A 72,089-nucleotide genomic window follows, 5' to 3' on the forward strand; every position below is an offset into this window, starting at 1 on the left:
CGAAACGAGACAGAATATAAGGAAACGGCACGTGAACAAAAAAGATTGCAAAAGCACTATTTTCAAAAAAGCCAAAAACAGTGTTATCAGCCCACATCACTTGCGGTGGTCATGCGCACAGGACATGTGCCGAACTTCGTTTTCCATCAAGGCAATGGACGGGACGCTCACGCACTTATCGCCAAGTTTCGCGATTTCTGCAGCCTCAATTATTTCCCGCGTTAATTGAGAAGCAGATCGCCCCACCACACGGCACCTCTCGAATAGGGGTTTACACTCAGCAGAGTCACACGTGCTGCAATGAAGGGCTAAGTGCCCACTGTTCTTTTGCCGAACATTGTTGCTATGTTCGCGCAACCGGTCGTTCACACATCGGCCAGTTTGGCCGACGTACTGCTTTCCCCACGTTAGCGGGATGCTATAGATCACGCCCTCTACGCATTCCGTGTAACGGTTCCGATGCTTCACCTGGCAACCAGGTTCCTTCTTTTCTAGAGAAGTGGTTTTTGCAGCCAACCTGGAAAGCTTCTGGGGCGCACTAAATGCCACGCGAACATTAACGCGTTTGGCTATCTTTTTTAGACCGTGGGAAACACCGTGGACATAAGGCATAACGGCCGTCTTCATTTTGGTACAGTCAGAAGTACCAGATCCCCGCTCACCGAGGTTATGGTGAGACTTGTAACATTTTAGTATAGTCTCAGCCACCGAAACGACCGCATGCCGTGGATAACCCGCTTTTTCCATGCGGTCAGCCAGCTGCGTGAACGTACTATGAAAGGCGTGCACGCATGTCTTCTCGAATGCATTCTTGATGCACATCTTAACAATGCCTCGTTTCACTAATTTGGAATGTGCCGACTGATAAGGCAAAAGTGGCTTCCGAGCACGCGGCTCATAACTCCAGCAGATATGATTAGGGCGGCGATGCAAGGCGATGTCGAGAAACCGCAAGGTCCCGTCTTCTGGCTTTTCGTGCGTAATGTCCAAGGAATCGACGCACTTTTGGAAATATGTAAAATATTTTCGACACTTTGGTCAAACGCATTGTCATCGCACTTAAGGAACACCAAGAAATCGTCCACACAACGGGAAATGCGCACAGAAAGAGACGGTACATGCTCCAAAATATTCTTATCACACCGCGCCATGACCACGTTACTAAGCGCTGGAGCAATACATGCCCCGATAAAGATGGCCGTTCTTTGAAGAAAAATGTTTTTAAACGAAGTAACAAAGTTGGAACGTAAGTAAAATAAAAGCATCTACAGAAAGCCACTCACGCTAACACCTGCCATGTTTTGAAAGGGAACTGCTCCAAACTGATCAATTTGCCTCTCAACACATTCTAAAATCAGGTCGTGTGGAAGGTAATAGTACATATCCTTAACATCAACTGAAAAATATTTAAGGGACCTGCGATAGTTTTCTTCTAGAAATTCCAAAACGTGCTCTGAATTCTATAGGTAAGAAGGGTCATCAAAACCGATTAACTTAAGTTGATCCTGTAAAAACAAGCCAATGAATTCTGCCAAGTTCCTCTTTCGGTAACAATAACGCGAAAAGGCCAATCGTCTTTGTGCGTCTTAACGGTGAAAACATGGAAAGGCTACATTTTTTTGAAGTACTTATAAACTTTCGCAGTTTTGGTAGGTCCAGGTTGTCACATAGTTTCTTGGCTTGGGTTTTAACATTTGACAAATGAAGACGGTCGTTGTGCCTTATATCCGCGGTGTTCCCGCTGTCTAAAAAAGATAGCCAAACGCGTTCATGTTCGCGTGGCATTCAGTGCCCCCCAGAAGCTTTCCAGGTTGGCGGCAAAAACGACTTCCCTAGAAAAGAAGGAACCTCGTTGCCAGGTGAAGCAACGAAACCGTTGCACGGAATGTGTAGAGGGAGTGATCTATAGCATCCCGCAAACGTGCGGAAAAGAGTACGTTGGTCAAACCGGCCAATGCGTGAACGGCGGTTGCGCGAACATAGCAACAATGTTCGGCAAATGAACAGCGGGTATTTCATTGCAGCACGTGTGACTCTGCTGAGTGCACACCGCTATTCGAGAGGCGCCGACTGGTGGGGCGATGTGCTGCGCAATCAACGCGTGAAATAATTGAGGCTACAGAAATCGCGAAACTTCGCGATTAGTGCGTGACCGTCCCGTTCATTGCCTTGATGGAAAAAGAAGTTCGGTACATGTCCCGTGCGCATGACCACCGCAAGTGATGTGGGCTGATAACACTGTGTTGCTTTTTTGCAAACAGTGCTTTTATTATTTTTTGTCATTGTCTTCTAATGCGAATAAGCAGCAAGAAACAATGCTTTATCTTGAGAAAGCGTGTTCTCTTGCGCTTTGGCAAACTACACGGTTAATCTACGGCTTCAAGATGAAGTTTCAGTATTAACAATAGAGCAATTCGCCTTTATACTTAGAGAATGACAACTATCGAAATAAAAACATAAAATGTGTACTCCGTGGTAAAGTTGCTTTCGAAGTCTTGCTTTCTTAACAAATTTCTCTCACATAATTTATTCGTTCAATGTTAGGCAATACCTGTGCTGCATGCAATGCTTTCTCAGTATAGTCATCGTAGGTCGTCGTTGAGTGACGGCTCCATTGACATTCGAGGACAGGAACTGCCGTGACGTTTCGCAGGTGAAACAGCGATGCATCTGTCGCTCTTGCATAAAATATAGCAAACAAAGTTGTAAATATGTAGACTTCGGGTCAGAAAAGCATGTAATGAACTCCTATGCGGAAAATGGGACCTTACCATTCGCCTTTAGTGGAGTGCTTCGTACTCTAAGCCATTCCTATAGCGAAAGCCTTAGATGTCTCATCAAAAGCAAAAATTGACTGCCGGCATCGCCGGCGTCATCTCGATGATCCAAGAAATCATCACCACTTGATGACGTCACGTGATATCACAGATCACCGAAATTTGTTATGGCTCCACGATATCATCACATGACATTGTCACGTGGGCAAAGCTGGTCCTATCACGGATGGATTGCAAAACCAGTTGAGGTGCGGAAAGCTTGCAAAGGCTCCGATCACTGAGGCAGTGCGAAACCACAGTGGGTGCCGATAGCTTCTGAAATCAGCAGGGCGAGGAATCCATACATCGACTGAAAAGGTAAAAAAAAAGAACAAAGATGCTTTCCCATTCCAGTCATCTTAGGCCAGTCCATGATTACCACGGCGAGTTTTTTGTTTTGTTTTCTTTTATCGAAGCGAAGCTGTCATTGTGTTTTTTCAGTCTCAGACAACATTCCTCTGATAGGTCATCGTCGTCATAGCAAACGCCGGGAGACACTTCCACCACAAGAAAGTTATGTTATCGAGATGTACGGAGATGAGCTGCTACGGGGCTGTTCTAAGCGATGAAGGTCATGGGCGGGCGCTGTAGGGAAATATACCCTATCTAATTATAACTAACACAACAGATAGCCAAGGAAAGTTTATGGTTTTGTAGTAATTATGATGTAAACGCGAATAAATTAAAGTGGGCAAAAAGATAACTTGACGCTGGAAGGAACCGGACCTGCTACTTTCGAATAACGCATCCGATGCTTTACCTACTGAGCTATAGCGGCGGTTATACCCCCGTCCAATTTATGGGGTATACAGTGTACATGTGTATTTTTAAACTTGGGAGTGTTAATCAGCGCCGCTAGTAGCCACGTGATGCGTGACGCCAGCAGGGAAAAAAAGAGTGTTTCACCCTCACTGTCATGGCTACTAGCGGCGTGTGTGTTGCTTCACGCCGCCAGCTTCAAAAGCGAAGCGACTCCAGGGTCTTTTTGACAACACCTTCTGCGCATGGCACAAACTGCAGCAAGAAGCATCGCGATCAGTTTGTGCCATGCGCAGACGCTGTTGTTTACTCTATCACCCTGTCATGTGGGAAAGAGTACGTTGGGCAGACGGGCAGATGCCTGAATGACCGCCTAAGAGAACATTGTTACAATGTAACCAAACTGGCGACGACTTGTCATCTGGAAGCACACTGTATGCGCTGTGGCTGTAAGCCCATTTTTAACGAAACCAATGTGATCGCGAGAAGTTCAGACCAGATGACCAGGGAGATTGTAGAGGCTTTCGAGATTAACAAAAGCAAAGATTGTGTAAGCTGCCCGTCTATTTCGCTGACTCAAAAAGAGATAGCATTCCTGTCGCGGTAGCGGTGGCGCTGTGGCCGTTAAGCAGTTTGTTGGTGTGAAGGTGATGTTGACACGTGTTCCCCTCTTTCTTGCGATCGGTATTTATTCTGTTATCGTGAGCAATAAACGTCAGTTGTTAGTAGCGCCGTGTCCTGGTCCCTTCTTGCTCGTGTTTGTGCCTCCTTGCGCTGAAACTTAAGAAGTATCCTCGATTGCGCGAGAAAGTACACATTATTCAATGTCATTCGTGGTCGGCAGCTGTTTGTGTGTTATGAAGACGCGAATCTTATTTGGAAAGGAAGATTGCGTCTACCTTCCTTTACTTCAGTATGCGACCCGTAAAGATGAAGCTGAGCGGTGATCTCTGTCTTGACTAGCTCTTTTGCGGTAACAGGGATGTGTTGGGGCGTGGTCTAGTGGTAGATAACTCGGCTAGGAATGTGAGGATGGCACGTTTGATTCCCCCTGCCAAACGTTTTATTGAGATAGCAATTATGTGGACAGTCTCGGCTGGAAAATGCCCGTCCCCGTCGCCGTCATTCACCGTATATGTATAAGTATGTATATATATATCCGCAAAGAAAAATAATTCAGTAATTCTTTCCGACGCGCAGAATTGAACGGGCGACCTCTCGCTTTGCAGCCCGCCGCGTTAGACGTTAGCTCACGACAGCACTATCTTTCAGCCTGCTAACAGCGAGCTATTTATATACACCATGTAATTCAGTATGCTTTCTTAGTGGCCACATAGATGGCGCGACGTGCGCGCGTGTGGCGCGCTTTAAAGATTGTCGCCCCACTCCAGCGAACGCCGTTGCTCTTCGCTCTACAGGGCGTGGTCGCTTTCGTGCGCTTATCTCGAGGAAAGAAGCGGCGGCCGGTGGGGTGCTTCGCCTCGCTCGCTGCAGCGGCCGCGTTTGCGAAAGCAGCGCGCTGTTCAAACAGAAATTAGTAAAAACTGTGACAATTAGTTCGCGCTCGCCTTGTGTGTACCTGTTCGTTCGTTTCGTGCGTCCTGCTTTATGTTTTAGCAGTGCGCTTCAAGTGTCGAGCTGTGACGCATTAGTTCGCGCTCGTCCTGTGTGCGTTCTTTTCGTGCATCCTTTGGGCTCGAGCGACGCGCTGGCAATTTCGAGCTGCTTTCCGTTCTTCGCGTTACATTACAATTTATTGCTATCGCATTGATTGCTTCGCCGTTGCGGCGAAACTGTGACATTTTTTACGGCTTTTTTTTATTTTTATTGCAATAGTGCTTTTAGATTCTACCGTATTCAAGTGGCAGACAGTTTGTGTCGTAAATTAAGTTGGCGAACGTTAGATGTTGCCGATGTTCGAGGCTTCGAAGCTGCCTCTGTTGGCGTTTCAGAAAGCAAAGGTTGACGATCACAAATACTTTCTTTTGTTATTACTGAAAGCTATCCTATTAACTTGCACATTGAAGTGACATCCGGGCCGTCTACGCTCGTATGATTATGGTTAAGAGACAGTTATATGTCGCTGTGCGGCTTCGCCCAGAAGCTCGCGCTAGTTTGTACTCCGTCTGCTTAGGAGGGAGCTCACTACGCTGTTCAGGCTACGCCGGCGCGGTAGTTCCGTGGAATCGAAACTCCATCGGAGTAGAAGAGACAGTTCGCGGTTTCTTTACTCTGCCTTCAAAAAAACAGCCAGGCCTGCGCTGAAACCGCAGCACAGTAACAGCGAAAGCTGGAAGAGCGGCGTTGTAGCTCACTTGGGGCTACAATACAAGTACACTAGAAAGGTACCCACTACGCCATAAATCACAATTTTTGTGAAGTTGGGAAGCACCTACTACACTCTAAGGCAAAATTACCCCGAACGAGGACTAACGGAGCCCAATAGGCCCGCAGATGAACGGTTAGACCGTCGTAGGAGCAAGCGGAGAGGGATGCGTGCCGTGTGCAATTCAGTTAGTCTGCAAAGGGATGAACGGCGCGGGAGATGCAGGCCGTGTGCATGGATACGTTCCGTGTGCAAACCGTTGTCAAGGGAGCTAATCGTCCTCCTCGCTCGGGTCAGTCTTCCATCTTGTGTTTGAGCTGGCGTGTTGCCGGTTAAGTCGCGCTCGGAGTTCGCCGATCTAGGACCTACGGCTCGCTGCCTATGATACAGACGTATGCGTGGATGAGTGTGTCGTGCTGCTTTTACGTTTCGCCACACCCACGAAGTCTGGAGCTGCTCTCGACACGTCGCGACGCCGCGCTGTATATCTCCGGCGCAGTCACGGCACTGCGTCGCCACCGGCTAGGAATGGCGGCCAAGAAGACTGTAGGGCTATCGGACTTCAATCTGACTCGGGGCACAAATCGGCGCTGGATTCTTTCACAAGTAAGTGATTGCTTTTTATTCTGCCGTACCTGTCGCGTGCGCGAAACTGATCGTGATTATCGGTAACGGACTCGATCGTGTTGTGTATCGCGCGCACGAAATGTACCGCGAGGGCCGGCTTGGGCGTGAGCTCGCCTGTGCTTTGTGACCGCCTGGATATTGGCCGCCGTTGTCGTCGCCTGGCCGGATGTTCGCTCACCGATGATTCACCGTGGTGATGAGCTGCAAGCTCGCGATATTAGCAATATTAGGCAGAGGCCTCGCCGCTGTTTTGCGACTCGCCCGAAACGCTGTGCGGTAGCAACGAGCTCGATTGTATGCCGCGCGCTTGAAATGCACCGGCATGGGTTGGCGGGTGCTTCAGCTAGCCGACATTAGCTGCGATTCGGAACTCTGCGGAAATTGGTCGCCGTGACCTTCGGCTTCCTCGACGCTCGCTCGTAAGCAGTTCGCCGCCGTTCGAGGCGTCGACCCCGCTTTCGCTCGCTGCACTGTACTAGTGCGCGCTCGAAGAATTTGGTGGAAATTGGACGCCGTTATCGTCGGCGTCCCCTTCGCTCGCTCGCTAGCAGCCTGGCGCCTTTCGTGGCGTCGGCTTCGCGTTGCGGCTGACGGGCTTGCTCGAGTTGTACGACGCCGCTCGCAAAAAACTCGCCGGCTCGTTGGGGCACGGTGGTTGGCGGCGCCTCGGCGTGATGGTTGCGGCCGCCGCACTTGAAGTGTTTGTTGCGCTGTGTGGCTTGAAATGCGTCTTTGATGAGGTATGACATCACGGTGAAATTATTTACATGCCATATTTTAGACGTGTGTTTTTATTAAGCATTCGACACTATCAACCACCACATTCTTTTTATGCAGCTTCAAGCAATAGGCGTAACTGGTCCTGCACTATTATTAATAAAGAAACTACCTACTCAATAGAAGCCAGATTGTCAGTCTGTTAGGTCATAAATCTATACTTAAAGTAACAAATATAGGAGCACCTCAAGGTTCTATTCTCGGCCCACTTCTTTTCATTATTTACATAAATGATTTGCTATCTCGCCTTACCAGTTCAGAATGCTTACTGTATGCAGACGACACAACAATTGTTAACACTGATAAATGCCTCCAATCTCTGACACAGAAACTAAATGATGACCTTTCAGGCTTAGCTGCTTGGTGCATCCATAATAAATTACAAATAAATCCCACTAAAACGAAATTCGTTGTTTTCCACTCTCACCAACGTGAACATAATTATATCCCGCCAGTATTTTTAAATCAATTCGCAATTGAAGCAGACGATGAGGCGACCTTCTTGGGAATTAAACTGGGCCGTCATTTGAAATTTCATTCGTATGTTGCATACCTGCGAAAAAAAAATGGCTTACGGCATACGTGTTCTAATTAAATCCCGCGATATATTTTCCAAACCCACATTACTTTCATTGTACTACGCTTTTATTCATTCTCATATTAATTACTGTATCACATCTTGGGGCAATACCTACAGCAGTCATCTCGTCTCCCTTCAAACTATGCAAAATCACTCTATTAGAATACTTACCCACAGTCATTATCGCAGTGATGCTAAAGCACTCCTGCATGCCAACAACATCCTAACAATCGAGAAAACTTTCAAATATAATCTAGGAATACTATTTTTCAAGCAAATAATAAATCAGCTTCCTTTGTTTATAATCCCTCCATCAAGTCTAGAGAATACAAACTTGACAAGGTTTGCACAAAATCACAATTTTATCTTACCTATAGTTAATACTAACTATGGCAAACAAACAGCCCACTTCACTGGAATCTATTTCTGTAATACTATACCTTCAGGAATAAAAACCTCGGAATCAATCGGCATATTCAAAAAAGATATGAAAACTTTCCTCTCATCCATTCCATAATCTGGATAGTTTTGGTCACTTCTATTACTCCCGCTCCCTTTCGTGCCTTCTCACAACCTAATGTTAACGCAGCATCACATCATCATCCTACATTGCTGATATCAGATGTCTCTGTTTAGTTTTCTTTTTCGTAGTTTATTTTTTAACATTTTTCACCATGGTAATTATCTGAAAACTGTTTAGGAGAGTTGAATTACCTCTATTTTTGATGTTGTCTAATTTCAGTTTTTGTTGCTACTTTCTGCTAATGATTTTCTTCAGTAGAACTCCTTTTTTCTTTTTTACCTGCGATGTATTTTATTACCTGTTTTCTGCACCACTGTTTGCTGCACTAATTAATTGTTTCTATATTAACTACTGTAGGAGGTCCCGATTCAGTCTCTGACTATGGGACCTGCTTCTGTATACACAAATTTTGTAATTGATTCGATAACTAAATAAAACGCTTTCTGATTCTGATTTCACCTTGCACATATTTGTCATGTACGTGCGTCTTCATCCCTTCTGTGACGTGTCGCAGAATATTTGCAATATTTTTGTGCTTCGCAGGGGTGAAATTATTTGCGTGCCATGTTTTAGACGTGTTTTCGTTCACATTGCACGTATTTGCACAGTTCGTGCGTCTTCACCCTCGCTGTCACGTGACTAAATATTTGCAATATTTTTGTGCTTTGCAGGATGCAGCCGTTGCCCACAACGAGCAGAATGCTGTGTGCCCTGGCGCGTACAACGCCTGCCATCTATCGCTTCCGTTGGAGCAGCTTCACAGAAAGGACTGTACGAGATATGACAACGCGTCTGAACCTGTATTGGACATTTTGTAGGGAATTCAGTGGAAGAAAGCAGAAACTTCATATGTATAGAAAAAATAAAACGTTTCATTGTCTCACTTTTGTCTTTCGTTGTCGCATTGAATGCGAAAGCAGTGACATACGCATGACTAAATATTCTTTGGCGTGTTCTTTTCCGCGGCATTTGTTGGTCACCGCGGAAAGAAACACGCGAAAAAAGTATTAAGTCTTGCGGAGAGTAACTGTAGAAAATCATCCCTGGGATAAAAAGTTCATCCGAATGGAGCGTTTGAGTGGACCGACCGTTGGCCCTTGCGAGGTGCAACTGCGAGGACTAACGGTTGCCCGGTAAGGTGTAAATGTGAGGACCAAATGTTAGTCCATTGAGGTGATCTGTGGGGACTAACAGTTGCCCGGTAAGGTGTAAATGTGAGGACTAAATGTTAGTCTATTGTGGGGACTAACTGTTAGACCCGGTGCCGTTAGTCCTTAAAGGAATTAATGGTTGTGGCAGCCCCATTAGTCCCCAAAAGGACGAACCACACACCCTTTTAACACCCTTTTGCCTTAGAGTGTAAGCCATTATTCGTCATTCTGCGGAGAAGCTTAGCACCAGCTACACCTCAGTAAGGCATTATGTGCACTTTGTTGACGCGACAACTGATGACGGTGAAGAATTATGGCTCATCCCTTTGTAATGGGTTGGAAGCTTTAAACGGCCCACCAGTAATGTAATTTGCATTGGGTGATGCCCGCTCGCTATTTCCCTCTCCCGTCATGCTGTATAACATACGTTGACGTGGGAGAGAGACGGGGGGGGGCGAAGAACTTTACTGAGACCCCGAGGAAATGGATCATGCGCTTATGGGCTTCCATGGCAACCAATACAAGTGCACTTGCGAGGAACCCACTACGCTCTGAATAATTGTAATTGTTGAGAAGTAGGGCAGCAGGCACTGTGCCATTTTTCGTCATTTTACGGAGAGCCGTGGTACCTGCTAAACGCATGTAAGGCATTATGCGCACTTTGTTGATGCTGGGCCTGATGACTACGAAGAATTATGGCAGATCCCTTTGTAATGGGTTGGAAGCATTTCACAACCTACTCGTCGCGCAAATCGCATTGTGTGACGCCTGGTTACAGAATTCGCGTTGTGCGACGCTTGGTGCTTATTTTACTCTTCTACCACGCGGTATTGCATATGCTAATGTGGTTCCTTCCCGACATGAAGCCTGTATAGGACCTTTTTGCAAAGCAGTTTTAAGCACCGGCATGGCTCAGAACTAAAGACCCAATTCCAGAGTGGCTCGAACATCTTGAGCCACTTATCCGTATAAAGGAATTCTAGTCACTATGTAACCATTCCGGTCTTTACCTCTGTATGTACTGTTTATGCACTGTAATATTATTGTATGATGTGCAAAAATAAGTAATAAAGAAAAAAAACCGGCATGGCTCAGAGGTTGAATACTGGGCTTCCACGCAGAGGGCCCAGGTTCGAACCTCGTTCCATTCTGGAATTTTTTTCTTATTTCGAGCGATACTGGTTACGGACACCGGCGGCGGCGGCGGCGGCGGCGGACAACTACGGCGCCAAAAACGGCCGGTGAAATGATCTCATAACAGCTTTCGCTGTAAAAGAGAGTAAGTTCTGTGGCCAGCTCTCCACTACTTCCCAACGGAGTTAAAGAACTCTGGCGAGAGTAATACAGTCGCTCTACTCTCGCAGTACTCTCTCTACATCTGTAAGTGTATGACAAACACAATTCGCAGATCACGACATGAACAACGTGCCTTCCCTGTCGCATACGTCATGAATTTTTGATGGCGGCGAAAAGGCTTGAGGCCCTTGTACTTAGATTTAGGAGCACGTTTAAGAACCCCAGATGGTCGAAATTTCCAAGGCCCTCCACTACGGCGTCTCTCGTAGTCATATCGTCGTTTTGGGACGTTAAACCACAAACAGTTTTTGTTACTACGCGATGAAATCTGTTGCATCAATCACGCGTGCACATACCCGCGTACCACGACCCGTGATTTTTGGTTATGCGCTACAGTAATTCAGTCTTTATCAACTCGGACTTTGGAAATCTTAACCCAATGCGTTTTTCGCTGAAATACTACTTTTCGATTTCGTTGCTTTGAAGTGCTTACTACCATAATTATCTTTACAGAAGGTCCAGTATCTGACTATGGCATCTCCGTCTGTGCACAAAATGCCTGTAACATTATCGAACCATTAATAATAAAATTCTGATTCTGAACAGCATGAATGATTCCGTGTCGCTGAAAACGTGGTGTCGGCATTGGCGGCGTTATCAATAGATGGAATAACACGATGCAAATTAAGGAAAAGCACTTCTCGGGCTTTCAGCGAACCCAGGCCTTCTACATCTCAGTAAAGCATTCTCCCACATAGCCACGACAGTGCTTCAATAATTTTTGCAAAAAATTCAGCGACAGTTGCGATACCGCCTAATGCGAATTCTGAGCGCAGCGTGTTGGGGCAGCGCCAACAGTACGTGAAGTTTTCGCTATCCGCAGTTGTAGCAGTGTAACATTTGTTACATATGGCCACAGAAACTGGAAGTGCTCGCAAAACTGCCCATATTGCCACAGGAACTACACATATTGTACATTGTCACAGAAACTGCACAGACTGCCGTGCTACGCACACGACTTTGTGCATTGCAGGCGACGTGAACAAAGTGAAAGGCCGGCAGCGCTCGAAAGCAACGCACACCACTCCGTGCGTTGCACACGTCGCAAACCAAGCGAAACGCCGAGAGCCCCTTTAGGATTAGCTAAGCTAGCCGCATGCGCCCGAGCTCAGACGAAGGAAGAAAGCGATGACAGAGGAAGAAAGCGATGTTAAAGGCTAGTGGTTTGTGATATTGACGGACTCCGCGTTTGCTGTCTTTCATCCGAGTTCGCTCTATCGGTTACGCCGCCAACGACAACGGCGACGCCGCCCAACGCAGGAACGGGCGCCTAAGAGCGGCGCTCTAAAAGATCACGTGCAATCTTCATCTCAGAACAACGCTTAACCTGCTTCGCGTGCGTGCTATCGGCTTCGAAAACAATTTATAATAATACATATGACCGCTTATGACTCGAGAAGCTATCGGCGAGCGTAGCGCGAATGCGCCTACGGCAGCCACTTCTGATATGCACATGATCGAACCATGGCGTGCACTTCCAGGTAATAAAACTGGCGCGTATGCTCTAACGTGAGCGCCGACGCCATGTCAGACCAAGAGCTTCGCTGTACACCCCAGTCTACACGGCGTGCCTGGTGAGCCGAAAAGATAGGTACAACTACTCACTATACAGAAAGACGGCAAAACACCTCGTAACACTTGCTCCAAGCAAACACTCACGTACAGGTACTACTCGCTGAATACTTCGCATGTAATTGATTCCCAGAATACGTTGCATTTGCCCAATTCTACGTAGAGGATATCTGTGTTTTCCGATCTTTAAAGAGAGTTTCTGCGCGTCATCCATCAAGTGCGCCTCGGTGGGCCTTAGCGAGTTCGTTCAAGGTGTTGTATCTTCCTAATTGTAATAGTTTTTCGTTAAGCGTCCTGATGGGTACTCCGACACTTCATTTGTAGGTCTGCGTAATTGATCCGCCAATTACTTGCTTTCCCCTAATGTTAATTCGAGGTTCGTTAGCGCATATCTGGTTTTCCTGAACATAAATTTGTGTGAATTTATGCAAATCGTTTCTGTTACCCCTTGTCTCTTGTTGGGTAATCTTCTGGTAAGCTGGATTGCTTGAGTTGTGGCATGTTTTGTCTTTTCGATGGTGACGTCGTTACTGTCGTTTTTTGGGACCTACCTGCCTAAGATGCGTAACATGCTGACTCTTTTTACGAGTTCTTCTAGCAGAATGTTGATAACCGGGACGGTGTAGTATGTTCATTTTTGCCCTCTTGGAATGTGAAGGCTGACCGATACCTCACACTGAGGTAGTGAGCAGATGAGACCCAATAATTCTACCTGAAGTACTTTAATACCGACTGCACCTTGCACGGTCCCTTCTATATAGCTCGGCGTTGATTGTCCTTCACAGTTGACGCCATTCGACTTACGCATACCAGAGAAACACATGCGTATCCGCATCAATGAAAATAACAAAGTGGGTGTGAAAACAAGAAGATATGTGCTCCTGCTTCGCATCGCCTCGTGGTCCCCTTTAGCGGGAGATGGCGTAATTTTTGGAAAGTGGGATGTAAAGAAGGTGTGGAGAACGGTAAGTAGCAGGACAGGAAAGTGCGCTGCCCGCTTCCATTGCGGGGTCTCTTACTGTCACGGTCCTCGATGCGCAGCTCCGCGCGCTTTGGCGTGCAGCCGCCGCGCGCTCAGCATACTCCAGATATACAGCGAACTCTTCATAAATATGTGAAATGAACTCTGCTTTCAGAAGAGTCGCCTCTTACCAATAAAATTTCGAGGTTTATCTCATTTTTATCTAATTCAGTCTAGCATCCCTTTGCACGAAAACAGGATTATAGCAAATGTATACCTTGATACATTTTAGGTGCGGAGCAGCTTATGGCGGGGGCTTTGTCTCTGCCTCCCGCATCTCGCGGCGTCTACCCCTCACTGCGCATGCGCTTCTCTCCCCCTCTCTCCCCTCTCCTACGCTCCCCCTCTCTAGAAATCCTCTACTCTACGAAGTGGCGCGCAGGACAGGTGGTGCGACAACTGCATACTCCGCTGGGGGCGCCACTGTAGTTCAGCGGTATCAAAACTACGGAGCGAGCGCGCCTCATTCTCTCTCCTGTGCAGCGCCGCGATGAGGGCTCGGGCCGCTGCCGCGAAACGGCAGCGGCGACGTGGCGATCCCGAACTTCGGGTTCGCGAAGCCGAAGGGAAACGTGAACGCTGGCAAGCGGACCTTGAACTCCGGGTTCGGAAAGCCGAATCGAAATGTCAACGTCGAGCGGCGCATCTCGAGGCGGCGCAGCAACGCGAAGCCGAATCGAAACGTCAACGTCAAGCGGCGTTTTCTCTCTTCGATTATACATTCACATTCCGTCCTCTCAATAAAATTATACCATCTCCCGCTCAGGCTAACCACTTCCCCGCTGCTTCAGATCCACACATGATTCCCTTTAGCGGGAGATGGTGTAATTTTTATCTTGTATGTAATAAGGAATAATTAGCCACGTGAGCGAAAATGGAGCAGAATGTGAGCTCTTTGGCTGTACAACAATTCGCCCCAAGCAAGAAAATTCAGCGCTGTGCTGCATGGAACTCACCTTAGGTATGCTTCTCTATCCTTCTGCATTCATACTAACAATAATACAAAAATGAATACAGCAGCCAACAACAAATATTTAGGCAGGCACATAAGCACTCGGCTGATGGTGATATAAGCTTTGACTAACACGTTGGAAGTTCCAGCACGCACTCGCTATCCACCACATCACGAAGCAGTAGTTTTTATGTACTTTTCCTAGGTATTGTGCTAGGCCTAGGTCCAAGAGTACGGTTCCAAGTGCATTTCAAGGGTAATCCCCTTATATTTCGTATGCCGGGAATTGGACATTCATCTGCGTGCCTAGCAGCGCAACACTTCAGTATCTAAAGGCAACAAAGACGGTCGTGCGCTCACATCCAGGAAACAATGAAATGCGGCAACGTGAAATGACGAGTCGTCCCGATAAAAACAACAGATTGCAGTATCAGTAAAGGCTAATCGCTGGCAAGCCCAATATCCAGAGAGCATCAATTATTAAAAAAAAGGCGCACCCAAATACGCTTGTGAGTGGCGAGCCTTTCGAGGGCCAGATTTCTCTACGCTCCCCGCCGCCGGGCTCAAAGCGAAGCTTTGTGTGTCCAACTCATTCGTCCGTGAGCGCCGAATAAGCACTGCAGGAAATCCACTTATGCAATGGCACTGTCTGCGCGCACAGAACATGGCGCACGACATATGTATCGTAGAACACTGCAGTTTACATTCGCAGTTCTACCGATAAGAACAATGGGAACTCCAATGCCACGCTACCCAGACGAACTGTCTGTATCTGCATTGTATTACGCGCGTAACGCAATGCATTGCCAGCCGTCATCAGGGGCAGAGCGCGGGTGTAGCGCACGGCGGGAGAGGCTGCCGTACGCTAACGTAAACGTGATCGTTCCCCCAGAAAGACCATGCTAGGTCATGCTAGATCGCTACTCGTTCAAAGTGATGCTAAAATGACCCATCATGCAACACCGTTCTTGCACTGATTTAACGTTTCGAAGCAGGCTGTGTCACGTTATGATGGCAAGCCCCCAACCGTCTAGCACAGCGATCACAAGGCAATACTGTGGAAGTGTATAGTCGTCCATGAAATTGTGAGTGTGCGCGTATAATCAACGGCTACGTGATCTACACTAAAGGGTATACAATATAACGGAATGTACCTCTACTCAACTTGGACGTTCAAAAAATACAAAGCTAATACAAGCAATGAAATCACATGTATGCATCGCATCGTGTCGCTCAGCATTTGTTTAAGTGGTTGCGTGGTCGTTGGCTTTGGACTTTGACTTCGATTCAGCTTTTCGTTCAGCGATATTTCTTTAAAGGGGTCATGAACCACTTTTCCAAGTAATGATCTAATGGCCTCAGTATCGGAGTGTACTGCCTCCCGAATCGATTGCCGCAAAAATTTCTCGAATCCGTCAAGAATCAGCGGAGTTACGGGGGTTTGGCGCACGCTCCCAGCGCTTTCTCTCTTTTCTCGTGCCGGCGAGCGCACTGGAAGCTAGACAGGGAGGGATGGCATGGGGGAAAGAAGTTACGCCAGCGCGCGTCATGAAACGCGATCGCTCTCCCGCTGTGATTCGCTTGCGCGAGTACGGCTACCGTGTACTGAGGAGTGCGGCGCCGGCAAGTGGCGGCACCCCGCGGCAAGAAGCGCATCTGATCCGAACGCCGCTCTCGATTTACGCCGGCTATCGGCCAATAAGCATGCTGTGTCTCTTGCGACGTACAGCGGACAGACGCCCCGCCCACCGACGAGAGTGAGAACCGGCCTGTGTTTGAAAAGAGGGTGCCTGGGGAAACGGCAACTTCGCGCTCCGCTTGTGGCCATTACGCTGCGCGCACGACTGTAATATTTGGCAGAGCAGTTCATAGCCGTGTCAGCTTTCCGCAGGATGTGTTTTTTCAATCAGCCCAAGGGGTGCTTCATGACCCCTTTAAGAGCTTAAAAAGGCTAGCTAAAAGTTTCGCTTAAAAAGGCTAGCATAACGCGGCAGGCGTTTAAGCCATAAGAAACGCGAGGAAATGGGAGAAAAGCAAATAATTCGAAGAGCACAGAGAGCGAGACAGAAGAGTATAAACTGTGGGGAGGTGGCATTGCTCGTCTATCGTCAGCTGACCGAGGGGCCACTGCCCCAACTAAAAACCATGCCCCTTCTACGTGCTATGACCAAAGTTTCAGAGAGGGTTATAATAGCGGCTATTCAATGCATCAACTGGCTTGCGTGAACGCACAAAAATTTTTAAGGCGAACAGCCGATCTCCAGCGACCAGCGCTCCGGCTTGGCGGCCGCCCCTCTGCCGGAGTGGGCGCCTCCTTTTTTCTAGAAAGGTCCACGGTGGTTTTCGAATTCGACGCATGTGGCCTAGGGAGTGTTCTTCGCTTGCCGCGTGCCAACAAAACTCTCCCTCACCATATTCGAAAAAGAGTTGCCCTCACTTCACAAAAAGTAGCCACTGTTTCTAGAAGTAAAGAACACTGTATTTGATTTGCGCGAAGAATACCGAACCGGCTGCGTAACCGAGTGATGTAGAGCAGTTTTATGGCCATGGGAAACTGCCGCACAATTGTCCTCTCCACGGTACACGGAATATTTATCCGTGGTAGTATACAATAGCATGCAATGGAAAATGTAGGTGTCGTCATACCTGCCTTGGGAGAAAGGCTGGCACGAGAGCCCAGCAGGTGCATGGAATTCAACCGAAGGCAGCCGCACTTGCCGCAAACACAGGGGGCGACTGGAACGCGCTTCAGGCGACGCACAGACGCATCCTTCGTGGCGAGACGCGAGATCCAGACAACCCAAGGGACAAAACGGGCTCGGGAAATTGTAGGCCCGACGTCCGCGGCCGTTGAAAATATGACCGGCCCGACGTCGGCAAGTTCGGTAGGGCCGATGTCGTTTTTTGCAAATGGTCGGGCTGTCTGCCGACCATCGGCAGCTGGTCGGCCAACGGCGTCGGGCCGGTGTCGTACACTCTTAGAAAAAAAGGCTCTTGAATACGGAAAAACCTGTAGGTAAAATGCTGCCGACCACTATTCCGCATAAGGTAAACGGCAGACCAGAGATGACGTAGACTTCAGAACACGTACAGCTAGTAACACATAACATTACCTTGCCCCGTAACAAAGAAATGGAAAGCAGATCACGAAGGCAACTCCGTGTACAATCTATGGCACTACATTAATTGGAATGCTAGCTGTACGTAAAAAACAAATGTGTCTTCTGTAAGTGCGATATTAAGCATGCGTAAAAAGAACGTGTTCTCCGAAACTTGAATAAAGGTGTACGTAAAAAACAAATGTGTCTTCTGTAAGTGCGATATTAAGCATGCGTAAAAAGAACGTGTTCTCCGAAATATGAATAAAGGTGCACGTAAAAAACAAATGTGAAGCATACGCAAAGTGAATTCACAGAAGTTTTATTTGATCTCAATATCTTATAGATCTAGAATGCGAAATACAATGTATAATGGAAACTTGTAAATAATCGTGGCATTTGTACTATTTCCACATTCCCGTGGTGCCCGTAACAATAATGTGCAGTATTGTGCACTGTGTTCACTGAAAACAAAAAAAAAAGAAGTGTTAGCACAATCACGCTAGGCGAGTACAGAAGCAAGAATTACAGCAAGCACCTAGTGTCAGCACATTCTGATGCCTCAAACTCGCGCACCAAAATTGTTGCATAAATGCACCCCGAATTTTTGTACAACTTGTGCGAGTTATACATTAGAAAATTTGGTAAATGAAAGGTGTCTTTTAGCCTTACGTGAATAAAAGAAGTTTAAGGCTCTTTGTTGTCATTATTTTTAAGTCATAAATATTTATGTCGTAGAACATTGATAAAATTAGACCTAAAAAACTCACATTTCAGGATGATTGTATAAATACATTAATTTCTCCCTGATTATTAGCTTGAGGAATACCACCAGATTTGAAAAAAACATACAGCTAAACTCTTTTACAAGAGACATGCACTGAGGGGCACTTGTTGTCAGACTGCATTTTTTTGCATGTAACCGATACCTCCAATGCAAACCACGAAAGAAAAAAAAAGGGGGGGGGGGACGACTCCCAGCATATTGACAGGAAGCAAACTCGCACACCAAAATTGGTGCATAACCCGCACCCCGAATTTTTGTACAATTTGTGCGAGTTATACATTAGAAAATGTGGTAAATGAAAGGTCTCTTTTAAGCAGGGTACCATGTTCCCATTTTCTGATCAACCCTATTTTTGATGCAGGTGCACGGTGTCTCTTATATGCCAATTGTCTGTTAGATCAGGGTCCCTAATAAAGAGGTTCAACCGTAAAACCCGAAAACAACTACCGTACTGATAATGCTGATAAGCTTACTCTCATGATATGCCGCTGAAATGGAGCACTTCACATGAAAAATGGTGCCACATGAGAATAAGCTATTAATGACATTTCATGACCGGTAAAACGCACCTGGTCAGAGTCCAGCTGCTCGGGTGAGACGTTTGCTCGAAGCACATGGTTCAGCTTCATAATTCTCGAATTAACCACCGTCCTTGACCGCTGTCCCCCTTCCCGCTTTGTACCGTTTGGTGGATTGATGAGGAACAGCTGCCTGTAAAATGAAAAGTGTATCTTTACCTCACGAAAGGACTCGCAATGCATTGATAGCACAAAACTGTGCAATACCACTATAGGAAGCAGTAAGCTGAGATAGTATTAATGCTACCACTATATAAAAAATATATTCGGTTTCCCAAGTCATGCTGGCCTGAGCAGGCACGTGCACAAGTGGTTCACATACATTTGCAGTGACTGCTGCATCTGACAGTGCAACCAGCTGAAGTGAAACTTAAAAGCATTGTTGGCTGTGTTGAGTGGCTTACAAACTATTGTGTAGTGCAACAAAGCAGCTATGCACAACATTGCATACATTTTAAAAAGTAATGTGGTTTTCGCCTCTAATGTGCACATGGCATATGATGGTTGGTGCAGGATTCTGAAATAATATGACCACTTGAAGTTCCTGCACACCAAAGTCAAGATACATAAATGTCATGTGCAATTTTCTTCTTTACATTGTTGCTTTCCTGTGCATAGATAACAGCAACAGGTTAAAGGCTGTGCACATAATGTAACGAAACAATGGTGTAAAGCAATTAGCAAATTCTATCTCCAACAGGAAATGCAAAAAAGTGACGCCTTAAACTAACTTAAAATTTCAAGCACGCCCCCCCCCCCCCTCTGCAACTCGAAATTACAAGAAAGTGGAAGGCCGGGGGGGGGGGGGGGGGTAGTTTACAGAATGGCACCAAAATTCAGGATGGTCGTGACAAATTATTGATCATTTGTCGCTTCGGGGGAAAAAAACGGTGCATATGGACTACCTCAGAAGTCATTTGGCTCTCGTTCTTGGCAAGGTGATTACAATCAGGTCAGGGGCGTAGTCGGAAATTTTTTCAGGAAAAGGGGAGGGGGTTCCACAATACTTTATGTATGTTTGTGCATGCATATCTACATATGCAAAATTTAAAAATTCCAGGGGGGGGGGGTTTCGCATCCTCCAACCCTCGCCCCCTGGCTACGCCCCTGAATCTCTTTAAAGGGACACTAAAGAGCAAAACGATTTTTCTCGCATTAGTAAAGTGGTCTTCCACGATACCAAAAACACCACGCTTGCTGCGAGAAGACGCTTAATAAGCGAGGAAAACGTGCAAAAAAGAAAATACAGGTGGCAACGCCACCTTGGAATTCCCGCACCATTTGCCGTGACGTCACATGTTTTTGACGGCACCTGCTTGGGCCTACGTAGTTCCTAATCGGTTGAATCAAAGTACATTCTCCTCTGAGGGGGCAAGAGACTTGACAAAACGAGTTTGTGGAAATTTCGTCGAGCCAGTGGCACCAAAACACATTGAATGCTCTTTTAAATCTTTTACATCACGAATTACAAAGTTCGGCGCGAAATTTAAAAATGAAACTTTGAACTTGTTTTCTCCGCTAATAATAAACCTATGGTGGTGAAATAAACTACACAAGGGTTCTTCGAGCGCACTTATCAATCTAAACCAATTCATTGTTTCTCTTTAGTGTCCCTTTAACAGTGGAGCAGACTAGTCTGTATAGGTTAAGTCATAACAAGCATAAATTTTCCTTCATAATAGCAGCTAGCAGTGCAGTGCTTGCTTAACCTCAATTAAATGAGTAGACATTGACAAAGTGAGTGGATCTGGTGTGTGTGCAATGCCACATTGCAATCTACAAATCGCACCATTATCAGCCCACAGAGCAGGCCAATGTTTTTTTTTCTCATGTATGCGGGATTAACGATTTCAGACTCTGGCAAGCCATAACTTACACAAAAATTCGGAAACACTTTTACTGGTTAAGAATATGTGTGCAGCAGTACTGAATGCCACACACAATTTAAGGTGGCACTTAAAATGTGAGACTGATAGACACTTAGCAGCCCAAATGACCACCAACAGAAAAAAAAAATTAAATAACTGACCTTTGCAAGAATTCCAGTGTTGTCGCAGCATTGTTCGGGTACATCATGTTGAAAGCATAGTAAGTCAGGAACATTACGCAGACTGCCTCGGTGAAATTGGATGCTTCGCAAAACAGTTCCTGCTCACAGGCCACATAACATTTGTCAGAAAAGATGGTTCCTGTGAAAAAAAATTAAATAGTAAGAATCTCGTTGTGAAACTCACGTTACAGCATCCATTTCAAAGGGACCAATAAGAACTTAACAAGTTTCTCAATATTTAAAGGGTATTGGTGTGAGAATATTGTACCCAACTTTGTTTTTATCCTTTATCAGATGGCTGTGCGCGACATAACAAGTGTTACCGCAGCACCCTATAAACATGAAGAATTAAAACATAAGCTCATTTATGTAGACCACATCAAGATGCGTTGCAAAGAGAGTGGAGCTTCCTTCCCATAAGGCGCATTTCAATATGTCTTTGCACATCATGAATATTAGGGTGATGGTCAAAAACTGCTCGTGCCAGTGCAGGTCAGCCTGCTTCAGAGGCTGCATGGTTGACTGCAGTGTCTCATCATAAGCTAGATGTACAGTATACAGTAGACTCCCGTTAAAACGACCTCTAAGGGACCGCAGTCATCTGTTCGGCTAATCAGAAGTGCCCCCAAAAAGAGACATGCTAACTGGTCAAGTGCATCCAAATATGTTACTTGAAACACTGAATGGTATAGACTTACAATGGGTGCAAAAAGACAAGAAAAAGCATTTATTTAGTTCAGCTTGAAAAAAACTATGCCTTCAGGTAGAGTATTTACACGAATCTTGCGAGCACCTGATTTTGCTGGTTCAAAAATTAAAATTCTCATTAAGATATTGCTACCACATCGTAATAAAACTGTAGCACGCTCCTAAGCTTACGATTACAAAAAGAGAGAGAGAGACAAACAAACACAATTTTCAAAAATAAAAATTCTCATTAAGATATTGTTTACCACATCTTAATGATAAAACTGTAGCACGCTCCTATGTTTACGATTACAAAGAGAGAGAGAGACAAGCAAGCACAATTTTCCTTCAAAGAATATAAAACTTATTGTCCTGGCAGTTCCTTTTCTTCCGTGAGCCTGTTTGCTGGCTCTAAGATCACTTCTGGATACGCCTTGGTCATGTGCTGTTCCCTTGACAGTCATTATATGCAGAGTTTGTTTAAGAAAGTCTGCAAGGTTTTCTTCGAGGTCCGGATATTATCCCGTTTTCGGCCCGTAGTAACTTTTTCAGATCGACGTGTAGCTGAAGATATCCCATCGCGCTACTCACGGTCACAAGCCTCGCGCACACGAAAAAGACACGACGCAGCTATATTCAGTGTGCAAATAGCCTTCCCTTGTCGTGCACCTACATAATTAAAATGGCTCATCACAATTTGCACTTCACTGGGAACAGATACAACGCGCACAGGTTCTACGCGAACCAACGCGAACTGACCACACAATGTGCTCGGCCGGCATGGCGGCCGCCATTGTGTGATGGTGATGACAATGCACCTGATCCCTCTGACAGGAGTGCTAGCACCGCAAACGTGGTTTCGGTTTCGTACTCGATTCCCACAGTCAATTTTTTGTTCCCGTTGTCACTTTCGTTTTAGTTTTATTTCCACTCCTCTTTCGTTTGCTTCTTTGCCCGATCCGGCATAGCTTGTCAATCACCCGCTCCAAAGTACTCCAAAGGAAAGAGGCAGCAGACATCGTCATCATCATCAGGCAAGGAGGTCCATGTGATTGTGCGGTACAATGTGCGGATTGCCGCTGCTGGAAAAAACGTGTTGCCTAGATTGCGATGTAAAAACGTGGTGTTTTGTCGAACGTGAGAGTGTACTTGGGGGCTAGTGCCGCATTCTGGTTGTCACGAAGGACGACATCGACGATAAAATAAATGTTGCACTGTTCGTGTAAACGTCTGGCGTGAATTCGGACGCACAAGAAATCCCAGTGCGGCTGCGAAGTGTTCTTGTTGAGCCTATGATCTCCGATGGCCAATCCTCCTGCACTGCTGGCTTTTTAGCGAAGTGAAAACGCGTATCGGCCGTACTCATCTACTGCTAGGTAAGTGCTGCTGCGCTGTCACGGGGCGTGTCAATCGGCGAGGCAGACACTGTTCGGCAGTGTTTTGAAGGTAGGTGGGCTAACGCACTCGGTAGCTGCCGGTGGGTATCGTCGAATGCTGATTGCCTAGAGCATCACGGCGAAACGTCAGCATTTGCAGCGGTTTTGTCAGCCGGTTACTTCGTCGCGTTCTTGTATAAACGTGTTCAAATCCGAAGAAAGGCGGTGACGGAACACCGAGCGAAATAACGTTTCATGTACAGGAAGAGGCGGAGAGAAACAATGACTGTATACTAACTGCTGAAGAAATGATCGTAGGAAACTTGTTCACCATTTTTGCAATGCGCATAGCCTTATTGATTTGTCTGTCTGTGCGTGTGTGTGTGTGTGTCAGCTGATCCGCATACGTGGGCGGAATTGTGGTGCCCGCAAATTCTTCTGCTTACCTGCTGCTACAGCAGTGTATCGTTATAGGTAGGTGTAAATTGGTCCTTTCCTGCTGCCTGAACCCTACGATGAGACATCAGGCAGGCTATACCAATGTTCCACAAATCAAGGAAATAGAGTGCACAACATCTAAAGAGCAAGGCTCAAAGCTACTACACATCATAATATAGCAAGCATCTCAGGCCTGCCTCGACACCACGCAGCAAGCACGCTGACATCAACCAACGCCTCAAATATTTCTATTTTGCCCGCCGCTGGGGCACATTGGTTAGGGTGCTTTTATGCTCACGTGAGAGACGCGGTGTCGATCGCAGTTGTGGGGGTCGCATTTTGATGGGGGTGAAATGCTAGAGGTATGCGTACTGTGCAATTTCAGAACCCCCAGCTGTTCGAGATTATCTAGAGCCCTCCACTCTCTCGTAGCTTGTATCGCGCTTCGTGACGTTCCCACGAATCTATTCCGATTCATTCCAGCTGTGTTATCCTTAGGATTCATTGATGCCGTTCGAAGAGTGCAACAAATTTTTAGCACTGCGGCGTAATGCTTGTTGCTGAAGTGCCGCGAACAATAGCTGCACAAACAGCACACGCTTATACTTCTACTGCAGAGGTAAAAAGTCTATAAGCCCCACTTATAAGACACTTTCTGTGAATATAAACATGAGTTTCAACATTGACAAAGTCAATAATTAACAAGATTACCTCTTTGATCAATGTATTCTTTGCCACTAGCAAGGGGAATACAGTATATTACCTTCTCAGCACAGTACGAAGCATTCCGATGCAGCACCTTTTACAATATAAGAATTTTGCTCATACATACATACATAATAAAATAATACATACATACATAATAAAATATACATTGAATGCATAAACCTTAAAGCTTTGTGGCATGAAAACACAAAACACTACACCATGTTACACATTTAACTTTTTATGTAGTGCAACACCTTGCAGGAACACAGTATCACTGCTTTATTTTAAAATTTAGGAGACGCCCCGTCAATTAAGTGCATTTATTAAACAAAAATGCAATCAATGCAATTTTAGCTGGAGTCTCGGATTCTTGATTACCTAGCCAGAATGGTAAATCTGTTGAAATGAGTGAATGCACCTGGGTGTAAAACTGCCATGCACCTGCAAGATGAAACACTTCCCTTGACACACTAGTTACAACTTGAAGTAAAACTCAGCTTACCTAGTGCGGCAACGATGGCGTAGGTGCAACTCAGAAACTACTTCTGTTATACTTGTACCATGCTGAAAAGGAGCAGAATGACTCTGTAAACAGACGATCTGTAGCATGTACTATTTCAAACTAAGAAATTTTTTTTCTCCCCATAAATATTTCACTGTAAAGCATCATGTATATGTCGTAATTTGTAAAACTTTCCCTTATCATGACAAGGTCAGGGAAAAATAAAGCTTTTCTGCTGAAAAAAGCCATATGCCAATATGCATCCAGTGAAACCAGGTTTTATACAAAGGCACACTGAGATCTCTCTGTGTAATACTGCCACACAATGAACGTTAAATTTCAAGAAGTCTGTGTGTGCCCACATGAGTAGCTGCAGGCAGTATGGGGAGCTGGAGTGTCAGCCACCCTGTCTGCTTGCGGTTTCATCTGCTCATCATGCCTGCAATGTGCAAGCATGCAGTCACGCAGGCTCATGGTTGCAACAACAGTGGCTTACATAACCCTGTCTAAGATTTTGTTCACTGGCCAGACATACTGGGAAGGACAAAGACCACAGCTAAGAAGCGGCATGTTTGATCTCTAAATTGTGCATGCCAGCCATGCAGCATAAACACTTATTGCACCAAGAACATAGCAGAGCTGAGCACATACTGAGAAGTCAGTCACCTGCACTCTGCTGGTCATCTTTCACAGCAGCATTTTTTTTATTTATTTGCTAGTTACCGTGCCTTAATGGCCATGTTAATACCTACTGCCCCAACACTATTTCTGTTAAAATTTCTTCACATGATGCACTGAAGCATGTTAGCACATCACATGCAAAATCACTGCCCATGTCACGTCATAAATGAGGTCGATCCTGACTCTGCAGTGCATCTTGCGTAACTAAAGCCTATTCAAATACTGTGTGTTAGCACATAGGCAGTAAGTACGGGGGGGCTGGGGGGCTCACCCTTGCCCCCTCCCGAACGGTTTTATAGGAGGCAGATGCCCCCCGACATCGGCCCAGGAAATTTGTCAAGATCTTGGCTTAGGTCCTCGTCTACTGACAACGAACTGTTGCCCGTCCTGTCTGCAGTAGCTATTTCACAGGGGGCTTTTCATGCCCGCTTCTTTTTCATTTCAAACTTTTAAAATTCGGATCATGGACCAGTGACGAGAGAAACATTCAGTTGAAAATGCCCCTCAAACGGATTTGTATGTGCAGAAATACGTTCAGTCCTTGAATTGCGTAGTGACTGGTTTTCAGAAAACAAAATGCTACTGACAATACAAAGCAATCCCGACACAATCAGTCAGGGAATGTTTTCGCACAGGCTTGCTCTCCAATAAAAAAAGGGTAATTCCCTGGTTGTCTACAAATAGGTACACTTCAGCATGCCTGCCCATAAAAGTTGCCGAGAAAAGATGGTACGCATTTTTTATTTATCAGCGAAGGGTTTTGCTACCAGTTCAGTGACCTAAAAGCAACTCAAATACTCATCCATAAAACAACCTTCGGCGGAAAAATTCGTAACCCAGCTTCACGCTAGGTCTAGTGGTAGCAAATGGCATTTTCTACCATCTGATAATTATTTTTGGCCATCTTAAATTGTATATTCACTGGCATAATTAAAGCTTCTTGTGCCAGCATTATTGGCCCATTCTCTCCTGCCTGGTGCATGTTTTAACCAAGTAAGTAAAGCATGTCAATTAAAAAAATTCGGCAGATCCCATGCATTGTCAGAATCGATTTTATGTGATGCAGTGAGCGAGTAGCAGCCTATACGACCTTTTTTTCGCTTTGAGCCAGGCCCGTAGCCAAGGGAGGGGGGGGCGCCCCCCCCCCCTCCCTGGCCGAAATTTTTTGATGAATGGTGTTTTACCGAAAATCAATAATGAAAATAGGCGGTTTTCTCAAAAGTCAAGGCTTTCAGCAAATGCCCCCCCCCCCCCCGAAAAAAATTTCCTGGCTGCAGGCCTGCTTGAGCCAAGCATTATAAAGTGGATCGATGTTTTTATGTAAATTGAAAAATAAATCTGAAGTCTCCCACTAGATATCGTAATAATTATATCGCGGTGTCGGCACCTAAGAGACTATAGCTGTATTAAATTCTTTAATTTGGAAGTCCAGTGCTCTGTTCTACCAGAATGCGTTAGGGCCTCTCAACCAGGGAGAATGAGTAGAGCTGCAAATTCTGAAAAAAACCCATTGTGACTGGCCAATGCAATACTGAAAGGCTGTATTGAGGGGGAGTTACTTTGCACTGAATTAGGTCCACACTCGCAAGTGCGAGCGTTCTTTAAATCTTAGTAGGCATACAATGAAACACAAAAGCCTAAACGCAACAAAAAGAATAACAGACACCCACTAGAAGGACGGGCTTTTCCGTGCTTCCGGCTGAGAGGTTGGCTTGGAAAACAATCTATCACCAACAGCAGACATTTGCAATACATATAGACCCCCCAAGAAAGGCTGCTTATGTACAGTAATATGCAGTAACATAGCATAATCAGACCCTAGTAATTGCATTCTGGTGCAAAGTGCCACAACAGTGTTCCTCAAATTACAATCCTAGTCAAACTGCAAAAAAACATGTTCATGTTTGCCAATGCCTTTAAAGTGTACTCAGAGCACATATTTTTTGTGCGTACATTAGCATTTTCTTAACAATAATTTGCCTGTTAACTGAAAAGGCAACCCATAATATTGAGATCACGGCAACTTTTTTTCCTTTCTTTCTTTCTTTTTTTGCAGCTACTATGTTGCTGCCAATTTTCTCGGCATTAGGAACTTGCCTGAATACACTTACTGAAAGAAAGTGCCCTGTAATGCACGGAGAATATGCATATTTCGCTCCAGTCCATATTTGCCTTTTCAAAATACTTCTTACACTGAACATATGACTAGTGAACACTTAACAGAACGTTCTCAGAATAATAAAATGTGTTTGAATTCTATAATTTTGAAAAAATTTGGGCAGCTGGCAGGTTTACACTACCTGGGAATGAAGGAGTTGCACATAACAAATATGCATCAGCGCTGCTTTTAAGAGCTGCTAATTAGCATTTCTGTAAATATATAAATCGCAAAACTTGGTTCTACTTTAAACCTACCTCGAAAACCTTGAAGAGGGCCTCTTCTTTGTCACCAAAATACGCAGCCAACAATGGCACAAATGCCACCTCCTTTGCGTTCTTGCAGCCCTTTGACACCTCCCGCTCTGTCTCGATGACCCATTCGATGACATCCCTCTTTACTACACTTTTCATGTGCTTAAACAGCAGTGGGGCGTAACCTCGCAATGACGCCTGGAAACCATCCTGAAATACAAAAAACGTCTGTGAATTAAATATCCCCAAAACTATGTTCTGAGCAGCTACCCTCGTATATATACTTTCCATTTGAGTAAGATGTGTTAGCATGTCAACCTTCAAAACTTCATCACATTTGCCTCCTTCCTAGACTTAGAAATATCAGTAATGGGGTGATATGCAAGAATAGCCGTGTACTTAAATTAATCCACATGAATGTTTAGAAATGCCTACTTTTCAAATAACTCAGCACCTTCCACTGCAGTGCGCATCACAAGTATATCAAGACTGTAGCAGGCAGAAGCCCAGAATTACTTTTGAAAAGCCAGTAGTATGTTTAGAAGAAGTGACGAGCAACAGTCTTAAAGGGGTCATGAACTACTTTTCCAAGTAATGATCTAATGACCTTAGTATCGGAGGTTACTGCCTCCCGAATCGATTGCCGCAAAAATTTCTCGAATCCGTCAAGAATCCGCGGAGTTACGGGGGTTTGGCGCACGCTCTCAGCGCTTTCTCTTTTTTCTCGTGCCCACGAGCACACTGGAAGCTAGACAGGGAGGGATGGCACGGGGTGAAGAGTTACGTCAGCGCGCGTTCGGAAAGCGCGATCGCTCTCCCGCTGTGATTCGCATGCGTCGAGTGCGGCTACCGTGTAAGTTAGCGACTGAGGAGGCGCGCGGGCAAGTGACGGCACCCCGTGGCAAGAAGCGCATCTCATCCGGCTATCGGCCAATAAGCATGCTATGTCTCCGCGACGTCAACGTGCAGAGCGCCCCGCCCCCGACGAGAGTGAACCTGCCTCTGTTTGAAAAGAGGGCGCCTGAGGAACGGCAACTATCGCGCTCCGCTTGTGGCCTTTACACGGCGCGCACGACTGTAATATTTGCAGAGCATTCATAGCCGTGTCAGCTTTCCGCAGGTTGCGTTTTCAACAAGCCCAAGGGGTGCTTCATGACCCCTTTAAGTTAAATATCACAATACAACATAAAACAAGGGCATCTGGCTCTGGAAACCCTTGGACAGAGGCCAATGAGAGCAGATTACTAAACCTTCAGTTAAAGAGTTTTCTTAAAAAGAACAAGTCCTCCCCCATTTAGTACACAAAATGTGATCTCTGTCTGCAACCTATTAAGTATACCATGTCACATTCAGCAACTACTGATGACCTTTAAACAACTGCTTGAAAGTGCGCAAGCAAGCCCCATCTTATGTGCAAGCAGAAGCTTCTGCTGAACTAAATGAAACTTTAATAATCAGACAAGTTGTCAAATACAAGAAAAGGTGGCTGCTTTCATGCTCTCACCAGCAATGCATGCAGTAACTTTTTGTAGTAGGCATTATGTCTTAGAATACTGAGACCAAGTTGATGCCAGACATGCTTTTTGATGAAGCACTACACTAGCAGCTGCACAGGTCTAGCAGCTTATCCAATGTACTTACAAAACAACCAGGCATGTACAGGCATTCTAGCACCAAAGATTATCGCCAGAGAACTTCCCTGCACCGTTTCGCTAGTTAATCGGAAGTGACATGCAGTTCATACCTTGGCATCCTTTCCAAGAAGTTGTGCAACGTGCTTGTAGAAGAAGGGACGGTGAAACACAGTGGCCACTCTCTCTTGATTTCTGTAGCTGGTGCACAGGACTCCCACTGTTTTATGAATGCCGTTGTGCCCATATGTATCTTCCATGTACAACCATGGCTAAAGGACAAAATCCATGTCCTTTGGACTTTTCCGCGCTTCACGCTGAAGAAATTGCTGCTTCTCATCAAGCTCATCAGTGTGTAAAACCGGCCGCGGCTGCCAATTCATGCAGCCGTACGACATCTTTGCGCTCTTCTGTGTCGACACAGGAGTCGATGATGGATTCCTCGCTTGCCTCGATGAATATTTTCTACTCTCTGCCTCAGTTGTTGAAACAATGAGTCATAGCCACGACCAAGCAAGGAGCCATTGATGCCTCCTATCTTCAAGGAGCCTGGGTATGCCTTGACCATTTCCTCAGCCACACTCCTAATAAGTTCTCTTCTTGGCCTAGAGCACACAGCTAGCATTTGGTCAACAACACAACGGACTAGTTCCCTTCGATGTTTAGGGTGAAGAGGAGATGCTGCTGTACTCAATGCGCCCTGAAGATCTTTGGGAAGCTTCTCTGTCGATACATGGATGTTGATGTCACTGGTTGGCTCTCGTACAGGTGTACTGTTTGATTCTGGGACGTCTGAAACAAGAAAAGTAATGTTTTACGAACACAAATTGCAAAAATGCAAGCAGTAAAACAAGTCTCTGCATGTAAGTAAGTAAGTAGTAAGTAAGTAAGTAAGTAAGTAGTAGTAGTAAGTAAGTAATAATAATAATAATATATCTGGTTTTTACGTGCTAAAACTATGATATGATTATGAAGCATGCCGTAGTGGAAGGCCCAATATAATTTCGAGCCCTGGGGTATTTAACGTGCACTTACATAGCACAGTACACAGACCTCTAACATTTTGCCTCCACCAAAATGAGACCGCTGCAGCCAGGATCAAACCTGCGACCTTCGAGTCAGCAGCTGAGCACCGCAACCTCTGACCACCGCCGCACCTCTGCATGTCAGTACAAAGCTTTTACACTACCATACTAGTAGCTCAAAAATTTGAAGGCTTGCTAGCTTCCAGTGTTGTTAGGCCTAATCTGTAGTGGCAAATAGAGCCCCATAATGCATGCTCATTTAACAAACTCACTGCATCGAAGCTCTAATGTTGTCAGACACCCAAAGTTAAAAGCTGCAATTTGTCAATGGAATGAGTGACCGCTACAAAAGGAATGAATATATATTTTTAACTGAAACTTCGAAGTTTATGGAAAATGTACCTCGTGCCTTCCTGCCATGCTGGCCTCTTTTACTACCTGGCAAACGATGTTAGACAAAGCTCTGCTCCAGATTTTGTTTGAACAGATCATTTCTCTGAATTCATAGACGTTATTTAAAATGATCACTCAGCTTCACACAGGCACTGATTAGACAGGAGAATAGCTCAGATAGCTCACAAAGTCAGTGGCAGCAGTTATGCCAGGATAGGACCACAGTTCGGCAAAAAATTGGAGCTCACTCAGACTAACTCAAGAAATATACTTTGCTCTAAGGGCTCACTCGTACTAAGACTCACCAAAATTTTCCTCAATCAGACTCACTCAGACTCACTGAATTTCTCAACCGGACTCATTCGGACTCAAACTCACCAGCATATGACTCAGCCAGACTCACTCAAACTCAGACCCACGGCTTGACCTGAGTTTGAGTGAGCCTGAATGAGTCAACTCATGAGCCCGTTATTGTAAAATTAAAATTGCTCTTTAACGGCAATATCCCACTAATCGGTGCTCTACGATGTGCCTTTTGATCTTGTACCTTCAAATACATATTATAAGCGGTTTCAATCCAGTAAGGACATTTTTATGAAATAAGCGACTCACACAAGACATTTTATCAAGAACTTTCCCATGAAAGAGTTTGCGGGGGGAGGTCAAGGCACCCCCCCCCCAAACTCCACGCCTCTGTTCAATAATACTGAGGTGGCGCATGAACACTCGTGCGCTGACATTTGTAAATAGACTTGAGTATAAATGTACACGATATAAGTCTCTTAGTAATGCGAAGATTAGTAGATAGGACAACAAGTCGGCTATGCAAGGTTGAGCTCAGTCAGACTGACCCAAGAAATATATTTTTGTGCTTAGGGCTCACTCGGACTCGAACACTAAGATTTTCTTCAGCTGAACTCACTCGCACTCACTCACCAAAATAATACTCACCTGGATTCACTCAGACTCACGGTCCGATCTGAGCCCGAGTTAGTCGACTCATGAGTGAGTTTGCCGACCTATGGATATGACTCAATTTTGTTTCAACTGTGCAGGTGCAGTTCAATGTATATATACACTACACTTTCACAATAAAGCCTGTTATGTAAACTGCATGTTTCAAAGTTGCTGCTGCTGCTAAGCTGTAGAACTATGGCAACATGAACAACATAAAAGCTAGCCTATTATTATGCATAAACGACACTTGTAAAATTTGTTCGCTGCCGATGGCAAGTTTTTTTCACTTGAATTTCTTCACATTTATAGCATAATTACTACAAATAACGTCCCTATACTTTCCTTGGCTTGATTGTCTGTTGGTTCTAGTTCAGGTTGTGTCTAACAAAGAAAGCAAGTCCTTGTTCCCCTACCCTTGTATAATTGATGCATGAAATTCCGAATTGCACTATGAAGGCACTTTTAGCCCACAATTAGTGAAGCCAGAAAAAAAATGCATGGCATAAATGATTGCCTTCTTTGCTTGGAGAGGTAAAATGAAAAACAAGGACACACAATGCACAGCCCATACAGCTCTAATATGGGTATGTGTTAGGGGTGTGTCGGAACAAGAGTGACGAAGAAGAGAGGAACTCCCTCGTGCTTCGGAACCACGCGCAACAGCAGCAACCCACGGAGTCGGGCTGTGGTTTATCGTAAATAAACTTCCCTTATTGTGCACATCAGGAGGCTTGATTTCCTTCAAGTGGTGCCGAAACTCATTCGAAGCAGTGAACGACATCGATGGACCCAGGTACAGGTGCAAGGTAATCGCCTTCCTGCTATGGATTCATCGTACCAACCTATAGCAGTTCAAGACGGAGTCAAAACATGGAAACACTCAAGCTGAGCGCCAAGCCAAGAGATTGAAATTAACGCACCTTATCACCAAGATAGAAGCAATGCTCACTCAAGACAGTGTTACAGAAGAGGAGCTTTGCATCCTCACGAACACCTCAAACACCTTCACACCGACTTGAGAGCAACTGACTCCCACATCGTCCCTCTGCTGTCAACCACGGAAGCTCCCGGCAGAGCTTGACCAGGTTGTGGATCACAATGATCGAGCCACAGTGAAGTCCGCGAAACTCTGGTATCGGATACGTCAACTTAGGAGTTTAAGAAGCGTGCACTACTGTCGACCGAACCCGTGCAACGCACGCCCCAGCCCGCTATCCAACTTCCGAAAATCGACCTCATGAAATTCGATGACCAACCATTGAGTAACTGTGGACACCTTTTCGGGAGCAGTTCAGTCAGCTGATACACAGCAACAATGGACTCTCCAACGTAGACAGGTTCACCTATCTACGTTCGGTTTTTACCAACGATGCCGGCACTGGCGATCACGGGACTTTCAGCAACTGCAAGCTGCTATTGTGAAGCCTTGGACATTCTGAAACAGCGCTTTTGCCAAGCCTGACGTGATAATTCAGGCTCACATGCAGTGACTCATCGACATGCAACCAGTGCAATCTTTCACCGATCTTCGAGGACTTCGATACCTCTACAACATGGTGCAGTCCCAGACGTGCGCCCTCAAGACTCTCGGTGTATTGGAAGACAATTATTCTGCAATGCTGTACGCTGGCGTAAATCCCGGGGGACGGTGGGACACCATTTGCAAATGTCCCCCCCAATTCAGATTTATTTTTTCAAACATCATATGTTTGAATTGCTTGGCAGTTAAGTATACTGCATTTAACTTTCTGTAATACCTGTTTATTTTGTAGTGTGTAGGTCCTGTGTTCAATACCCCTCCGCTGTGTGAGACAATTGAAACTGCAACTGTCGCTCGACCGGTTTCAGAGAAGATTCAATAAAACAATGCAATTACATGAGCTGGGCACCCATGCTCACCATTTAATTTTTATTTAAAAAATATCTAATTTTTTATATAAGTAAAAATAGCACCTATATTTATAAAAAAAAATGGCCACCACGACAAGATGTTGTCCCCCTTTCTGATTTTTTTTTTTATTTACGCCACTGATGCTGTATACCATCCTCTGACAGTGCTTCCTCACAGCATAGCCCTCGACTTCAACAAAACCACTGAACGTCAAGTTTCAGAGAAAAGAGGACAAGGTGGAGCACAGGCCAACAAGAAACGCACAGTCAGGAACAGAAGGCGAGCAATTTAGTCCTTGCGTTTTTTTATCAAACAGAAACAGAGACTCGAGAAAGAACAGTCCCGTATGTTTTTGTAAAGGAGGACGCGTCAAAGGGCCAAGTTAAAGGTTTTCGCAGTAGCACGACATCCTCTTCGTGGCTCAACATCAACTACAGAGTATTTGCTCATCTGCAAAACCAGTTCCTCAAGAGAATGCCTGCTTATTCTGTGACTCGAATACCCATTATACAGAGCAGTGAGACTCTCAGATTCCTCTCGAGCAAAAGAAAAACGACTACTAAGTGCTGGTCGCTGCTTCCGCTGTACCTTGCAACATCACTTAGCAAAAGATTGCAGGTGAAAAGTTAAATGTACAAAGTGCAATCAGCGCCATGCAGAAACAATGTGCGACCCTCTGATGATGACCTTTACTAGCGGTCCCGACATTACCAAACCAATGCAACTGGAGGTGACTGGAACTCGCAATGCCAAACGGTGTGTATACCTCCAAACAGCTGTTGCTTAGGCAGCCGGCCCAGAAAGTAAATGCCTAGTTTGAGTTTTATTCGATAGAGGCAGTCAGTGCAGTTTCGCGACTAAGCGATTGGCTGGGAAATAACATTGTGGAGCACTCATTAATAATAATATCTGGGGTTTAACGTCCCAAAACCACCATATGATTATGAGAGACGCCGTAGTGGAGGGCTCCGGAAATTTAGACCACCTGGGGTTTCTTTAACTGTGCACCTAAATCTAAGTACACGGGCCTCAAACATTTTCGCCTCCATCGAAAATGCAGCCGCCGCGGCCGGGATTTGATCCCGCGACCTTCGTGTCCGCAGTGTCGAGCACTCAATCACGAGAGTCTTGCAGAGGGATATCTTCAAGGACAACATGACGAGAAGACCTACCAGCGCGTTTGTCACTCTGAGTTCAGTACGTGGTTGCAAGTCACTGTGAATCAAAGCTCTCGTCATGACAACGATCAGCCACCAATCCATTCACGAACAAGTAGAGATTTCATCGACAAGCTCAAACACAAAGGCTATTAGTACTTCACCGACATCGATCAAGGTCAAAGCCCAAACGCTGTCGACATCTTGATCGGCAAAGACTTGTACTGGTCATTTGTCATGGGAAACGTACATAATTTGGACAACAGACTCAAAGCCGTCAGACCACACTAGGCTGGACTCTACATGGACCAGTCACCTCTTGTGCTATCTCCATGCACTGCAATGAGGCTATTGTACTGAAAGTGGCAGGTAACAGACCGTAACATCACAACAGACAACCAGTTATTTAGAAATTATGGGAACAAAATTTAATGGACATAGAAGACCCAGGAGGAAAACAATGAAACAGACTCCGTCGAAGACGCATGCAAGCTGCAGTCAGAAGCCATGAAGATATTCTCAAGTGCATCTATGAAAACTGAACAAATGGGCTTTGAATGACCTATGCTTCTTTAGCATGCAATCTACGCAACCTCCGCAGTTACAACTCAAACAACTGAAAAGAGTACCGAAAGCCTTGGGACTGGTATGGCACCCTGACACAGACGTATTGTCGTCTAGTCCGGGGAATGGTGCAGATTTCGTTCAGCAAAGAACCGCGAATAAGCAACACCAAACTTTCACGCTTCAGGCAACCTCTCGCCTAGACGACACACGCAGCATGTTGGATTCCTCCACAGTAAAGATGAAGAGAACCCATCTGAATATTTAACAAGAGGAGCTTCTGGCATGAATCTGGCCTTGTCTGGCGAACAGGACCCAAAGGGCTTGCTTATGAAGAACATGAATGCCCACCTCACTGTATGCCAAACTCTACTGACCGCATCACAGCGTGGCTACTACAACATGCCTCAAAGACGAAGCAAAGCTCCAACTTAGCGCCGTTGTACTTCAGAATTAAAAAGGGCGACTCGTTCTCCTACAAGGGTCGAGAAAGCCCAGACCCCTATGGAACATTGTTCGAATATCAGATCTCCATAAACTACCGAGTGGAACTACCGTTAAAGGCCCATTCACCTGCACGCAGGGCAGTTTGTAGGAACAAGATCGACAAAGAACAGAACTCTCTCGTGCTTTGGAACCATGCACAACAGCAGCAACCCACAGAGTCAGGCTGCGGTTTATTGTAAATAAACCCTTTTTTCTACACATCAGGAGGCTTTATTTCCTTCAGGGTGTGTGAATAGTGAATTTTAGAACCAATTGAATAAGGATCGAATAGTGATGACACCAAATCAAATACGAATACAAATTGAATACTGTTCGAACAGTCTTCAAATTGTAAGACAACCATCTTCAAAGCAGCCCTAGACTGGTCAGGTTTACAATTTTCAAAACAGTCAAAAAATTTGATGACATTTGATTTGAAACAAATATTCACAAGTGTCAACAAAGGGACATTACGGTTCCTTCTAACCGACAAAAAAAAAAAAAAACACAATTATTTAAACTAAGGCAAGCTCCTATACAGCAGCAATTCGAAATATTTTGTAACTGCAGGCTGAAATATAGAAGTGACTACAGCATTCAAGGTGGTACTTTAGCAACAGCTTTTTTTAAAAAAATAAGGCAGCTTCGCACTATGGTTGGTGCCAAGCATGAAGGAAGTACGAAGCTGGGCCTTTTTCTCTTTCTTCCTCTCTTTCTTTGTCTTTTTCTTTCTTTGTTTTTTTTTTCGTATCTCATTTTCGTCTCTGTTTATTTCTATTTCTTTTTCTTTCTTGCTACTGCTATCTTTCTCTGGCTGTGTGCATCTGGGTAATTCAAAGATGAAAACAGGAAATGTTACCATTCACTGTTCTAACGACTTGTTCCTTCTAACATTTTTCGTCGTTGCTGATTATTCCAAAAATATTCTAAAATTATTTGGTATTTCGAATTTGCACTATTAGATTCGAGTACTGAATTGAAAAGAATGCTATTCGATTTGTTATTTCAAGTTTTCGAATATTTGCACACCCCTAGTATAAGAATCCTGTTTTTTATAAGTCCTGTTTTTTGCCATATCACTTTTCAATGTCAACTACAAGTAAAAGCACTTTTAACGAACCTTGCACAGGAGGACTTGCAGGTGGCACAATTTCTGCAACAATGAAAATCCTCTGGTCCATTGGTAGCTGAGCAACAACTTCTTGGAATACTGTTTCGTCAAGTTCCGTCCAATCAACAAGAAACACCTGTTGCAAAATAATAGCACCATAGCTCAAACATTGACTATAAGATATTATTTGTTTTGTTTGGAAATATGTGGTTGGGTTGTTGAAACAAACATTTTACTTTGTCAATGTAACAAACTAAGTTACTTGGGAGAGACAGTAAAAACCCGAAGCTGGCGCACACTTTGAGACATCACACTATATACATATTTGCTTCCAAGGCTCTGTATAGCCATGTATAGTACAATATAGCAAGGGATGGTGAGAGGGTGAAAGCCTAGCCAAGCCAGAGCAGCTAGGTGCCCAGCAGCTCTGCTGTGACCCAGCCTTGCGCGACTAAGTACAAGCTGCGCTGATTCCTCCCCCCCCCCCTGAAAACGTTCTTTGGCATGCTCGCCATCACAGTGATGTGAGGAAATTAACTGCACAGTAGCTGAACACAAACACCAGCTAGTGAAGAACTCAAAAAATAACTGCTACACATGGGATAAATTGCACCAGCTATATATGAATAGCTGTGACCACTTAGTTCATTACCATCATGATTATGATGTACTTAAGGTTTTCGTTTCGGCTTTACAAGTCAGGCAGTTTAGGCTTCTGTCACATAAGCTTAGTGCAATTTTTGGCTAAAATGCTGTTTGATGGTGGGAAGGCAGAAAGGAACACATTCAATATAATTTGGTGCAGCTGTTAGCCGCTTGCTGCTGCATTAGTAACTGACAAGAAGCAGCAGCCTAGTGTAACAATGTAAACACCCTAAAATGCCTACAAACTTCTTGGTTAGAAAATAGCTAGCAAGAGATTGCACGTTTCAAGTTTTTACCTTTGCACTGCATGAGTTGCAGATCCCGTATTCCTCTGCTTTCTCGATAACATCAGCCATTGTTTCAGCGGTGATCATCTTTTTTATTGTGTGATCCGCACTCCATATCTTCAATAGAGGCATGATCGATAGCTGTATCTGCAATAACGAAGCAAACTTTTACTTTCAATGCCCAAAATATTTTTACACTAATAAACCAACAAAACTGTCTTTAGAGGCGGTTTGGTTGGTTTACGAGAGCAAGATTTGTGCCGAAAAGTTTCACAGATACACCGCTTTAGACATAAATAATACCTTTCAATTGATGTATCACAGTTGTACACACAAACACTGTTAGCCTTTGAATGTTGCACAGCAAAGTTGATATTCAACTGCAGCAGAGCCTCTTGCAAACAAACTCTGCTCCTAAAAGCAGCAACTGCTTTTTTTTTTTTTTTTGCAAAACTTAGTGCAGTCAGAAACAGTTAAGACTGGAATGGCTCTAACAAAAAAAAAAGAGAGAAAGAAAAAAAAAGGAGGGGGGAGGGGGTTGTTTGGTTCCCGAAGCTTTAGAATTAACTTTGTTTATTTTTCAGGAGAGAATGACTGCAGAGTTCGCAAGCTGCACCTTTTAAATGCGTTTCGAAACGTGACAGTACGTTCATGGTCTCACTATTTTACTTTTGCTTGTAGAACAAGCATGTAAACAGTGGGACGATTTCCTTTGAAGCGGATAAGATTGTTCTTGGGGTTACGAATGCACGCAGGTTTCCGCAATAGTAGTTTCTGTTGGTTGGTCTCAGCAGCTAGTTCCCGTTTCTTGAAGAGCAATTTTGTAGTTTGCATATTTTTTATTGTCTCCCTAGGGGGCTGCATAATCTAGAGCAGGTTCTGACAGTTTTTGTGCCGCTGTATTCTTTTGGTGGATTTTTTTCATTTCGCCCGTGTATGCTGCTTGGGAGTGTGCACTTCCATTTTGTAGACAACTGCTGAGTTTTGTCTTGGTGCATGGTGTTTGGGTGCCAGTAGAAGCTATAGGATGTGTTCATTGGTCTGTGCATTACAATTAGGCTTTCTTTTAAGATTTGCCCGATGCATGCACTGCTACCTAAAACATATGAGAGATATATTCATTTCTGGGGAAACAGGGAGATTGAGCATTTCTTGGAAATGTTTTTTTTTCCTGCTGTGTTGTTTTCCGAAGGAAGCGATTTGGGTAGGCTGTATTTTCAGAGTTCAGTGAAAATTGCTAATTTCTTTCCTTCTGTGGGATTCCAACATGCAATTTGCTTTGTTTCTTCTGAAGTATTCACTACTGATGCTTTTGGCTTCCCGAATGGTTCGAGCTGAAATTTAAGTAAAGGCCAGTATATGTTGGTTTGTGGTTGACTGAAATATTTAGAGAGCCTCCTATTTGGGTTGTTAGTCATATATCAAGGGATGGGAGCTGTGATCAGTCTTTTCTGCATTTGCAAGTGAACTGAATATGTAGTGCGTAGTATCAATAGCTCAGCAAGCATTTGGCTTGTGATATCACTATAATTTATGATAATTTACGTATCTGAGGAAGCCTTTGTTTCAGTTAAAATATGCTGAGGGCTCTTCGTTTCTCGTGGTGATGATGGCCATGTTTAACAAAATTAAGGCCCTCACTGGCGCTCCCCCACAGATAAACGGAGCTCCAGTGAGGGCATCATTCATCATCACTATGAAAAACGAAGAGCTCTCAGCACGTTTCACCTGAAACCAGGCGTTTCCCAGGCACATAATTATAGAGAAACCATAAATAATAAAACTTACTCAGCCACCTAAACTCCTTAAACTAGATATTCAGTTTACTTGTGAATGCAGAAACAGTAGATCACTCCCATTCCTTGATCAATTAGCAAGCCTAAGAGGAGGCTACCTTTGTTGGTCTACCACAAACCAGTATATGCAGGCTGCCACTTTTATTGCAATTCAACCCACCTGGCAAAACTCGAAGCTTCCGTAGTGAATGCCTTATTCAAAAGAACTGAAACGCTTCACACGTTGAAACATGATGGAAGGAAAGAAAGAGCGATTTTCACCAACTCCAAGAAGCAGCCTATCTAAATAAATTATTTCAGAAGACAGCCTCACAGAAAAGGAAAAAAAAAGAAAAGAAATACCCAACCATTTTTCAAACCTAATGGGCATATAGACTTTTTTTTTTTGCTTGGAGCCGTTCTAAAGTCTTGCACAATTAACCCAAACAGGCAGGCGCTTCTGTCAAATTGTTTAGCTTCCAGTCAAAAGAGGCAACTAAACATCTTACCGGTTTGAGTAAACTGTATCTAGCCTTCGATATGAGATTACCATGCAAGTGAGAAAAACGACACCTACTGAATGTACTACCTTCATGTACAAAAGGCCATTTAAGTAACCTCGCAGTATTGTGACATATTAAATTGGCATTATCATACATAGTAACTTTCTTAGCATAATAGCAATTCAGTAGCATGCTGGAAAATCAAGAGTCCACAGCAGCAACCCCACGGCTAGACACAAAAATAAGCTAAGCCAGCTTAACGTTTGTGAAGATTCTGAAGATGACCAAGTGCAATTATGGACATAAGCCTACTTTTACAAGTGAGCAAGTATGTCTGCAATATTAGCTGGGAATGACAATTTCCCTTTTCACAGGCTAGTCATTGCATATTAGCTAAAAGTGTTTTTGCAACATCTGTTATTATAGAGCCACTCTGATCCACAATAGTCTCCTCATCAGAATCCCTATTTCATTTCCTTGAAAACAAGTTCCTACAAGAGCTAAAAATGTTGCCTACAGAAAGACTGTGAGGAGGATATGTGGAATAGATTGCTATTATCTAATAAGCCCTTCATTTTCGACAGCCTGAAGAAAGTGGCATTATGTTCCACGTCACGTTTGTGCCTTATGCCTTTCTGCATAATTCATTCAGTCATGAATTTCTGTGTTTACCTTAAAGGAGCACTGACACAAAAATTTTGCACCTTGTTTTTTTTGTTGCAATAGATAGCTTATGATCCACTTATCACGGCTGCAAACCTCGTTTGTGCGAGTGCGCGACGGTTATTTATTTAGAGACGTTTTTAGAGTGCCCAGTCGCAGTTTCGGTTTCAAAGAGCACCGAGCTAGGCAGCGTCCTCCGGGGGCCGGGAAAACACAGCTGGCCACGTGAACACGCAAAATTGTGACGTAGGCGGCGCGCGAGCGTGGATGCGGTGGGCGCTGAACCAGGTCAAGTGGCGCCAGCTATGGAGGATTAGAAACAACTAGCAAACGCGTAATCTATGTCCTCCGAGCATTCGGAAGCGCCCATCTCGACTCGCTAAGCTTACAGCATGGATTATTTGACTATGGCTCTCAAAAACGGCGCCGAATCGGGACGAATACATTGCTGTCGAAGCTTAAGGACATGAATCTAAAGCAAATGGAAGCATCAGTTCGGAACTTACACGTTACAGAGCGCACGGCGGCCACTTGATAGATTCGAAGTGGACGACAACCGCTTTTGGCAGTGCTGCCATGTTTTTCGGAGGCGCGAATGCCTCGCCGGCGAAGCTTGCCGTACAAGTTGGACAGCTCTCGCGCGTGCGGCGACGGCCGACGTTCTGCGGCACCGCGCCGTTGCGGCAGGCTTGCCGCTAGCGTGAGCGGGCCATAACATCTGCCAACGGGCACGACGAGCGAACAGCGGAAGAGAACACAACTAGCACACGCAAAGCCGCAGGCACGGAGGAAGAAATGGCAGGTACCACGGCACAACCAGCCACCAGCCAACACAAACTCGGGACGTAGGTTTGTTTACACACACCCCGCGTTGATGTCGGCGTCGCGAAGCGCCCGCATCTCGCTCAGTCGCGCGGCATGCACTTTAAAATTGATTTTAAATATGTTCTAGGCTATATTGGCCCTTGATATTTCGTAGACGTGGTGTACGGCTCCACATACATCTATTTCACTCATTATCTCGCCTTCGAAATTTTGTGTCAGTGCTCCTTTAAGGAAAGTACAAAAAGTGCACAAGGAAGAAGTGTCCAGGTAGAAGCTAATGCCACGTGAACTATGGCATGAACTTCATCTACAGCACATAAAATATTAGGTACTATACTCCTTTTATTTAGAGTGTCCAGTACACTCACAGGGCAGACTGGATGATGCCTGTATATCAGCTTGAGGGAACATCATAGTTTGCTGAAAAATTGTGCAATAGACCTTTCTCAAGCATGGAAGCACCACCAACAGGCTCGCAAGCACTCACAGGAAAAGTGTGTACGCTGCATCAACTGCCGAGATGAGTGCACGGGCCTCACACTTTAGCTTTCCACCTGTGCCGTGACAGCAGTTCTCAGATCAAGTGAATTTGGCCGGGTGCAACATATTTCTGCACAATTCAATCATGAATTTCTGTGTTTATCGATAGCTATGACTTCCATCTGTCTTGTGATTCCACGTGCCACTGTTGGACCAGTTTAGAAGCATCGTTATTATTATTATTTTTGGAGCCGTATGCCTTACAATACAAACAAACAGATACAGCATGGTTTCCTAGATGAAATCCACGGGCGGTCAAGGCAATTCACGGATACTCTTGCAATCTATGTCCACCAACACTGTAGTCAATCACAGGGTGAGGTTCTGATATTTAGAGATTATGTGAGAGTACAGTCGGCATTTAGTAAAATAAGATACACTATTAGACGTCAGCGTGTGGTTCCCACCTCAGGTAAGAAAAGTTAAGCTTCTATCATACTTTGTTGACACTAGCTGCAGGTGTAGCATTTTGAAAACGCCGGTTGCGTTTTTGCATGCTGGCTCACAGGTGGCCATACCATGAACAGGTATAATCCTGAGCAATACGAGATGGAGCACTCAATTAACCTTTTAAAGGCCATAGCGGCTAAATGCAGTTGGCAAGTGCAGAAGTGTTTATGATGCTCAATGCTCAAGTGGAAAGGCGTCTCGAACAATTCAATGCATCACGTTTATATCAGTACATTACAAGTAATCGTTGAATAAACATGAATTCGATATTCCAGTTCATGTTGCTCATGATAGTATGCCTTAACGGTACCAGCACACGGTAACACACATGCCATGTAACTGCTATATCTAATACACATTCACTTGGTAATGCCTACACTGACTGCATTGTTCCCTTCACATTTCATGCACAGAGATACATGCAAGAATGGTCATGAAGCTGCAACATGTTCCTTTTGTTCCGTGCTCCCAGGGTGCAAACAACTAGCAGGCGACCGAACAACTGGCTCGCTTTACGTACACACTTTTCCTGTAGTTCTCCGCATGTCCGCAGGGCGCTCTCGTATTGCTTGAAGAAGGCCTACTACAAATTTTTCTCAATTTTCAAGACCACAGTAGTCATACGGTATTTAGTGCACTACAAAAAAAGAGTTGTGAATGATAGTGTGGGCTTTCTAAATCATAAAGGGCTCAGCTACTCCAAGTGTTCCATGCTGCTGAAAAGAAAAAAGTTGGAGGGCACTTAAGCTTCGTCTGAAGAAGGGAAGCGATACAAAAATCAGGCCCCATTCGCATTGCTTTCTCAATCGCAAGCCTGGCTTCGCTTCTCGATACACGCCATGCCACAAGGAAAAGAACGTCTCTGCTAGTTGCACTGGCCAGTTATAACTATCCTAGAATGCCTGCTTCAAGTAAAGTTGAGTAGTGCCCACTACGCCATAATTCTCCCTTTTACAAATTAGCGACGTATGCTATACACGTGCATAAGGCAACATGTGACCCTACGCAGTTGCTCATGTTGTTGATGCTTTTGCCGATGATGATTATTAAATGTATGAGCACTTTGTAATGGGTGCACCTTTAAATCAGTCACTCACTGCACAATTCGCATGTCTTGATGCCTGGAGTCATTCTACACTTCTGCCCCGCAACGTCACTTGCGTTAACGAGACTCCTCGCACTACATGACATTCATATAGGTTTTTATTGTGTGTGTGGGGGGGGGGGGGGGACAGTTCCAAGCAATGGCATGGGCTCGATTCCCACTCAAGCTGAAGTTTCTTAAAATATTTATTTATTTATATCCATCCCCAATTTTTCCTCATGGTCAATGCAGATTTTTCACTCACAGCTAATGACACCGACATAGATGCCGGAATTTCTGTGAAACGAGCAGTTTAATGCAATCGCGTTGAAAGGCTTTTTTTTTTTTTGTTAGACTTCTTATACGGTCACATATATGCCTACTGCCTTGCAAAATGGCTGGTTCTGTAAAGATAATTGCACTTTCATTGCCAACGCAGTTTCTTTTGTTGCATTACACTGCTTATTTGTTTTTTTCCAAATTTGAAGCATCCGGTACCTTAAAAATATATTCATAACACCAAGGTATTTGCTCTAAGGTAATCATTTTGTGCATGCTGAGGGGTATAAGACAACAAACCATTTTTTTATATTGCTTTTCTGTAATAAACTTGAGTTGAGGGGCAACACTGATGCCCTGTCCCTCCCTTAGACCTTGCCTTTATTTAAAATGTTGCGACAGCGAGTCACGGGCTACTACAATATATCATTACATTACAACTTATAGGCATGATGACCTGCACAATGAGTTTACAAGAAACAGATTTTATTGGGGCAAAAGCATGCCGCAAGAAAGCTAGAAATACTCTAAACAAACGAAAAAAGACAAAAAAAAAATTCACCACTGACTCACTTACAAATCACACACAAGTTTAAACAATAAGTTCTGCTAAACACACTGCATCTGTACCTCCAAGCAACTAAACATGTGCTTCATTGATTTCAAATACAAAATTAGGAAAGCATGTTCAGCAAGGCACTGATGTAGGGAAAAAAAAAACTACTAGCTGCTCAGCACAACCTTTCAGGAAAGGAAGACATTAGTCTAATGACAGGCTTGCCATTATAAAAATATGGCACATACGGCGTACAATCAAGAAGATCTGATGCCTGCACTAACACTGCTTCATCACTCTGTTCCTGTAACACATACAAGCAAAGACTTGGCTCAAGATATGCGAATTTGCACTGAACAAGAAACAGATACTTGCCATCATGCTTGAACATGCTGACAATGCAACCAAAAGTCACATCATAACGTGTCCCCGAAATAAGAATGTAGTCATCGCATGTGTACACAAAGCCATTTATAGTAGCTTTTTTCAATGGTGTGCTCTTAGGCAAAGCTATGTTGCCTACTCGGGACAGCATGGTTGACCGCTCTGAGATGCTCATATCTGTGAACTCCTCAGGCTGCAAAGCAAACGAGCCTTTTGCAGCCTGAAAAGCTTGACACAATTGGTGACGTTCACTGAGAGTTTTCGTTATATTCTTAAAGTTTCTGGTACTACGTGTACACTCCTTGAAATACTGGTGCTTACTTTCAAATTTCAAAGTCCAAACATGGGAGAGAGGGCCGAATTGTTGGATAAGTTCACTGTAATGAAGCATATAATGATGCTTTGGCCTAATCTTGTGAAGAGGAAACAGGGCGCTTCTAGACGTTATGTAATCCTCAGTCAATATTTTAAGGTGGGCAACTTGGGCAGGTGTTATCTTTGGTGCCATAAGAAGGTCAACAATGTTGGCCAATAAAACCACAAGTTGCCAGATGGAATCAGTCACATCTAAAACCTTTGTGCCCACGTAGAGTGGCAAGAGCCTCAAGAAAGTCCAGTTTTGGATTGCGTGGCCTACAAGCCTCTCAACCTGAAGGGTGGGTACTTTTGCTGGTTTGTTGCGCATATCATTGGTGGAGTACTTCATAGTTACAATTCTGTTATTGAGATAGTCGTATGTGAACCAGTTTTTGTTTTTTACGAAATAGTTAATACACAGTGCCAGGTCATGACGAACGACACCTTCAAATAGGTCATGTGCAATGCAGGGTGGGAGGCCAGAGTTGCAGACATGATAGTGCTTCAACACATGAAATGGAGAATTGCCTACAATACCAAAATCACTGGACCCGGTGCCGGCCTTTTCAAGACGTTTGAGAGATTCATTGTACTTTTCTACTGTACGCCTTGCACCTATCGCATGTGGTTTCTGCTCAAACTCGCATCGTGTAATTAAGCAATACCGGCAGAAGTAAGTAGAAGAACTGAAGTTTTGCGTGAACCCTCCAACAGCATGGCTGGCAAGGTTGTCACCTACTACAAAGTTTAGCCTCACAGTATGCTGAGCTCGATTAATTGTCACTCCCGATTTTTCCAAAAGAACCATGTCATCTGTTAGGGGCCTAAGCACTTCGGTAAGACCAAACTCTCTGACATCTTTTTGGCGGCAGAGCATAACCAGCTGGATATTGTTAACACGTGACCGGTAATACAATGGCAAGTTGTTGAGTGTCATATACACACCGAGAAGTTTAAAATTTCCCTTTGAAGATCCCAGAGGATTCACAATCTCAAAATCATCAAGATACAAAATAATTCCGATTTCATTTTCAGCCAAGTTCCTGAAGGAATGGCATAACTGGGAGTCGTCACAGAAGGTTTCATCAACAAAGCTCTTACCACCAAAAGGCAAAGAGGACATCAAAAAGTGCACAAGACCTTCTATAGGAACATAATGATACGCAGACATTTGGTTCTGCTTGTTAAGTCCTAATAGAAGCTCAGTCGGTTTGAGGAAGCAAAACCTTTCTTTGTAATATTTGTGACGACAGTAGGTTGATCTGAGGGTATCAGATGTTGCAACTTCAAGAAGATCTTCAGAAAAACATGACTGAACATCAGGTAGTAGGTCACTTGGCACCTTCTTTGCAATCTGTTGCAGAAGCATCTGCTTATTTAGACTGTGCAGATTTTGTATTTCTTTAACAATATTCTGAACAGTTGTAGCAGGCAAGTGATGCTGAGATTCTAACTTGAGTAAAAAGAGTGAAAAATTATCGATGAAAATGTGATTATTTCTATCCTTACACATCACTTGTGCTGCATCATCCACATGCTCACTTTCAGAAGTACACGGAAAAGAATCTGACTCTAGTTCCATGCTTCTGTCTAAAAATTGTGAGCACTCAGCCCCCTCAGCGCCATGAAAACTTGCAGAAATTTCATTTTCAGGCAATGGTTGCATTATTTTTGAACCTGGTTCCATGCCTCCACCTGTAGGTCCATAGCACAGCAACACATCATTTTCTTGACGATGATACCTGCTTACATGTGTCCTAAATGATGCAGCAGAAGTCGACACACTTACACAATGAGGAAAAGGGCAGGTAACTGCATCTGTGTTGCCATCAAAGTGCTCAGCAACGTGCGAAACTAGTTCTGACCGCGTCGCAAGTGTCTTGTCACACGATGACACGGGGCACAACAGTCCAACATCCTCCCTTTCATGGCTGGCTGTTTTATGGTGCCTTAAAACATGACAACGCAAACTTGAGTAGCTTTTAAGAACAACACCACATGACTCTGAGGGGCAAATGGCTCCATTAACAATGCTGCTATGAAAACGAAAATGGTCAAAGTATGCCACTAATGTTGGAAGATGTTGTGCGCAGAGTCGACAGGTGGCCATCACTACTCGGGGATGTCAAGGCTTGTTTATCTGCCAGTCTCGATAATGCCTTGCATCAGCTGCATTGCAGGAAGGGCTAATCAGTGAACAGAATTACTAGAAAACGAAGTACGCATACTAGCTGTTTCTGACCAAACAGAACCTTTTGCTATCATTTCAGAAAACAAATACAATAAGTGAGAAATCAAGGCCCAGCCAGGATTTCCCACCAAGGCAGGGAGGGGGTGGTTGAAACTGATTTCAAAATTTCAAAGTGTTTTCATACTCCAAACTTGTTCACTAACAGCTTGTGCTACATGCGCTTTCCTCTTTTCCCTTTGCAGGGAGACTACAGGTGCACCACAATGTTTTTTTTTTGTCCTTCTAAACAAATAACAACATAGTGGTTTTAAGTCAGGAACGACACTTATTTCTGCAACCCATAAGAGAAAAGGGCGCAGTATTGTAGGGGTAGGGAGTGGTGAAAGAAGAGGTCACCATCTAGAGAAATGAGCGCCCACACCTCCAAGAATCAGCTCGGGGTACCTCTTCTGAATTAGAAAAAGCAATGGGTACAAGACCGCACTGGAAATTGACCCAGTGCTGTATTTTTTGTACTGGAGGCAAACGCTCTAGCAACTCAACATGATTGTACCTCGCAAATAGAATGAGGAGAGAACACAACACAGGCACTGAGTTTGTTTTGCTGTCTGTGCTCCATATGCACCGCGTGATCATGCCGATATTGAATTGCTAACTCACCCAAGACACTACTTTACTAGCTACTTTACCACCGTGGCAATCGGCAAATAACCTCGGTCAGACTAGCAGAACAAACTATTGTTCCCATTCAATACTCGCCCCCAACGTTCTGTTTCCTCGTTTTTTTTTTTTTATGCTGCAGTGCATATCCTCCCCTCTTCTCCCTGGAGCCCATCACTGCACATGACCTGTGAGGAATGACAGTCTCGCAGCAATATATGAAAAGCGTTTGTTGTTCTAGTGCACTTTCAATCGAAAGAGATTAGGGGGGGGGGGCGCACTAGGAGCGGGAGAACCTGTCTATGTACTCCTTTTTGGCTGTAAAACAAACCTTGCATAAAGCATAAAGCCGACTTGCAAATTTTTTGCACTGCAGTGTGGCTTGAGTTTGTCAACGGCAGCGACTCTCATGTTGTCAGGTGTTCGCTCCTCAGAGCAGATCATGTAGCCAAGGCAAGCCATTTTATCTCATTGAATTAGCATTTTTGGAGGCCTTTACAAAGCTATTTGGTCATGACTAGAGACCGGATATTTGGCAAATGCCTATTTTGTTCCTTATTTCCTATCGTGCCACTTTGATATATGAGCATGAATTAGAGGCTAAGGAGGGCTTTTATAGTGTTTTAAATTGCCTATCAATACCTATATTCAGAACCGGCACCCATATTAACACTATTTAACCTGAAGTTTCACTTCCCGGTGTAGTTTGAGCCAGTTACTCATGTTACTGCGCAACACTGACTGTCCAGAAATCTACGAGGTTCATCCTTGTCGTCTAGTTCAACCAACTCCCGGAAACAACCACTAGCAGCAGTGAAATGGGACGCGCCGGCGACATAGCAGAGAGCCGTCAGAAGAGAGTGAAGAGTAAAAGAAGAAAGGAAAATGTGTTGTGCATGCGGCTTTGTTTGTTTGTAATTTACTTTTTAAGGTGTTCAACAACAGGGCAAAAACTGGTTCTATGTGATTCAACCCGGTCAATAGGAAGAATCCCCTCCTTCTGGTCTTTTTAGCGATCTGGGTAACTGCTCTTGCCCTACCCTTCTCAGTCATGCCGAAAAGAAAGGCACAGAGGTGTGTGTTGACTCAACAGTGAACACTTGACTCACCATGCTACAGCATAAGCAGAGAGACCGTGTTGTGTAAAGTGTGCGTGACAAGGGACAATCGCACGGCTACGTTCAACTGTTGCTGCCTGTGTACCACCTTAAACAATAACATTTTTTGTTTTCCTGTTATAAATAGAGGTCACGCACCTTTTCTTTTTGAAATTACTTGCATTTACGTAAATATTTATTGTACATATATTTACAATATTGGAAGCCCAAAAAGTTGTTTTGCCTGCCTATTTTCGCATCTAAAACGCACTTCTTTAATGCCTAAATATCCGGCCTCTACTCATGACTCTTAAATACCTCACTGAGCACATCCACAGTTTCTGTCAGTGTTGCTGCTCCCTTCCTTGTCAGAGAAGGAACAATAACGAAGTTGAATGGTTTCAAAGGATGGTGAAAGTGTGCTACTTGAATTGGAATTTTACGCACAGGAATAACACAGCAACAGGTTGTACCTATTTCTACATGGTGCTCGTGCCTCGGTGCTCCCTGCCATCAGGCAGCTTCCACCTAACTTGATGGAGATGTACTTTGGCCCAACGGGGAGTGTAGGCAGTGCCCAGATTTCGGGGTAGGTTGGATCGTATTTCGCAGCTGCTGCCCACCAGCAGCACAAACAAAGGCTCACCGGAAAGTGTCAAGCACAAGCAGACACACACACATTGAGCAGACATGCACCAGCACAGAGGGGTCTAAATACTGCTGAGACCCCCCCCCCCACTCCTCCTGGCTATGCACGCACCTAGAACACCGTGAAACTCGGCACAAGAACAACATGTGCACAAGAAGAAAATAAGACACAGAGCTAAATACTAAATGAGAACCATTTCTTAGCAAACCAGACGCACTTTAAAGGTATTTATCTATCTAGGCACCTACGACTTCTTGCTCTCGTTTTGTTGACTTGATAAATACCAAAAATGGTATGGCATGGCATGGGTGTATGACGAATGTAAAATATAGGTTGTAAAACGAAAATCATGTCATGCATGCATGTCATTTTTGTCATGATTTACATGAAATGGTCTTGGTGCTCCGAGGGTATTTCATCAACTACATTAGTGTATGGTGAACATCAATGACTGGTTGTAACATGAAAATCATGTCATGTATGTGATGATTTACATGATGCGGACTTCGTGTGCTAGTGGCCATTTCATTAACTTGATATATGCCAAAATTGATATAGCACGATATGAGTATATGACGAATGCAAGGGACTGGTTGTAACATAAAAATCATAACATGCATGTCATGTACATCATGATTCACATGAAAGTGCTGGTGCTTTAGCACATGTTTCATTAGCTTGTTATATACCAAAACTGGCACAGTACAAGTATGACAAACATAAATGATAAGTCATGCGTGGTATATTCCAGCATATACATTTCATTAGCATGGTACATACCAGAATGAACATGCAGGCATGCATGCATGTCAAGTATCCAATCGTGAACGACATGTCATTGAATGAATGCCTTGATTTGTCTGAAAGCCAAACAATGCAGGTCCTCTCTGACCGCATCACACTGCATCGATTACCACATGTGCATGCGATTTGCCGGATTTTTTTTTTTTTTGTGCATGGCCACTGCTTTCGTATCCTCTTATAAAAGAAACAATGTTTAATTTCTAACACACCACCCAAATATTATTATGTGTTTTAGCCAGGCCCGTAGCCAGGGGGGGGGCAGGGGGCCCGGGCTCCCTCCCCCCCCGAAATTTTGATGACACATGGTGTTTTATCGAAAATAAATCATGAAAATAGGCGTTTTTCTCAAATAGTCAAGGTTTTCAGTTAGTACCCCCCCCCCCCCCCCGAAAAAAATTCCTGGCTACGGGCCTGGTTTTAGCCCAGAACGGATAAATTTTTTAAAAATGCGCTTAAAGACCGCACTGCTCAGCTCGAACTTGGCGGCACAACTCGGCCACCCAGCGTGACGAAGAAGCCACTTTGAGACAAGGTCTCGGAACCGTAGACCAAGACCAACAAGGACAATATAAATAAAAAGAAATCTTACCCTTGTGTACTTGTGCCACGTGAACTTGAACTTGTACGTCGCCGCCAGAGATGCCTGTAACAAGTCATGAACCATTAACATGCAGATGCTGTCGCACGCTGGGAAGCCGCTATAGGGGTATACGTTTCCTGGATCACATACTTCATATTACATTCCTTAATACGCGGCGCATGAGAAAAATATAGCGTAATAGAACTACGGCGGAGAAACAATGATCACGACGTGATAACTACCAAGCTCGGAATGCGAACTTTGTGCACATACATCCCAATCACTTGGCGATTTTCAGTAATGCTGAATTTTCTACACCCATTAAGCGCTCCACCTAAAAACAGCATATACAATACTACCGCAAAGATTGGAATTAATATAATTAATAATTATACCTGCACAGTGCGGAGATCAAAGCGTAGCAAAAAACGTCAGCGTCTGTGCTATATAGTTTCCCGCCTTTCCTAGGCGCGAGCGTGCGTATGCGACAACAGATTGATTTTAGCGGTAGAGGCTATAAGTACAAAGGTAAAAAAGTTGGAAAGTCAGCCACTCACCTCAACAGCGCTGAGCCACGCCGAGCTTGGACGAACAAAGCAGGTTGAGCCAGGTTGAGCCCGATCGAGCAGCGCGCGCGCGCGTCGAGAACGCTACGGCCAGCCACGGCTGTATTGCCGTTGCAACATTATATCGACGGTGGACGGTGATTGATAATTGCAGTGCGCCCTCTGCAGTTGATATGGTTGATATATGATGAATAAAAATATCTAAATTACTGCTTGGCGCAGAATAGGGAATACAGTTTGTACAGTAACATCAGTTGCAAGGCTCGAATTCGTATAGCGGTGGTACGTGACGACCATATACGTTAGGGAAAATTGTACGAATGTATATTTATGTACAGAGGGATCATCTGTATTGTAATTACCTATTTGCTTCAGGTTTCGCCAGGATGGAAGGAGCATCCATATATTGAACTATACAGTCGAATTTGATCGACATACAGAGGGATCATTTGTATTGTAATCATCTACTTGCTTCCGTATTTCGCCATGATGGAGAGAGCGTCCTTATGCTAAACTATGTAGCCCAATTTTACTGGTCTACTAGTGATATATCCGTGCTTTCTGCGAAGGGTGAGAGTCAGTTAATTTTAATGAGGACACACCCGCTTTTCTATAGGCAGATTACGGATATTTTTTTGAGTGTAGACTTGGCAGTGCCTACCTCGGGCCGCACGCGTTCTCAGCACTTGCCAACGATGAAAAAAGCACGGCCAACACTCATTTGCCGTTATTCACCGCTATACATTCTGCATTTATTTCATGCAAGTATATATTATTTCGGAGGGGTCATTTTTTTGAGGGGGGGGGGGTATAAGCAATATTAATTTCACTTTTACATTTTTACGCAAATCTTGAAGCAAACGAGATGAATTGAAAACGTTTGCGCTGAATTAATGCTTCAAATGATGAGACGTAATAATAACCAAATAATTTTTAACAAATATGCTTGTTTGCATTGTTAAAGACAACTAAGCCCAACTGTACTTGAGTGTACACATCGTCGCCCTAAAATTGACAAATACAACTGCTGCTGACGCTGTATGAAATATTGGCACCCACCCACGCAAGCGCTTCGATCAACAAAAAATCAGACGGATACAAGTATAACTTTAGAGATCGCAATTAATTTTTTTAACATTAGTAAAAAAAAAAATGTCCTTCGGTCGAGGTGCCATGCACGGTGTCAAGGTGACTTTACATTGATGCCGTCTTTCGTTTCTGTCGCATCCTGTTACGACCGCCGTCTCCGTCGCTCGAGCCAATGAGCCACCTTTTCACGACTTTTCCTACAGCGGACAGGGATGCTTCCGGGAAGCTGCTCAGAACGGACACTGCAACAACAACCCATGTAATGGAACAAATTGTGAACCCATAGTTACGATGAGAATACAAACAGTTTCCTGACGAGAAAATGCCTGTTGCACAAGCATACTAACACGCAAGCATACTAAAGCGCTTTTAACACATAAATAACACTGCTATTTTGTAAGATCCTCGACACAGATATCTAGTTGTTAATAAACTACCACTATGTCGTGACGAACACACTATGCATGCATATATGCGTAAGTTGTCCAGGTAATTAGAGCACCTACGCCGCAAATTACGTAATTTTATAAACGATATTCGTAAACCATCTTACTTTACGCTCTTTCGACCTCAGCAGGCTTACGATACGTAAGCCTGCCGTGTCACATGTGAATTACATGTATATGGGAATTAGTTTTGCTGCCGATCAGAGATTATAAAACTTTTCATTTTATTTCATTTCAACTTGTATTGACTGCTGTTTTCAATGTTCCAGCTATTGAGTGGGGCGCCTAAGGGGCGGACGCCGCCGCCAAAAAACGACGGAGTCGACGATGCGACCAAAGGGTGCTTTGCGAGCCCTTAGCATGTGTGGCAGGAGAGGTGAGTCTCTCGCCCGAAAGCGTCAGTGAAGAACAAGCGCGCCCATAGAGGAAGGGGAATTGCGTAGAATGGACACTGCCATTAGGCCATGCGGCCGCATAGAGAGCAAGGGAATCGAGAGAGAACTACCCCTCTCGTGAAATGCATTGAGACGCCAGGTCGTTGCTTATGATGTTATGATAGTTCGCAAGTTTCGGTTTTGGTTCCTTGCGCGCGCAGTTTTCCTACGTCCGTCATTATTTTTTTGTCTTGTTTTTTTATCGCTACAGCCTGTCTCTGGATTACATTTCTGAATGGCCAATATGACATTTTTTTTATCATGAGAATACACGAGATTGCAAGAATTATTTACGAGCCGTCATTGTAGCTGCCCTCTAGGCAACGCGCAATTCCGGAAAATAGACGGAAGACGCCGTGTGATCTTCATTTGCCACGGTAAAAAAAAGGGAGAAAAAAAACCACACTGTAAATATTTATTCAATGCAACTTGCCCTCTTGCGTTGTAGCCGCACCAAAGTACAGTGCGGTTGTTGCCTCACGAAGCTCCACTGGTCTGCGTCAGCTGAACAAAAATTTTAAATGGGAAAACTACGAGGGGACGCTAAAGACCACAACCGTTTAACGCATGGAATTATAAACAATCGCAATTTTCTTTTACGAACATCGCAACATCGCATTGTGAGGAGTGCTCTATGCTCTCATGATATAAAGCGTTACATTACACGACCTTATTCTATGCGCATTCAAACCCACGAGCACGCATATCCGGCATCCGCGATAGAATGCCACGTACTATACAGCCCTAACCGGCGCGTTATCACATATGAAAACGTTTTACAAGAGCTGGAAATAAATGCGTGGGGCGAAACGTTTTTCCATCGTGCCGAAGCGAGAATTTTCGAAGCACGCGGTACTTATCTTCGTGCTTGCTTCTGCAAGTTATCTTGCGCCAGGCGTTTAAAAACGTGAGCGACGCGCGTTATCGCTTGATCGCTTCAAATGCTCCTTGCGTTTTCAACAGGCTTTTCCATTTGTTTACAACGAACCGTCGTCATCTGATAACGCGAGTGCCAAAGAAATGCGCACCTGGGGATAGGAAAATCGTCACGAACCTTTCATAAGTTTACGTCGAAGCGCCCGATTCCTAGCTATGGCGCGGTTACAACATGCAACGTACCCTAAGCCTAACTACGCATTAGCGCGGTCAACAATCGTACTACGCAGTACATCGAGGGACACAAAAGTGAGGGTTCTCACCTTGCTGTCGACATCTGCAGCAGTCCACACCGTACTGCCGTGCTGAAAAGCGTCGCTGTCACACAAAATATCGCTCAATACCATGACTTTTCGGAGTGAATAAGCAAAAACAGATGCCACCGAAACACGCATGAGAGCGGCCCGGCTTCAATAAGCGTCATAGCTGGTCTGGCGATGACGTCGTATCACCGCTTGGTGGTGGAATGTTCTTTCACAAATTTTCAACTTAACGCGTCAGAAGATGTCTTTACACGTGGAGTAAACAAATAAAAAAAGTGAGAAGCTATACATTCATGTCGCACACCTCTTTTTTTTCTTGCGCTACTTGTGCCACCTGAACTCCTCTTATGTCCTCGTGATCAAGGGGATATGACGCGAAAATCTCGGAGGCTAATGCCCGAGAAGGTGGCGGGGAGAGCTCGATTCGCTTATCGCTGAGTGACCCCCCTTGTCTTGTTTCTCTATCTCTATGGCGCACCGGCCGAAATGTTTCAGTGTGGAAGGGTAAACGCAGTTCGACGAAGAGACTCGCCCTCTTGCGTTCACACAGCGGTGAATGCACACCACGGCCGCCGAGCAGAAGCCAGCGTCGAATTACTTTCCCGTGCTGGCCGCGAAATGGCGGGCAAAAGCAGTCTTCCCTCCTGGGAAAACAAAACAGCAGATATTCACTTGCTCCTAGCCAAGTGAAAAGGCGCGAAACTTTAAAAGTGGTTACTGTACATTACTGTACACAGAGTAAAAATACACGATGTTTCGCCGTAAAACGGAAAGGAGAACTAGAATTCATTGTGAAAATGTTCGAGACGAGCACAACACAAACAGGATACGTATAGCCAGAGCAGAAGATTTTCACAATGTATTTGATGTTTCCGTAAAATGAACGGTGAATGAGGAGTGCGATACAGATGACGTTCAGGAAAAAAACAGCGCACGCTGTTATGTCTGCGTGGCGTATGAAGATACGCCACGCAGACATAACTGGCATTCGAAACACTCCTTGAGGCTTCTATTATTCGCAAAGTCGGCCAAACACATGGCCTCTAAGACGCAGGTTACTTGCTGACTATATTTGTGCGCCTGCGCTGCTATAACTTTCCCACGTGACAATGAACGCTCGCCCTGAAGAGGGGATCACGTTACGGGCCGATACTCTGTGCTGTTACGGGCCGATACGGGTGATACTCGTTGCAATATTTCTTCGAGAACCGGCGCGCTGCTCCTTTTGCGCTTCTACCGCAATGTGGAGGGAAGCGGCTGCTGTTCCTTGTCTCGTTGGTAGCGAGTCCAACATAAGTGACGCTGGGGGTGGATCTGATTGCTTGGTGTTGTTTTGCAGCCCCCGTCTGAGATGCTTACTGTGCCTTGGATGTCCAGGGTCACCATACGTTTCTGACCGTTTGGGGAGTTTGTCAGACTATTAAGATCACGCAAATGTGTTTCCTGCTATGCTCTTGACGCACGAAAAGCATGGCATAGTGACATGGAATATACTTGTGCACTACACATTAGTTTGGTATATGAAGTATGCATCATCTGAGCAACGAAGGACGTCCTCTGTCCTCTATGCGCGGGAACTTCATTACCGCGTTGCCAGTACTAGGGCATAGGCCAAGACGGCAGAATAGGTGGACTTTCCGGGTGGCGCTGGCCCCCCAAACTGAACGTTTCGTCCCGCTATTCTTTCTTTGAAATCGTGCTGAAAAATACTCGCGGCTAAAAAAAACATGGCTAAACTTTTGGGCTCACTATGCATTTAGCATTTGTTTAAGGAACCAATGATTCTCACGCCTGACTCCATGTGATCCATGTTGCGAAGTTTAAACCAGAGAGACCTTTACTTTTGCAACAACGTGATCGCATGCCCGCATCCTTGCGCGCTGCAGAGAAGGCGAAGAGGCGAAACTATGGCGGCCGCGAAGCGAAAAAAAATACAGAAAGAAACGGTAGTCCGCGAGCGCGCTCGGCCACTAAGGCTGGCCCGACGTACACACGACCTCTCCGGCCGACCACTAACCGCGCGCTCGGTGCTACACCGGCCTGCTACCTCGTGCCAGCGTCGGCGGCCAAGCTAGAGCCGGTGCAGTCAGCCATATGTGCCGTTGTGGTCAGCAGATTAGGTCGGCCCGTCTACTGGCCATGCTTTCACGGCCAGTTAGGTCGGCAGCGCACCTCTCTCCAAGCAAGGGGCGACATTGGCCAAAAAGCGATGGTCGGCCAAGTTTGCTTGCGAAGCCGTTGCCTTGGGAGCTCGATGCGCGCTTGGCGCTCGGGTGGTTCCATTCTCAGATGACGGTGACGGTGGAAATGCCGTCGCATCGGTAGCGCTGGTCTTGGGGGCCGCCCCGGCCGCCAAATGGGGTTTTTTTTAGCTAGTCCAGCGTTGCCGTGTTACCGGAATACCGGATTGCGTTTGCCATATTACCGGAGTGTTTATCACGGTGGCTCGTTTTCTTGGCGCGTTCACTGCGCTGTATATGCCTGGGTTACATAAGCGTGCGCAGGGTAATTCTCGGATTTGAGGGTGGTGGGGGGGGGGGGGGGGTGCAGTTTCACCGCACTGTGCCTCCCCCTTATTTGTAGAGTCCGAAAGAAAAAAACTCTTCACAATCGATAAAAGAATGAAAATGAAGCGTTGCTGAACTTCTCACAACGACCTGCCTTTTGTCCCCGGCTTTTGAAGTGTAAAAATGCGGAAGTAAAGAGATCATGAAATGTGTGAGAGAGAGAGAGAGTGTGGTTCATGAAAGAGGAAGAAATGAAAAGGACGCTATTTTCGGCCTCCCGTCCTGGGGCACAGCTTAGCTCATGATAAGAAGAAGGGCGCGATAACACGGCCCACGAAGAAAAAGATGGACACGGGACGACGCGCTTGGCCGCGCTTGGAAGCGCGTCGTCCCGTGTCCATCTTTTAACACGAGAGTGTTGTATGCCGGGGTCCACGACGGCTCCACTGACGTATTTCTGTCACGGATATGACGTTGTAAAATATAAAGACTAACAGTGGACAAAGAAAACAACCAGAACAAACAGTTTCGTCACCGGGAATCGAACTCACGACCCCTCACTCCGCAGCGCGAAACGATTCGGCCACGGACGGCACGCTCTTCGCAATGCTAACGAAGAGCATTTATATACACCGATTGGCGGTGGCGATAATCAGAGATCGGTGTTACAGCGTGTTTTTGTTATCAGTAGCGAGATGGCGCGAAGGGCTCGAAGAGCGCGCTTTAAGAGTCGCCGCCGTTGCGACGAGCGCCCGCCTCTACAGGGCGTGGCAGCTCGTGCGTGCGCTTATCTCGTAATCGCGGTGGTTTGTACGTCTTGCGTTGAGAGCACGAAGGTCGCTTTGCCCACTGCAGCGGCCGCGTTTGCGAAAGGAGCGCGGTGCTCACGCAGAAATAAGTTACAAATGTGACAGTTCGCTCTCATCCTGTGTATGTTCGTTCCGTGCGTCCTCTCTGCTTGAGCAGGGCGTTGCGAGTTTCGAGCTGCTTGCCGTTCTTCGCATGACATTACAATATGTTGCTGTAGCATTCATTCCTTCGTCCTTAGGGCGAAAGAATGCACAACAAACGCTCAACGTCGTCAGTGAAGACACGTTTCACTTTCGTGTTATACCTATTCCTATGACAGAGGGATCAGCATTGTTTTTTTTTTTTCGTGTGCCGTATTATCGCGCCCATCTGCCCATCATGAACCAACACAAACTCGCACAACTTTTTATTTTACACGGCTTAGCGCCTTTAGGGATGGCGAAGGGGAAGTAAATATGATGGAAAGAAGGAGTGAAGATAGCGAGAAGGAGTCAGTAGCATGGCAAGTCTTGTCAGCGCAGCCCGAAGCACGAAACCAAAGCGGTCGTCTATAAGACGGTGGGGTCCGCAGAAGCAGCAAACTCGAGGAAGGCTCGAAGGGCTCGTACCTTCGACCGCGCGGGAAAAAAGAAGCCATCCGCCGTTGTCGCAGGGAGACCGTAGAGGCAATAGCGGCTCACCATCACGCACCGTTCAGCGGCCAGAGCAGGGCAGGGGCCGCCATTAGCACCGAAAAACGTACTCTGCGCAAATTAAGTGAAAGTTCCGGCTCAGTAAAGGGACGGGGGCAGACTTGGCGCCCCCTTCAGGTGATTACAGGAGCCGCCCTTCCACCCTCTTCCCTCCTGTGCAGACGCCTATCTTAGGTTACCCATTTACAGGAGTGGCGCTATCATTATGTAAGTTGTTGGACGACGTTTTCTTTCGCCCAATAATCCAAACGAAACACTCATAGGCGCTTCTAAAACTAAAACTGGCATTAAAATAAATTTATAACTGAAGTCTTTAAAATAAATTGCGAAAAGTTTTCAGAATTCTTGCAAGAAGTTTTCTACACGCGTGATAACGTGGTGTTAGCACAACTACAGGAGGATTTCAAGCTGCGTATATCTAAATAACATCTCAACTAGAGTTGCATTATATATACTTCAGCCTGTCTAGATCATTGATAGTAGTTTCAAACTTTTCTTGTCTTCTTGGGCAAAGGGCTACACCACTACAGTCTTACAGTGCGGTTTGCACGGGGCAATTTCGACTTGGTGCTTGGACGCCGCGATGATCCAAAACGTTTTCAACTGGACGTTTTGCTCGTTGCACGTGGTAACTTGACATTGATGGATGATCGCAACTTACATGCGATCAGGAGAATAACACAGCTGTGTTCTTATCGCGCAATTCTATGGCGACCGCACATGCCCACCGCAGGAAACTGGAAAGCTCACAGGATTTCTGCAGAATGACATTTGAGGCGCAACAGTACTCGATCATGTTCATATGCTCACGCCCCATAATACCACTCAGACTCATAGGGAGGCTCACTCGCAGTGGCGTATCAACTCGTTCGCGAGTGGCGGGGCTGGCGTCGCTCACTTCGCATGGCATATATATATATATATATATATATATATATATATATATATATATATATATATATAGATATAATATATATATATATATATATATATATATATATATATATATATATATATATATATATATATATATATATATATATATATATATATATATAAATAAAGGAAGGAAAGAAGTGTTAATTTCTAAGCGCTCATTTTCTTTGTTATACACAATATTAATGAGCACTAACAGACAATAATGCCAAGGAAAGTATAGGGGATGTTTTTTTTTTTTAGTAGTAAATGTAAGGTAAATCTGAAGAAAGAAAAGTGGACGAAAAGATAGCTTGCCGCGGGCAGGGACCGAACCTATATATATATATATATATATAGATAGAGAGATAGAACTATATTTTCTCTGAATTTCACGTGATTTTTTATTTCATGGAGATCATTAGATGATTTGCTTTTCACAACTGTTTGTTTTAAATTGAGGAGGAATCTGCACAAAGAGATTGCGCAGGCTTAGCTGCGACAACACTGCAGTGTTTAATAACATTTTGGAAATATTACCGTGATATTTAAAAAGTACGGCAACATTTAACCTGTTCTTGATCTGAGCATTCCATCGGCAAACTTCACACTCTTGGACGTTGCAAATACGAGGAGTACGAAGAACCTGCTATGACTCGAGTACTTTAAATTCTCACTTATTAAACAAAACATGTGGCTGACAAAGCATGGTACTTCGCAGAAGTCTTCAGGATAAGCCGAGTGCCAATTTCTTTACTTTTAGAGCCCTCTAATATGAAGTCTTTCTAAAGAAGAAGACCAAGTTCAGTCGAATAATATTTAAGGTAACCACATTGAGCTGGTTGTGCATAGTTATAAGATTATAAATGACTACGAATTTATATACTAGGCGTCGTTTCTTGCCGTCCTACTTTTCCCAGCTTGGGTGGGGGGTGAACGGGAAAGCGGTGAAGTGGCTCTTTACTCCTCCCCTCCAAGTAAATAAGCCAACGTAAACTAATATAACAATATTTGGGGTTTAACATCCCAAAACCACGATATGATTATCAGAGACGCCGTAGTGGAGGGCTCCGGAAATTTCGACCACCTGGGGTTCTTTAACGAGCACCTAAATGTAGGTACACGGGCCTCAAATATTATCGCCTCCATCGAAAATGCAGCAGCCGCGGCCGGGATTGGATCCCGCGACCTTCGGGTCAGCAGTCGAGCGCCATAACCACTAGACCACCGTGGCGGGGCCCTATGTAAACTGTGTAAGCTTAAATATTCTTTGAAAAAAATGTGGGCAAATATAACGTTAAACTACCCCGCATTGTTTCCTTCCGTATAAGTCGCTAGCTGTTAACGATTGGTCGAAATTTTCAGGGTCATGCTCAAAGCACAAGCTCGTAGCACTACGCAACAAATGACGCGTAAGTGAATGACCGCGTAATTACCACTTACGCATGACTGTATAAAAGAAATAAGAATAAACTATTTCATTGTTCATTGGTTCTTCGCTATTCGTCAAAATTTTTCGGTGTGCCTTAAGATCGCCTCTTGTTACGCGACGTCACAGGTCTCTGAAAAACCCGCCACGGTTGTCCAGCGGTTATGGTTCTCTAATGCTGACCCGCAGGTCACGGGCTGGAATCCCGGCCGCATTTTCGATGGAGGCGAGAATGCTTGAAGCCTATGGACATAGCTTTAGGTGCACGTTAAAGAACACCAGGTGGTCGAAATTTCCGGAGCCCTTCACCACGGCGTTTCTCATAATCAAATCGGGGTTTTGGGACGTTAAACCCCAACAATTATAAGTCTGGAAAAACTCGGGGCGTTAAAATGAATTGTGCACAATAAGCAGTGCCTTACTGTGCTGAACAATATCAATTTTTTTTTCTCGGAATAGCCAGACAGTGTCTCTTTCTGAACGTAACTCAAGAAGGCTGCCCGCCAATCACATGGGCAGCGGCTGCTTATAGCAGCGGGCGAGATGGGTTCACGTGCGTATAATAGATTCTTTCAGTTGCAGTATAACTAGGTTGAGCTGTTCTTGCGCGTATACAACACTCATGAACTCATCGTTGCTGACAGGGAGGTAGCGAGAGAAATAAACATTAGGAACAGACGCAATCCTTTGCAGGTGGGCGGCCTTCTTAGTCAAGAAAACCGTGGACGCTGATCATCTCCCTGGTGAGGTAGATCAAGTTACAAGGCAAACGTGAAAGCTCGGCTTCTCAATGTGTTCGAGTTCGCTGCCTTGTTACAAGCCGCCGCGACCACTGCAGGCTACAATATAATAAGCAAGGTGAAGCAGGCTAATTCGAGACTAAAGTGGGAATCTTCTTATTCTCTCCTTATTAGGCACAACTAAAATACTCGACACTTCTGCACACTCATGAACTCGCAGCAGCTTGAATTTGAAGCAGTGGCGATGCTATTCGTTTTCAAAGAAGTAACTAAATTTCCTGAAAAAGAAGAGCGCTTGATCGGGCTATAAAATGTTTACTGGTTCTTGCCTGTATTTTCGTCACCGATTACCTAAATGTCAGGCCAGCCAAATCAAGACAATTGCCCGCAAATCAAGACAATTGAGCCCGCAACATCTAAAGAGAACGGCTGAAAGGTACTGTACGTCGTAATATAGCAAACATCTCAGGCTTGCCTTGACGCCACGCAGCAAGCACGCGGACATCAACACTACGAAGATTTCGATTTCGCCAGCCGCTCTGGCCCAGTACGGTGCTTGGATGCTGACACGAAAGACGCTGTGTCGATCCCAGCTGCGGCAGTCGCATTTTCACAGGGGTGAAATGCTACATGCATGCGTACCGTGCAATTTCTGAACCCCAACTGGTCGAGATTATCCGGAGCCCTCCACTACGGCGTCTCTCGTAGCTTGCATCGCTTCCTGACGTTCCCACGAATCGAATGCGACTAGTTGCAGCTGTGTTACCCTTAGGATTCGTTGATGCCGTTCGAAGAGTGCAACAAATTTTTAGCACAGCGGTGTAATACTTGTTGCTGAAGTGCCGAGAACAAACAACCATCGTCGGAGAAACGTTGCTGATGCGGAGGTTTTCACGGTTCACTCAAACAACGGAAACTCGTGAAAAGATACTATCGCGCCTTTTCGACTCGCTGATGTGCATATCGAAACCCAGAAAAACTGCTTCGCAGAGCATATTTTTCTTTGCAGACGACGATTCCATCCGCGGAAGAGCTACCACCAGGGTGTCGGAACGAAATGTTTTTCGTTTCGGTTTTAGTTTCGTTCCACCGCAAAAAGTTCCGTTCCGTTTCTGTTCCGGAACGAAAAAAAATGTTCCGTAACGGTTCGTAACGTTTATTTTTGCGCTAAAATTTGAAGTTAAGGCAATCATAAAGAACATTGGATTTGTGATGTAGTGACTTGCCCTCCTCTTTGGAAAGTGGGACAAGGGTAAAACACGTTCTTCAGAGGAGCGGAAGCAACTCTACCACAAATTCCGACCAACTTGCACAAAGCAGTATTAATTTCAAAGTCATAGTATTTATTTTCTCAAAAGTCAAATACGATTTTTTTAGTGGGCTCAATGCTTTGTGTCAATGGAGTGAGCACGATCTCAGAAGCAGCACGTCACTGAGTGTACTCTCTGACGTCCGAGACCGCTGTTCTGATAAAAGGCCTGCGGGGAACACGCTGCACAGTCACAGCGAAAGCTGGAAGAGCGGACTTTGTAGAGCCCGTTGTAGATTGTCTCGGGGCAACTAAAACAAGTACACATGCAAGGTACCCACTACGCCATAAATCATCGTAATTTTTCTCAAGTATCGTAGTTCCTACTATGCAATTTTTCGTCATTTTTTGGAGAAACGTGGTACCCGCTACATATCTGTATTAGTCAGTGACTTTGTGCTGTAGCTGATGACGATGAGGAATTATGGCTGAGCACTTTGCAGTGGGTGGGAACTTGCAGTGTTGCGGAATGGGAGCCTCCGTACCATTCCAGTTCCATTCCAGGGGATTAGGACTTGCCGTATTTCCATTCCTTTCAATTCCTCGGAATGAAAAAACTTAGCCCATTCCCACTCCGGGAATGGCCGGGCAGTTCAATTCCATTCCTGTAATTCCTCAAAGTAGGAAAGGCATCTTGATAGTTTTATCGAGTCAAGAATGAACGCCCCATAAAGCTGATGCCATCAGATGCATTAAGAACTGCAGAAGTACGCAAAACACGTTACCAAGGTCGAGGGATTGTAGCTTGGTGACATCTCGTGCAGCACAACCACCGTACTAATTCCCATAAGGACAGTTCTTCCGCTACCTATAGTATTTGCATGGTCAGCATGTTTTAACGAATGGTGTTGTTTTATTAATGTTTAAGCTTAAATGTGCCAATGCTAAAATGACGACATAGCGTATTTTTATGCTGAAAAAAGCAGTATTCAAGAAGACTAAGCCGTTTTACCACGCGTCTGGAGCGGTCGTGAATATGGAGAAAACTAAGATTTGGTTAATATGGCGAAAAAAACCCTTTTGATTTGCTGGTATTAGTTGGAACAGTGCACCTCTCGGGCACCTTGTGCCTTTGCATCGAATACGGAACACTGGGCCGCACTGCTCGTCAGAGCGCCTCGCAAGCATGGATGTGGTGAGGAGAGCTTTCTGTGTTCGCCTGTGCGCAGGTATGCAGTGTCTTCGTTGTCGCAAAGGTTATTTACGTGTGTCAGGTACTAAACTGCCCGTGAGGTAAAGATCAGGCTGTGCATAGAGTATTCGCCACTTTGGTGTGGGGGTATTAATGCGAACAAATGCGCAGGGGTAGTTTGTTTCTCCCTTCAGTACCTGCTGGGATAGTGCATTTGTTTGTACACTAACTTATGCCTCTGTTTGTAGTAGGCGCGTTGCTTATAAATGCACCATGTTTGTAATCAGCCAAGCCATTTTAAAAATACTGCTTTATTGTTAAATTCGAGGCTCTCACTAATGTTTGAAGTTTGAAAAACAGCACGTAGACGAAAACGTGCTCTATTTTCGGAAAAAAGATGTAATTCCATTCCCATTCCATTGCGTGAAAAAAAGCGCTTAATTACATTCTCATTCCATTCCTCCAAGCGTTGTCCCCATTCCATTCCGGGGTTGCGAAAATGTGGAATGATTTCGGAGTCATTTCACTTCTGGAGTGGCAACTCCGCAACACTGGTGGGAAGCATTAAACCACACACTTAGCGCTATTAGCATTGTGTGATGACTGGTTGTTATTTTACTCTTCTGCCACGCTATATTACATATGTTCACACGATTCGCCACCCGACATGACGCCTCGATAGAGTATTTTTGCGAAGGAGTTACAAGCACCAGCGTGGGACTGTGGTGAAAGACCCGACTGCCACGCTGAGGGCGCGGGTTAAAATCCCATCCAACCCTAGAAATATGTTTCTCATGCAATTTTTTTCTTACTTCACGCGATAGCGGTCACGGACACCGGCGGCGGCGGACAACTATGGCCCCAGTATCAGCCGTTGTGATCTCATAACAGCTTTCGCTGTAACAAACTTCAGCGCCGACAATGCCCTCTCCACTTTGGCCTGCGTGACAGGCGCGCAAAATTCCACTTGCGTTAATATAAACGTCCCTAGTTGCCACTGTTTTCGTTTTTCGCACAATTTCAACATATTTTTGCTTTGGTATTCCTGCCTGAGGTACGCGCTAGTACTGTGCCCTGAGAAATGCTCACATTGCACGAGCTCAGTTGTTCCGGATCGCGAAGTTTTCTCGTGAACCGAAAAACGATTGAAAAAATTTCGGTTTCACTCCGGAACGAAATAATATATAAAGTTTCGGTTACGTTTTCGTTCCGGTCAACAATATCGTTTTTTTCGTTTTTCGTTTTCGGTTTTCGTTCCGTTCCGACACCCTGGTGCAAAGCGCTTCTTAAGTCACTTTCGCCGCAGTACTGTCGTGTCATGCAAAAAAGCGTAGTAAGATTAGGAAGGGACTAGCGGTCACGGGGCACAACGAGGGTGTCGGAACGGAACGAAAACCGAAAACGAAAAACGAAAAAAACGAGCTTACCATTCTCCTTTAGTGGAGTGCTTCGTACCCGAAACTATGCCTTTGGCGAAAGCCTTAGATGCATCATCAAAAGTGAAAATTAACTGCTGGCGTCGCCGGCGTCAGCTCGAAGACCCGAGAAGTCATCATCTCCTGACGGGGTCATATGAAGTCACAGATCACCAACGTTTGCTATGGGTCCATGATATCATCACATGACATTGTCACGTGGTGAAAGATGGGCCGATAACTGAGGCAGAGCATAAGTTGAGGTGCAGAAACCTTTCCGGGGGTGGTGGGCATCAATGCTTCGACTGAAAAGAAGAAAATGAAGGAGATTTCTCTCGACTATGAGTCGACTGAGGCAAATGCATAAGAAACGCTGTTACTTTTGTTTTTTTTCTTTTGTGTCAGCGAAGCTCTCTTTGTGTGTTTTCAGTCTCGAACCGCATTGCTGTGTTAAGTCCTCGTCGTCATCGCAAGCGCCGTGACGGCGCTTCCACCGCAGGAGAGTTGTGTTATCGAATTGTACAGATGTGAGCTGCTGCGGCGCTGTCCTAAGCGACGATGACGGGTGTGCGCTATCGTGAACTAGACCCCTAGCTAGTGTAATATAGTGTGCACGGGGCCCTTCAGCCATTTTAACTGGTTACCTCATTGGTCAGAACAACAATGGACGCCGACCAAGGCGAAAATTATTTACTCACGTTTTGGCTACCACACAGGAGCCTTGTTCGCAATGAGACGAACCGCAATTACGCATGATCAGGCCTGTCACCTGCCTCACGATAGGTATGATTCGTGATTTGCGAAAAAATATTGCCAACGTCGGCGACTTCAAGATATTACGTTTTTCAGCATGCCCTCCTTTTCCCTATTTTTGGGGGTAACTTTGCGTTACTACGATGTCACTGGACATCCGAGTAATATTATTCGCTCCAAGTGAAAATAGGCGGGTCCCTTGGGCTGGGAACGACAATCCCGACTACAGTTGTAGCGGGAAGAGTGGCGGTGTGATGGCTGCGTCGGTAATGGCGCCCGATTAGGTTTTCGCAGTGTTCGTGTCGATGAGGTGGATCTCAGAAACATCTATCATAAAACATGTCAAAAGTAATAATCCAGTTTGTATATGTCATCTGCTTATACACGTTGGCACACTGTCGCACAGTGTGCCAAGGATATTGGAATTTGTTCTCTGGCGTCCTATCTCTTCCATTGGACAGGCCAAACTTGCTGGCATTGTAACACATATTCATACTTGTAACGGTGACATCTGAAAGTGACAGTGGCATAGTTGTAACCGTAACAGTTCCCCTATAGTCACTCGTGTCCGAGTACCAACGTTACGCGGTTGTATTTGAGCGGAGTGTTTCGTTGTTTCAGGGCATTCTGGGTTCCTCAGTGGATATGCAGCCCCTAGAGAGTTCCTAATGGCGACCTGAGGGTGGTTGTACAAGAATGTCCCGCCCGTGCAGGTCGTGGTGCCGAGAGCAACTGTGGGTTCTTTCGTCGTTCCAGGGTTGTGTGAGCTATCGGTGGGCGATGCCAATTAGCTTCTTCTTGAGCATACGACGCTGACAGCGTACGCATTTCGATGCCTGTCAGTGTAGCGAGCGTCAGGGGCTTTCTAGAACCTTCGTTTTATGGCGTGGCACTCACTGTTTACCATATGGCTTAAACACAATGCTCTGATGAGCTCCGGCTCGCGAAAAGGCTGTATATTGTGTGCGTGCGTTATGAATGGTTGCAGCCGTTCACCGGTGCGGCCGAGAACCAGAGACTGAACGACTCTATACGAGATGGAGTTATCATCTTGACCTCATTGTGACCCTCACCACCAGCGGCCACGCGCCCGGAGTCCTTTATTTCAATTGCCGGGAACTGTACGTCGCCGTCACGGACCGTGAAGTGCGTATCTCCATGGGCGTTAAAGATTACCTCCGCATCTCACCTCTCCCGCACAACCCGCATCTCACGTAGCACGACAATAAAAGACAGGTTACAGCTGACGGTACCATATTATAGACAATATGGTCGGATACAACTTCAGCAGTACGGAGAGGTTTCGCCCAGACGACCGGTCGGCGGCAGCCGATCGCCTCCGCGACTAAACAGGCCCGCTGATGCACTCAGCAATGTTCTCCGAAGGCGGGGCCACTCGCCCCCGCGCTCATGACGTCAGCTGCAGTGTGCGCCCATTGGCGAAGGCTTGTGTACATGCGCCTTTGAGGAGGATATGCCGCGGACTTCTAAAGTTGTATCGGAGTATAGTTCCGCGTGTATCGTCCACGTCACCTATAAATAGTTAAAGAAGAAGATGCGATCTCAGATGCCTACAAAGGAACGCACACTGGCAGAACGCTAATCCACCGCCTCAACGCGACGCTTCATGGCTCAATGTGTACGCCCTACCACGTTTACGGCATCCTGGCACACATTCTCCTTGAATGCCTGTGGCATGCAAACTGCTGCGAAATGGCACAGCAAGCGAGCGCGAGGCGAACACCATTATAAAATGAAAACCACCATCACGAAGGGCGGAAGCGCAAGTTTATTCTCTTGGACCGGGAAGGCCAGCGACAACTTGTCGATAATGTCTTAAAGGCTGACAAAGCCGTTCCTGCTCGGGGTAAGAAGCCCTCCCAGTTAACGGTTTTTCCGGGCATCACTCGGCAGGTGGTTCCAACAAATCAAGGCTTATTTTTTCACTCCCTGTTAAAGTCCGATTTGCCCTTGGTTGGTGAAGTGGCCTGACATTTTTTGCAGGGCTGCCGCTGAAATAGTGAGAAAGAGCGGACACGGAAGGCTCGCCTTGAGACAAGTGTTCGACACCACTGTTACGGCGACAAATGCTAGTTGTCACTCAGTGAATTCGGTTATCTCGTGTTTACCGGCTGGTGAAACAGTTTTTGCTAGATTGACAAGCACATATTTCCTGCAAGGAATACTGTATATGAGCGGCGAAATATATTACGCCCTTTTTGTACTGAAGTACGAGAACTCATTCTTACGTTTTTTTAGGGGTTAACTGTGACCCTCCATCTATAGGGAGGCCCGTTGTGCAGAAATAAAAAGGCACCTTGCTCCAACTTTGGAATCACCACTCAAAGTTTGCAGCAAGTGGGTGGATATCCATGACAACTGACTCACGCGTGTCGGGCCGTCGGCGTTCATCGTATACGGAGAAGATGTGCACGCGAGCATTGCCCTGAATTCTGTTGGTATCAGCGTAATTTTCATTCGTCTCGTTGCCTGTTTTCGTAGGCAATTTCAAAGATTTCCTCGAAAGAATAAAAATAGACGCGCAACGTTCTATTATCCCTTCACCTTGGTTGGGTGATCTTTTTGCCATATCGAACGTTGCCTGCAGAACCCGTCCACGTCTTTTCCTATTCTAGGAGGCCTACTTCATGTCTTTCGCGCTTGTCGTACTCCGCACGCAAGTAGGACACTCAGTAAGCACTTACGCAAGCGCTACCTTTATAACTTTAGGCCGACTGAAAGGCACGTAAGATCAATAACGGCGGTATCAACTCGTGATGAAAAGAAAGCTGTGTTGTTTCGAGTACATAAAAAGTTATGTGCATGCGAGATGGAAGTTTGGCGCTCATTATTATTTTTTTTTAAGCTATGGAGTGGGCTGTAGTGTCATGCTTTTAATGGACGAAACATTTTCAACCTATGGCGTTTCTGAAGCCTGAGGTTTTGCGCGACATATGCATTTCAGCCTCCGTTCCGAGCAATTACTCGACTTATTTAAGCAAAAAAAGAACACCTAAACATTTTCTCGAGAGGCTAACTGTTGCGCCTGATTCGCTATAATTGGTTCTAATACAAAATGTTTCGAGCAACGAAAGCCGACGTTGCGCGAGGAATTCCCGCTACCCGCAATATGAATGAGAAAAGGGGTGCACTTCATAAGCTGTGTTTTCAATGTGACTTAAAACTGAATTCCGAAAGGCGACAATTTGTTCCTCGCGCTAGACCCAAATAGTTATGCGCGGTATATTTGACTGATTTGCAAACAAATAGTTTTATTGAAGGTAAACATTAGACAGAAGTCTGTCTGGTTGGGTAAGTAAACTGAGATAACTGATATTTACTCTCCAACCAAAGTTACGAAGACACGTAAAAACCCGACGTTTCGGAACCAGCTCGGTTCCTTCCTCAGGGGGGACTGCGGCGGCTTGGCAGCGGCCTCTTTAAGGCACTCTTTAAGGCACTCTTTAAGGCGTGCACATCGCGCACGTGCCTTCATGCACGCAGGGCCGCTTCCTTCCCCGCCCGAAAGACCGACCAACAAAGGACAGGGCGCCCGGCGTCGTTTACAAAATACCGTGTGCCGACTGCCCCTCGTCATACATCGGCGAGACCAAAAACTTCCCCGAACGGATTAGGCAACACGTCAACGACGTCCGTAAACTCAACAAAGAACGCAGCGCCGTCGCCGAGCACGCAGAGACGTTTGACCACAGAATAGACTTCAACGGAACCGCCATCCTCGAAAGTGAAACCAAGTGGAGGAGGAGGTTACTACTGGAGTCGTGGCATATACAGAGGACCACTCAAAATATCAACCGTTCACTCGGAACTCTCCCCCCGGTGTATGCGCATGGGCTACGCTCCTCGGTAATGCGTGGGGTCGTTAACCGCCGCGAGAGTGCCTTAAAGAGGCCGCTGCCAAGCCGCCGCAGTCCCCCCTGAGGAAGGAACCGAGCTGGTTCCGAAACGTCGGGTTTTTACGTGTCTTCGTAACTTTGGTTGGAGAATAAATATCAGTTATCTCAATAGATTTATGCATTGTATTTATCGCTGTACAGAACTTTCTTTGCAAATCTTTGCAGTCGCGGAGTACGTCGTTACTGACCGCTGCAAAGGCCACACTGGGACACTCATGCAGGATGGTGGTTCTATGATCCAAAAAATGCAATGTTTGGAAACAAGTTTCATGCACACGTCACAATGCCTGTTACAGACTTGAATTGTTTGCAGTTTAGCGCATGCCTGCCTCGTATGGCGGCAGGCTTCACAAGAGGCGCTCCTTTTTCGCCATAGTACTTATTCACTGCAAAATGGCAAGAAGATGTTGGTATGCGAGATTTGAAGGCAATCGCTCAAATGTATAAACGCAACTAAAACATTCGCTTGCTTTTTCCAATCAGGGGACACGGGCGCCGCCGCTGCCGCTGCCGCCGCCGCCGGTGTCCGTAACCACTATCGCTCGAAATAAGAAAAAAAAACGAAATAGGAACAGGATGGACTGAGGTTCGAACCTGGGCCCTCTGCGTGGAAGCCCAGTGCTCTACCTCAGAGCCATGTCGGTGCTTGAAACTGCTTTGCAAAGAGACCCTATACAGGCTTCATGTCGAGAAGGAACCGCATTAACATATGTAATGTAGCGTGGTAGAAGAGTAAAACAACAACCAAGCGTCGCACAACGCGAATTGCGCAACGAGTGGTTTGTTGAATGCTTCCAACCCATTAGAAAAGGCTCTTCCATAATTCTTCAGCGTCATCAGCCACAGCATCAACAAAGTGCACATAACGCCTTACACCTGTTTAGCAGGTACCACGGTTTCCAGTAGAATGACAAAAAATTGTATAGTGGCTGCTTCCCTACTTCACAAAAATTATGATGATTTATAGCGTAGTGGGTTCCTCGCAAGTGCACTTCTATTGGTTGCCAAGGAAGCCTATAAGGCTCCCATGATGCATTTCCTCAGGGTCTCAATTAAGTTAATTCCCTCTCTCTATCTCTTTCTCACGTTAGCGTATGTTATAAAGAGTCGTGGGAGAGTGAAATAACGACCGGGCATCACACAATGTGGATTACGTAACTTGTGGGTTCATTAAAGCTTCCAACTCATTATAAAAAGTTCAGTCATAATTCTTGATCGTCATCAGCCGTCGCACCAAAAAACTGCACATTTGGTACATCGCTTCTCCGCAGAATGACGAGTAATGTCGTGGTGGGTCCTTCCTTACTTCCCAAAAATTATGATTTATGGCGTAGTGGGTACGTTGCTAGTGTACTTGTGTTAGTAGCCACAAGACAGTTTATAACGGGCTCTAGAAATGCCGCCCTTCGAGCTTC

The 72,089-nt window shown here is 45.2% G+C and overlaps 1 protein-coding gene and 1 long non-coding RNA gene across 2 annotated transcripts; both read right to left on the bottom strand.

Annotated features, from left to right (window-relative positions):
• Positions 1-17,885: 17,885 nt before the first annotated feature.
• LOC119399474 (uncharacterized) lies at positions 17,886-29,577 on the bottom strand. Its single transcript, XR_007416724.1, has 5 exons — positions 29,522-29,577; positions 27,781-27,987; positions 20,953-21,112; positions 18,915-19,056; positions 17,886-18,022 (listed from the first exon to the last, which is right to left on the bottom strand). It is a non-coding gene; the product is annotated as an uncharacterized LOC119399474 (long non-coding RNA).
• A 210-nt stretch (positions 29,578-29,787) lies between these two features.
• LOC119398717 (uncharacterized) lies at positions 29,788-51,761 on the bottom strand. The gene is made up of 4 exons (XM_049417405.1): positions 51,331-51,761; positions 37,934-38,071; positions 37,002-37,128; positions 29,788-30,200 (listed from the first exon to the last, which is right to left on the bottom strand). The coding sequence occupies exons 1-4, from the start codon at positions 51,409-51,411 to the stop codon at positions 29,788-29,790; spliced, it is 759 nt and encodes a 252-aa protein (XP_049273362.1). The 5' UTR covers positions 51,412-51,761.
• Positions 51,762-72,089: the final 20,328 nt, after the last annotated feature.

The sequence above is a fragment of the Rhipicephalus sanguineus genome, chromosome 7 (assembly GCF_013339695.2).
Source record: "Rhipicephalus sanguineus isolate Rsan-2018 chromosome 7, BIME_Rsan_1.4, whole genome shotgun sequence".
In the NCBI taxonomy this organism is placed as follows: domain Eukaryota; kingdom Metazoa; phylum Arthropoda; class Arachnida; order Ixodida; family Ixodidae; genus Rhipicephalus; species Rhipicephalus sanguineus.

What these genes read in the sequence shown, in the direction of transcription:
- LOC119398717 (XM_049417405.1), bottom strand. Translation starts at nt 51,411, where the DNA reads ATGTTAATGGTTCATGACTTGTTACAGGCATCTCTGGCGGCGACGTAC. An exon ending in GCAACTCATGCAGTGCAAAG is followed by an intron (nt 37,129 to 37,933) that starts GTAAAAACTTGA and finishes ATTTTGCAACAG; the next exon opens with GTGTTTCTTGTTGATTGGAC. An exon ending in TGCAAGTCCTCCTGTGCAAG is followed by an intron (nt 30,201 to 37,001) that starts GTTCGTTAAAAG and finishes TTCTTGTTTCAG; the next exon opens with ACGTCCCAGAATCAAACAGT.